General features: G+C 36.9%; 2 protein-coding genes across 6 annotated transcripts; both read right to left on the minus strand.

Annotated features, from left to right (window-relative positions):
* Positions 1–35,335: 35,335 nt before the first annotated feature.
* Positions 35,336–41,075, minus strand: LOC134756274 (acanthoscurrin-2-like). 2 transcript variants are annotated; one of them, XM_063693103.1, is made up of 4 exons: positions 40,885–41,075; positions 39,367–39,562; positions 35,841–36,096; positions 35,336–35,499 (listed from the first exon to the last, which is right to left on the minus strand). In XM_063693103.1, the coding sequence occupies exons 2-4, from the start codon at positions 39,554–39,556 to the stop codon at positions 35,460–35,462; spliced, it is 486 nt and encodes a 161-aa protein (XP_063549173.1). In that variant the 5' UTR covers positions 39,557–39,562; positions 40,885–41,075; the 3' UTR covers positions 35,336–35,459. The 2 variants fall into 2 exon arrangements, with proteins under 2 accessions (XP_063549173.1, XP_063549172.1); XM_063693102.1 differs by lacking the exon at positions 40,885–41,075 and having other exon boundaries at positions 39,367–39,609.
* An 8,072-nt stretch (positions 41,076–49,147) lies between these two features.
* LOC134756275 (uncharacterized) lies at positions 49,148–60,561 on the minus strand. 4 transcript variants are annotated; one of them, XM_063693106.1, is made up of 5 exons: positions 60,326–60,561; positions 56,934–57,143; positions 54,166–54,247; positions 53,026–53,058; positions 49,148–49,640 (listed from the first exon to the last, which is right to left on the minus strand). In XM_063693106.1, the coding sequence occupies exons 1-5, from the start codon at positions 60,456–60,458 to the stop codon at positions 49,628–49,630; spliced, it is 471 nt and encodes a 156-aa protein (XP_063549176.1). In that variant the 5' UTR covers positions 60,459–60,561; the 3' UTR covers positions 49,148–49,627. The 4 variants fall into 4 exon arrangements, with proteins under 4 accessions (XP_063549176.1, XP_063549174.1, XP_063549175.1 ...); XM_063693104.1 differs by having other exon boundaries at positions 54,100–54,247; positions 60,326–60,560; XM_063693105.1 differs by lacking the exon at positions 53,026–53,058 and having other exon boundaries at positions 54,100–54,247; positions 60,326–60,540.
* Positions 60,562–60,948: the final 387 nt, after the last annotated feature.

Raw genomic sequence — 60,948 nt, forward strand, 5'->3', positions numbered from 1 at the left:
CCGGGGGCGTGATGCGTGCGGATAACAAACGGTTTTATAATAACATCCAATTTACATTTGCGTATCATTTAATCTCGCGCTATCAGGACATTTTGCTCACCGGGGATTCTGTTTATTGTCCAATTTGTCCAATTACATTAAAGCAGGATTCTCATTGTATCGGCCGTTTAAATTATGAACTTAGCACTTGCATATTGCAAATAACCCGAGAATTGGTGGGTGCGGTGTAAAGTCCCATATTATTAACATCGTGAGGAACCCATTTCCATTATCATCCCCAATTTCGTGCTCCAAAGGCACTTAAGCACTTAATGGATCTCGGCTCCCCATAATTTAGCGGGCCGCTGGATTGAATAAAACCGTAAATCTTAACATCAACCTAACGAAGGTATTTTAACGATGACTGATTTGCGTCAGATAATTAGGTATCTAGCCTAAGATTGCCATTATATTAATTTTAACCACCAGCCATAACTGCATCACATCAGCCGGAATTTTTGTTCGCCATTTCGGCATCGGTCCCATAATAAAAGTTGTTGAGTATGACCTATAAAGTCACTACGCAGAGTATGGCTGGTGGTTAAAATTTCACCCTGTACCTTCAGTTATCGTTGTTCCTAACGAAACGTACATTTACAAGTAAATTTAAAATAAATTTTAAATAAAATAAAATAAATAATATAACTTATTTTTCCTACATCTTACATAACATGCAGTATTTAGTTGTAGTTATTTTACTTGCATTACATTAAAATATTTCTTTCAAACTATCATGCATTTAAGAATAGTTTTACAGTGTTCTAAAACTATTGTTTTTAATAAATTATTATTTTTATTTACATTCGTGTAATTGTATTATTATTCCATTGTTTAGAAATTGTCCATTTAATTGAGAAAATATTGATTGTGCAGTAAGAATAAAATTTAAATTTGAACAAATTATTTAGGTTCCCTATTCCCAATTTTTCAAATACTGCAATATACTCCCAGTTCAAAATAAGTATAAACTAGCCATAACCTAACCTAACTAACCTAACCTAACCTAACCGAAGAATATCACCATGTTACTAAACTAGCCATACTAACTGAAAAATATCACCATGTTACTAAACTAGCCATACAAACTGAAGAATATCACCATGTTACTAAACTAGCCATACTAACTGAAGAATATCACCATGTTACTAAACTAGCCATACTAACTGAAGAATATCACCATGTTACTAAACTAGCCATACTAACTGAAGAATATCACCATGTTACTAAACTAGTCATACTAACTGAAGAATATCACCATGTTACTAAACTAGCTATACTAACTGAAGAATATCACCATGTTACTAAACTAAAAGAACACAAAAGATGTACAAAACTAAGAAGTCTACAGAGCCAAAACAAATATTGTATAGGTACCCAAAATATAACAACATATATGGCACTAGGCTGTACACATATATATTACCTAAAATATTAAAAGATCTGCCAGAAGATGTTTCTGCTAACTATAATGGCAAACATATAAAAAAGTCGTTAAAATGCTAAGTGCATTTTATTAAAAACTAACGTCATAAGCTATGTATACTATAAGAATCATACTTATGATAAGATATAGAATATATAGTTTGTCAAAGGACTGTCTCATTTCAAACATTGACAGAGAGAATCATACTATCTTTGTCATACAAGCACCCAAAAGAAAAGGATGAGTACATTTTTTTTGTTCTTACTTACTAATCAAACTAAATTTTGACCAACTATAATATTGGTGTTCTTCATATTATTCTTGAACTCCCCATCGGCACACAAACCTCCTTAAGGTTTTGCCTACGATGGGTCTTGTATTACTTTAAAGAACTGTAATTTGTTTTCTTCTTCAATAAATTAAAAAAAAAGGTGTAAAGTTTACCTTCGGCGGGTAAAGGCATTTCCAATTGTGTCTATTGGATGCTATTTCTCTCCAATTTTCCCCGGCAATTTCTACGATCTCTACGATCTCGTCTTTCATCTCCCTTTTGGTCTTCAAGATCTGCGGTCTCCGTCTGAGTTTTACCTTAAATTCCGTCGTTTCAGCAGAGTTGCACCAGCTGTGGTCACGGAAACTGGTGCAACTCTGCTGACGTTCCAGCAAAATGTCAAATATTTAATAACATTAAACGTTAATTTTAAATTGATTTGTTTTGATTTTGTTTGATATAATATATCAAACAGAGAGTTAGTATTTTCCATGTGTTGGTGTGGTGAAAAACTTTGTGTTTCACTCGGTGGTAAAATTTGTTTAACACTCGTACCTTGAAACCCTCGCTACCCTTCAGATTCCGTTTTATGAACCACTCTCTACGCTCTTGGTTCAATTTTTAAATATTTATCTTGCTCGGGTATCAATATTAGCACGAGAGGTTAAACAACAACTTTGCCCCCTTGTAAAACAAATAACTTGTTCCTTTCTAATTTCCTGGCTTTACACCCCCTCTTAATCACTTTTATATCTATAGACACTACAATTTTATTTTGGGCGCAGGTGGTGTATTTTTTTTTAAATAATTACCATCTTCAAGCTTAAATGAAACCTTAACCCTTATCAGAATACTATCGGCCGGTAACTTAGTGACGTTTACTATCAAGAGTATCAAGTTAGTTAATGTCTCGTTATAGGTGAAGTTCTACGAGTATCTAATGCGGTACGAACACTTAAGGCTAACCCTGTCAAAGATAGTGCGTAGGTACATTGAGTTATGTACTGCGGTAACCAAACAGTTTCAGTAGCCAAAAATGTAGTGTGCTAATGTGACAAAGCAGACGACCCGCTCGGTGGCAGAATGCAGCAGTCCACAAATAAACCAGATCAATACCATGCCGCGCCGACCTGAGCTGAGCCTCCCTGGTGGCTTGTTCCGTGTCCCGTCAAATTATGTATCACGTACTCGTATTTTATACAGTACCTAATTAATTAATTTCATCTCTTCTTAAGTTCTTAATTAGATAGACTTTGTCTCACAACTTTTATACAAGTTATTCGGTAGTTACTTAACTATTTTTTTATACAATACCTATTATAATAACTTCTACCTACTGGGTAATTATAAGTATCATTTCATTAGTTTTTAAGGTTCCGTACCCAAAGGGTAAAAACGGGATTCTATTACTAAGACTCCACTGTCCGTCTGTCCGTCTGTCTGTCCGTCTGTCTGTCAGTTGAAATTTTCACAGATGATGTATTTCTGTTGGCGCTATAACAACAAATACTAAAAAGTACGGAACCCCCGGTGAGCGAGTCTGACTTGCACTTGTCCGGTTTTTTTATTATTTTACTGATTATTTACCTCAAGTCTCAATAGCGATACTTAAAACTTTAGTTATAATCTCATAATCCATACCCATACTAATATTATAAATGGAAGTCTGTCTGTCTGTCTGTTAACCTCTTCACGCTTAAACCGCTGAATCGAATTAGTTGAAATTTGTTATAGAGATTGTTTGAGTCCCGTGAAAGAATATAGGATAATCGCCCTTTAAGGGGGTGAAAAGGAGGGTGTAGGTTTGTTTAGGGATTCAATAACAGCTGAATCGATTTAGATCACCGATCACCGATCAGTTTATAATAAAAAAATAAAATAAAAAAAATATAAAAAAAAAATAAAAAAATAAAGATAACATTTGATTTGGAGATAGTTTCAGTCCTGGGGAAGGACGTAGGATAGGTGTTGCCCCAAAAATCAAACCTAAAGGGGATGAAAAGGGGGTGGAAATTTGTATGGGTGGAACCGAATAAAACCGAATTAGATAAAATTTGATAAATAGATATGTAGTCTTAGTTATTGCGAAGGGTGTAGAATAGTTTTTATTCCTAGTCATCCTCCTCTCCTCTCCTATCTAATTACTTATTCCACGCAGACGAAGTCGCGGGCAAAAGTTATTTACTTATAAATACAAGTTTCGGAAATGAATAGGTCGAAGGTATAGGCAATTTAACTTGCCAATGAGGCGATGACGTCATCGACCGAGGCAGGAAGATTTCACGTCAAACATGTAAATCCAAATACATTCCAGATACCCTTTGGGAAATACAAACTGTAATACTCCTGGGCAACACAAGATTGTTCAACGTGTTCCCATGTAAATCCTATAACTACGGTTGATCCCGGATCCCGGGTGACTTGTTGCTCGAACCATTGGCCTCACACACTTGTGTAATATTATGCCTGACCAAAACCGTACTAATAAAAGTGAAACCAGATGATGTAATCCCAAAATATTTTCCCCTAATAAATATCATTTACCAAAGAACCTCTCGCACCGAATAAATAATAAATAAAGAATAAAGGCCTACGTCATAGAACCTCTTCCATGGATATATCGAATCACAATAATACGTTTTGACGTAGTCAATTTGTGACAACAGTTGTGTTTTTTTTACTGTGCACGGAAACTTGTGGTAAATTGTCAATAAAAAAGTTTCCCAAATTACCTTTATGAGACAATGCCACCATAACATAACTGCAACTGTAGGTACGACTAGCATCAACAACTGTTAATATGTAAGAAAATGAAACAGGTATCACAGTTGACAGCGAATACCTAGATCATATCCGTAAAAAAATCCAGATCAAATTTATAACCAGTTCTTCTTCTTACAATCAGAATAAGCCTCCACATACCCTTATAGTATACTTAAGGGGCCCACTCACTATCAGTCCGCCTGCAGTCTCCGATCTTATCGGGCGGCCTGCAGTCCTAGACCAATAACGTCCACACACATAAGCGATTATTGCCTGCCGGCAACGGCCTGCTACCACCTCTGCGACTACAATCTAGCAGTTGAGAGTCGTCAGTTTTCTGCCGTACGGCCGCCCACCGGCAACGGTCAGATATAAGTTAAAGGGACCCACTGACTATCAGTCCGCCGGACGATATCGGCCTGTCAGTTGTTCGGAACTGTCAAATTTTTGTTCTAACTGACAGGCCGATATCGTCCGGCGGACTGATAGTCAGTGGGCTCCTTAACAGGTCCCTATAAATTGACAGTTCGCCGGACGATATCAGCTCGTCAGTTAATCGCAACAGGCCACACATTAACAGATCTATTTTAGATTTCGGACTGACGACTATTCGGACTAACGACTCTTCGATTCCGGTCAGCGGCGACAAATATCTGCCGGACAGTCCGTGGCCTGCAAGCCAGTTAAACACACACTATCAGATAGTTGGCCGGCAACCTGTTGACCGTCATCTCATGTCAGCTGAGCGCCTTCTATCACTCGCTAGAAAATTCTACGACGGGATCGGACCTCAATAAAAATAGAATGCAACTCGATTTTACCCATTTCGCGATTTTGAGTCAATTTTTTTCTTTTGAAAGAGATACAGATTAGTTTCCTTTTAGGGGCCCACTGATTATCAGTCCGCCGGACGATATCAGCCTGTCAGTTGGAACAAAAATTTGACAGTTCCGAACAACTGACAGGCCGATGTCGTCCGGCGGACTGATAATCAGTGGGCCCCTTTAGGTACAATACACTATTTATTCTGGAAAAAACAGGTAATCGTTACCATTCATCGTACTTTTCCACTATTCACTACTCGTTAATACATTTGGGTACCTACCTAATAATGTACATTTCTCTATCAGTCTCTCTAGCTTTTGTCTTTTAACGTGTACATATCATCTGTTGTAAATAACTAATATACAGGGTGGTCAATCCAAATGGGTCAGTAGGAAGAAGTCAGAAACTATGAGAGATAGCGACATCTTTAGTTAGGAACCATGGCTTCGATTTTAGATTTAATAATAATGGCATTATTTTTTTTTTCTTTTCAAAGCGCTGGTGGCCTAGCGGTAAGGGCGTGCGACTTGCAATCTGGAGGTCGCGGGTTCAAACCCCGGCTTCGTACCAATGTGTTTTCGAAACTTATATACGAAATATCTTTGATATTTACCTGTCGCTTTTCGGTGCAGGAAAACATCGTGAGGAAACCGGACTAATCCCAATAAGGCCTAGTTTCCCCTCTGGGGTGGAAGGTCAGATGGCAGTCGCTTTCGTAACTAGTGACCACATCAATTCTTGGGATTGGTTGCCAAGCGGACCCCAGGCTCCCATGAGCCGAGTCAAAATGCCGGGACAACGCGAGGAAGATGATGATGGCATTCAATTTTTTCTCAATTTCAGGATCAATTATATAAACAAATACTACACGCGATTACATAAAGAATATTGACCAGGTTCGATTCCCGGTTATGTATGAAAAAAAGTTTGAATGTCATTATTATTAAATCTAAAATCGACGCCATGCTTCCTAAGAACATATTTTGCTATCTCTCATAGTTTCTGACTTCTCCATACTGACCCATTTGGATTGATCACCCATATACGTTAGATACGATATAAAATGTGTTGGGAATTTTATTTTATTTATTAAGCGGGGCTTAACTATAGATTGAATTTTAGATCGACGCCTAACTAAGCTAATGACAGTTTTGAATTTCAGCTTAAATGGATAAACGTGTTGGAAGGCTAATCAAAATCGATCATAGAAAACTGTTTAGTCAATTTACTGAACTTAATACACGTGAGAACTATTAGTACCTTTACCACGACTGCCTTAGCAGTGTCAAACTGAAATATTCGCTAACGTCTGCGTAACTTACTTTCTATGCATCTCGCTCGTACTAATATGCCAGTACGAGCGAGATGCATAGAAAGTAAGTTACGCATACGCTAGCGAATATGTCAGTGTTAGACAATGTGTCAATTTTAAATTATTGTATACTTGCTTGGGGAGGCTCTGGTAAATCGTTTATTGATAATGTTGGAGCGCGCACAAAGAGCGATTCTGAAGGTCTGTTTGGGGCGACCACGACGTTATCCAACAGCTGAAATCTTCCAAGAAGCCCAAGTTCTGAGTGTTCGCAAATTGTTTTTGCTGCGTGTTACTTTATATGCTCATATTATGGCCAGTCGTCTGCCGGAACATCAAACGCTCACTTCAAGAAGAGTACAGTATCCCTAAACCCCGCTTCATCACTTCTTTTGCTCAGCGCTTCTCGGTATTTCTCTTCCCGCACGTTTATAATAAAGTAGTTAAAATTTGTGACATTTGGCATTGTAACGTAAATGAGGCAAAAATTCGTATACTAAACCTGCTAAAGTCTTGGAACTACGAGGAATCAGAAGCAATTCTGAAACCTTCCCAAGAGATTCCTAATACTACGTATTCATAGGATTAATTCTTCATTCCTTTTCGAGTTTTTCTATTCACTTTTTCATAACGCGCGAACACAATTAAATCCAAACAAACTTTTACATTACATTACACTTTTAGATTTCACACACACACATTTCACTCCCTCCTCACAACAAGCTTACACACATACAAGTTCACACTTCACACCCCCTTTATAAAGAATTCCCATAAAGAATTCTGCCACCCTCCTCCACAACGTTTGGTTTCTCGAAACCCACCCTGTGCTATAGCGCCAAGCCTAAACAACTTTAACATCTCGGACAGGTGGAAAGATGAATGGTCTACTGCCACAGCTGAAAAAGACGCTCCCTATCTCCCAGACCCAACGAGAAAACCAAAGGGATTCCATCTACCTCGTAAGATCTGGTGTCGTCTGAATAGGTTGAGAACAGGTCATGGCCGCTGTAATTATTCTCAACATAAGTGGGGTTGGAAGGAGTCTCCCCTCTGCGAGTGCGGCGAAGAAGACCAAACCACTGAGCACATATTTCGGCGCTGCCCGCTTCACTCCTATCGTGGCCCAGCTGAGGACCTGGATGCCTTGACACCCGACGTGGTTACCTGGCTTAACAACCTCAAAGCTGTACTGTATGGGATCCATGAGGAATCGAGGGAACTCCTCAAATGTGAAAGGCACACATATAGTGATTTTTGTATTTTTATCAACAAATCCAGCATTTCCATTTTAAAAAGTGACATTTGATGAAGTGGAACTGCTGATGATGATCAGAATGGAACTCTTCAATGACACATAGTTCACGTTTGGCGATTTGTTCTCTTCCTTATGGACCCAGACCCAAACTTGGACCCGGACTCGGACCCAGACCCGGGTCTGGACATGGACCCCAACTCGGACCCGGACCCGGACCGAACTCTGACCCAAACTTGGACACGGACCCGGACTCGGATCAGACCCAGACCTGGACCCGGAAATGCTACTAGAAAAGTGGGTTAGGTGGGTGGGTTGGATTTTGAACTGCGATTCTCACAGAACAGAACTGCTATCAGAAAAGTAAGTTAGGTTAGGTTAGAGCTGTGAACCTTACAGAAACGAAATGCTATCAGAAAAGTGGGTTAGGTCAGGTTAGGTAAGGTTAGGTTAGGTTAGGTTAGGTTAGCTTAACATTGTCTGGAAACTAAGAGTGCACCATCAACAATAAGTGAACTTTCAGCGGCATCCCCCATTGAAGTCGGTTTTTTTTTTTAAATTATTTGTTAACGTATACAAGATGTAATAAAAATAGTGGGGATCTGGGGATCCGTTTAGCGGCATATTCGGTATCGTGTTCTGATTACAAAAAAAATAAAAATATTTTTTAACGCTAATAATTATTGACCTTTGTATGGAGGGTTGACCGACTTGGACGACCTGTCCCAAGAAAAAAAGATTTCGCGTCAATTTTTTTTTTCATTTACTTTTTTCTAATCAGCACGATACCAAATATGCACCTTAAACGGATCCCTACTATTTTTTTTACAACTTGTATTTGGGCCACCCTGTATGAACCCACCTATTTAAATTGTCTCCAACTCAATGCGGCCGTCGGTGGTTCCGTACAAAATGTATAAGTTCCCTGTACCCTGCAAGTCGGCCCACACCGTCGCCGTCGCCGATCACTGCTCTGATGCTCAAACAGGCGCTGGCTAATTGAATTTCTCATACTTGTACATACCTTCCTATATTACGTGCGAACGTGATTCAAGAGAAAATGATAGCGAATGCCTATTTGAAAACATAATTGGTGGTTAATACTTACCGAACTGCCGGCAGTTATATTTCTTTCCATAATATATGTTAGGTGAGTACTTAAGCCTGATTAGAATGTTGGTATTTAAGTTATGATTATATGTTGACTCAACGATATTTCTGAATCAAAAGATGTACCGAGATCAAGCATACATTTGAGACTGCAGGTTTTTACCATTCAATGAATAAGAACGATCCATAGTGTGTGGCGTCTTTGAGTAGATCATGACTGCACATTTGCTTGTATTTAAATGTAAACTGTTACGTACACCCCATTGGTAAACGGTATTATTATCTGTTTGGAGCTTGACGTTGGTCTTTAAGATATGATTATGATTCAAATTTAACATTGTGTCACAAATATATATTAAGTATCCAGTTAGTACTATAGGAGTACTATTATACTAGTAGTACTATATAGTTTCACGTATCGATTATTCCGTAGTTTTGACAGAGATAGCAATACCGTTTGCAACAAAAATTGCTTTTACTAAGCCGTAAAGAAGTTTATTTTTTAAGTCTTAGCCACCGTTCGTTTCTTCGATTAGGTATGTCCAAAACTCTAGACAAAACAAAGCAAAACTTGTTTAATTATGAATAATTTTAAAAATATTGGTGTTAAAACTATTAGCGTACCTTTTTATACGTTGTATACAATATAAAAGAGTTACGAGCGCATTATCGTTATAATAAGAAGTTATGAATGAGCAGTCGCTACCTTTAAATAAATGAAGTAGAACAAAACGATTTCATTTCCATTCTTCTTATACTAATTGCACTTTTTCCTGGCAGTGACGCCTGGCGCGGTTTGAGCATGAAACAGTTTATGAAAAACTTCTCTAGCATACAAACTAGTTTCATTTAGGAGAGCTGAAATAAATAAGTGCCTAGCCGCTGCGCCGCTCCGTGCGGTCTAGGGGCATTTTCTCTATAACGTGCGTGGCGGAATTATATCGAAAACTCATTCTTGTACTCACGCTAGACCGCTGAAACATTTGTATAATCATGACGCATTCTTTAACGTTCGAATTGAATTGTTATTTGATTTTTACAATTCTGAGTAAGGCCTCTACAATTAGCCCACACGCCACCAAATTGAAATTTACACCAGTATTTTTCCGTTCGACTGTTTTTTGTACCTATTTTAATTCGTTTCTGCATTAAACAACAAATACTGAATGTACTGAATGAAGATCATGAAACTCATCTCGAACATGTTAGCGCAGAGGCTCTTTACCGTCCTCCTTGGCAACAAATCAAGCCGGCAACGAAAGTTAAATAACGGTCTCCCCCAAGGCTCGGTTCTAGCTCCTACACTCTTTAACTTATATATCCATGATCTTCCCATCACCAACGTCAGAAAGTTCATCTATGCGGACGACATAGCGCTGTCCACTCAAGCCAAAGACTTTGCTTCCCTCGAGTTAGTTTTGTCTGAAGACCTGGAGAGGATGGCCTCCTTTTTGCGAATATGGCGACTCACTCCTAGCCCCGCAAAAACTGAAGTCACCTGCTTTCATCTCCACAACAAGCTGGCAAACTACGAGTTAAATGTACACTGGCAGGGAAAAAGACTGACGCACAACTTTGCCCCTAAGTACTTGGGAGTCACTTTAGATCGTTCACTCACATTTAAAGAACATCTTACAAAATTGGGTAGAAAACTGCAAACCAGGAACAACATCCTCAATAAACTTGCTAGTACTTCGTGGGGAGCGAATGCAGACTGCCTGCGCACCTCAGCCCTGGCCCTCGTTTACTCTACTGCCGATTACTGCTCACCGGTGTGGCTGGAAAGTGCGCACACGGACCGAGTCGACGTGGAACTCAACAAGTCGATGAGATGCATTTCTGGCACCATTCTTTCCACTCCAACTTACTGGCTCCCGGTCCTATGTAACATTGCTCCTGCCAGACTGAGACGGGAAGAGGCCCTTTTAAGGGAAACCCAAAAACTTATAACTACAGTGGTCCTCCCCGGGCGTCAAGAGTTCCTTAACCCCTATTATCATCGACTCAAATCACGTCACCCACCTTGTAAGCTGGCTAAGACTCTAACAGAATCCAGACTCAGCCTTAAAGAAAAGTGGTCTTCTGACTGGCAGTCAAAGACAGACCTATCTGTTAGTAGCCTTATCTCACCCGGTGTGAAAGTGAAGGGGTTCAGTCTCCCGCGACATGAATGGTGCAAGCTGAATAGAATGCGGACAGGGTTCGGCCGTACCGCACATTTTAAACATCTTTGTGGATGGATCGACTCGCCCAGATGCGACTGTGGCGCCGAGTCGCAGACTGTCCAACACATAGTCCAGGAGTGCCCCCTCAGAGCCTACCCCGGAAGCCCCGATGACCTGTTCTCACTTACCCCTGACGCAGCCCAATGGCTGAGAACCTTGGATATAAACCTGTGACATACCTGTTATATTTTCGATTTATTTGTGACTTTTTATGCCATTCGATTAAATAATAATAACTGAATGTAATATTTTGAAAGACGTAAATAATCAAGTGCTTAAGTTAGGGTACTTAAAATGTGGCTTTGTAAATAATTGCCCGTGAACGTGTTAATGGTATTTATTTAACACTTTCACGGGCACAGCGCCATTCTCGTAACTACATGATGTGGCACAGTTAAATCCCATACAGATATTTTCCCGTCTATGGACGGACTGCCACATTGCATTTTCTATAAAAGTTGTGCCACATATTGACAGCGCAGTTTGTATACATCTTCATACATTGAAGAGGCTCGTGATACGGCATCCCGTCTATAGCCGTAACGTTCTCAGCCGTGTCGTGCCACAGCATGCGTCATGGCTCTTAAAGTCGGTAAGTAAGTCCAAAGATAGATATAACTCCGTAATAGATGGATACAGTCTAAGGAAAAAACGTGCCTCGAAAATCACGAAAATTTGATTCTCGATCCGATGTCGCTACTACCTTTGGCCTACTTTCGTATAGAGGGCGTTGACGGTTTCGTTTGTTATTTAACAATTTTAACGCATATCAGTGAAAGAACATGGGTCAAAATAATAAAAATAATTAATGCAAATAAAAAAAATCATTTATACATATTTAAATACATTTTATCGTATTTTTATAAATCTTCATTTTTAGTTTTAAAGCGTGTCGATAGATGGCAGTGAATTTACTGTGGTTACAAAATCTACTATGACAGTACCGCTCTATAATATTATATCCTCTTTGGTAAGTCACTCTGAGGATTTTGCTGTCAGTGTGCCTCAAACGGCACAAGATACTTGACTTCATTATAATCCTATGAAAACTCGACGTCTGTGGACGGGATTGGAGTTTTGTCAATGTAAAAATCATCGGCTAGAACCGTGGTGCCATATCACGAGGGTGTCCTTTTACGTCTCTCGACGGACTGTCCGTGAAAGTGTTAAAAAAAGTTTTCATTGTGTCTATTCCCTAAGCCAAACAGTATCGACAATTAATAAATCCCCAAATAAATTATAAATATTTATACCCCCAAACAAGTAATGGACATCAGCTTTATTTCTTGAGCCGCACCATCTAGGTTGGCATTTGGTTCGCCAGTGTGTTGACGCTTCTAAGATTTGTCTATAAGGGATAATTTATTTCATCCTTTTTGATGTCGATTATGTTTAAAAAAAAAATTTCTAAATAATGAAATAAAAATAACACATGGTTACGAATATAAACTATTGTACCATCCCTAATGTTTTTTACATTAGGTTTTTTGCAGATTAACTGAATAATTTTAAAAACACTCCAAATAATAATACGGAACATCTTCACCTGTTTACTTACAATACATACACCAGCACGGCTAGCACATCTTGCTGTGACAGGCGTGACTTCATACCTAATCTATAGGTATATTATTTTGTAATGATCCTTTGCAAAACAGCAAAAGCTGGGTTGTACTCACAAAAGTAGTAAACCTAAATCATGTTAGGTTAGGTTATACATCATAATCCCCAAAATCAATTATCTAGGTACATAATACAGCTCACGTCGATCAAATATGCTGTGAATTCCGACTCAATATTATTAATACTGGAATGCAGGCAATTAATATTATTAAACGTCAAATTAATACCCAATAATGTGTCGCCTAAGTTCCGGTAATTGGTAACCAGATTTGTAAGTAAACACTGATCAAACACAATATGCACAACTTGCACAAGGGTTCGAATAACTTTGCATTGCAATTTAGGTAAACATGAAGCGTACAAAAAATTGTACAGTATGATTTTGAGAAATTAATAAACAATAATTAACAATGTAGGTATCACATATACCTACGTATTTCAAAAAAAAGTGTCCCAAAATTTTCATTTCCGTTCCGTTACCATTTTTTATAAGACTTTGTATGACTGTAACAGAATGGAACAAACGAAAAATGTGTTGAAATTTTAGACAATTTTTTGCTCCTATTAGGATCCAAAGAGCTCGTGATTTTGAGTAGAAATAACATAAGAAATCCCAATTCTAAAAAATAAGTGTACTGTACAACTTTTAATAAAATGGCCCATCCCCGCTGCGCTCCCGCTTTACTTAATAAACAAACAATTTATTTCATTACATTAAAAAATAAGCAAATGTTCGATGTTGTGCCACCACCTGAACTCACCCTTTTTATTGATATTGATACAACCGAGAATGAATCCGTATTGAGGACACTTCAATAACGTTGTCATAAGTTTTGTATCGCGGACGTGTAGGACCTAAAGCGGCCAAAACATTCAATTGGCGTATCCTAGATTGGCCACAAGCCAGGCGCCCCTGCATATTGATGTGCCAACTTTTAACTCCGACTCAGCTCATCGAGGCAAACTTCAGCGACCAACCTGCCAAAGTGTAGCCTATGCATTGCCTCCATAATTTAATGATGATGCTTTGCATCTAGGTACATCAGACTATTGTCTAGAGTGCCGTCTCCATAACCGCTCTACCTAATATTTACTTGATTACACTATAATTAAATCAATAAAATAGGTATTTCCTATCAGTCGTCCATTAGCTAAAGCCAAAACTGACACATTAATAGAAGCTTTCGACTTACCTACATATTATATTGTAATATATCTGTTGTTTTAGTTTTTCAATATGACATTAATAATTATGACAGCGGATGCCAGTAAAACAAACTATCGTATTTCATAAATTGAACAGAGATCAACTTTGATTTGATGGATCGCTCTCGGCCGAGCTCGGAGTCCCTGACACGGGGGACCTAGTAAACTCAATAATGACTATTTCATGATGTTGATGTTGATACGCGAACTGGTGTTTCCTTAAAGATAAATAGGTAAAGTCTGTGTAGGTAATAAAAATATAATTTTCGTATATTTCGAAAATAAAGGTAATTTCACCTTAATTTGATTTATTCAAATAGAGGTTAATTTGCCTATGAATAAATAAATTTTAAAAGAAGCCCTGATATTTTCTCTAAAGGCTATCAAGATGAAACTCCACGAAGAACAAAGAAACATTTCAGTTTTTCACAAAGCTTCGTTGATGCTTGCCAGCAATTAGTACAGTAGGTGTCCAAAGTACTGTATTCCTTGAAAATGCGTACTTAATTACTATATGTAGTATATTGTAAAACAAAACTGTATGTATTTTGCTTTCTATCAGTTGAATTTGCATAAATGTAGTTACCAAATTTAAAGCAAATCTGATTAAAGTACCTACTTGAAAAACGGCATTCCAAAATTATGTAGATAAACAGAAAGCACTATTAAATTTTAGATATTGCGCTAAGTCTCTGAACTGATATAGAACAAAAGTTGTAATGCGGGTATAGGTGAGTGGGGGGGCTATCAGAAGGCCCGGGAAATTACGGTTTACCGGACCGCTGCGCTGCGCTGAAGTTTGCTATATTTCTGGGCGGGCGGGAACTTTCTCCTCTCAACTCGTTAAGGCTGCTTACGCTATTGCGCCCCAGAGGCCTACCTTCCTCTGCGCTTTTCCTGTAGCTTAAAAGTAAATGTCTTTTCCATACTTTATATGTTATATGTGTCGATGTACGTATATCAAAATTCTAAAATATTAGGTACTTACTTATCGTAAACCACGATGACTTCATGAAATTATGATTTAAAAAATGAAGTTATTACATTTGTCTTATATTTTGTATTATATAATAACCGCACCAATTATTAAAACATATAAGAGAAATAAACCTATCTATGTAAATGGATTATAGAAGACAACGAAAATTTTATATAATCCGTTTACATAGCCTTATTTCATGAGTAATTACCGCGGTAACCAATGACAATATTATTTAAGAAAAAATTTGGTGTTTTTGATATTTTACTGATACCTGTAAAAGTTGATTGTGTTATTCGTCGTGTTTAATAAGACAAAATGGCGACTTGTCCAGGTCTATGGAACTCTCCGCGCGAGCTCGGATTTATACCTACGACTCGCTTCCCGCCGGCGGGACTCAAGTTAGCCACTCTAGCCAGTTGGTTGCCACACACGCTCACGCAAGCACGTCACCGCGCGCTATGCCAAAGAAATGTCTTCGTCACGAACAAATAACACAGCTTGTAGTGTTGATGGATGCAGAAACAACAAAACAAAAAAAAAATAGTTTTTTCCTCTTTCGACGGATGAGGAAAAGTAAGTAGACATTCTCAATATAGGTACTTACACCTACTGTTATTATTTTTACGATAGTTACAAGCTACGTAGGTACTATTAAATTGTTTTGAAGATGTAGGTAATGTTTTTTACGACACATTTATAGCTTGATATCTACCTAAGACACCTAAGTGTTTGAAAGAAGCGTCGGCAACCCTAGCGTTGTGCCGGCGCGCGCGGTCCGGGGAGCGGCGCGTTGAAGGTCACTCCATTGTATTTTTGTGTAGGTATCAAAGGTATTTGCGTTCTCTTTGAGAGATAAGTATCTGTTCGTAAGAACTATTGTATAATCTGTGCCTTGGCGCCATTTCTTTTAGAACAGAGGAAACGTCAAACTTAAGCAGCTCTATGACCCTTGTTTGTGGCAAAATGCCTGTGTTTAAAAACTAATATTAAATACTTATTTTAGGTACAAGATTTTGGTATACGTTTCATTATTGGTGCCACGTTTATTATAGGGGTGTTTACTATACGCAAGAGCAGTATCACTGACATGTTGTTATTTTATGTTTATTTAATAATAATATTTTCACTTGTTTTTGTTTCCTCCCATAATAACTTGTAAAACGTGTGTTATATTTGTGTTCAATATTGACACTCGAGAACATTCAATTCTGATATACACCTAACACAAATAAATATTTCCGTAAACTAGAAATCAATAGTTTATTGTTGTTTTGCCAATTTCTGCTGGTTGCGCTTTCAGCTAGGTAGGTAAAGTGTCTATCGACACCCGCTCCCAGTGCATTTACGAAGAGAATTCGCAGATTCCCTTTGCAAGTTATACTTTTTCTTTTCATAGCTTATGTTGTCATGTCGATACATAGCATCGAAGACTACACACGGATCGTAACATAACTACGAGTTCACAGTCTTTGTAGTTCTTTGCCTACATTTAGTTTTATTTTTATATAGTACCTACTTATCATTTTAGCCTTATGCTTTAAACTTAGTATTTTATGATAGTTCAGCAGCTAATAGCATATGTCATGCAAAATAAATTATAAATGTCATAGGGAGCATCAATCGCCGCAAGGAGTTACAGTAGGAGACTGGACGGACCTGTCCGAATGTTAATATCTGTCATTAAAGTTTATTGCGATCGTATTCCAATAAAAAAACTCAAGTTTCCTGATATTTTCTCCTATATTTTACGAGGGATCGAGGGGCAGACTACAACGAAATATTGATTTTCGATATATGTAATATTGTTCAAATCTAACGCACTTATTTTACAGGTAAAATTGAAGTACCTATACACGTACAGTTGTGTGCAATAAAATAGAAGTCAATAGGAAAATTAGGGAAAAATCATAACTAGATCAATTATACAAAAATCAATTATATTGGTTCTTTTTTTATAATTCTTCTGCATAAGTACACTCTGAGACGAAGATCGTCTTATAAATTTTTTTTTTCTGGATGACATGAGTTTAGATTTAAAGCTTTAATTGGAAATAATAGGCAAGATACTAAATCACAATTATAGTACACAATTATATTTTTTTCGTACGTTGTTACGTTTTTATAAGAATTTCCGCGAGGTAGTAAAAAAGACTGTTTTCATGATATTTTTTTCAATACTTCCAATATTATTTAAGTATATAAAGGTTTACAGTTAATTTTGAAACAATCTCGAGTAATGCAGAAGAATTATAAAATAAGATCCAATTTTTTTTTTTTTTATTTAAACTTTATTGCACAAGCAAAGAAAAATGTACAAATGGCGGACTTAATGCCAAAAGGCATTCTCTACCAGTCAACCATTAGGTCAAACAGAGACATAAATGTTGGTGCAGGATAGATTCATAAATTATAACGAGAAATAGAACAAAAAAAAAACCAAATATTATGTATATATATATAAACATAATAACGTAAACTAACAAAATTATGATTAAATACTAATACTTATATGATATACTAAAGATAAACTAATACATATTAGTACATACAAGATGGAGAACATTATTTAAATTCTTCTGACAGAAGATGCTTGCGGAGTAGACGCTTAAAAACAGGCTTGCTTGGGGCTTGTCGAATCGAGAGAGGGAGGGAATTCCAGAGACGGATTGCCTCAACGGCGAAAGAGTTGGACATAAAACCAGTACGGTGAGAAGGGATGGAGAGTTTGAGTGAGCGGGAGGAACGCAGTTCACAGCCTGGACGGGGGGCGACAAAAGTGAATTTACATTTAAGATATCCTGGTGTAGAAGGCTCGAACAAGATGGAAAATAATATACTCAGGATTCTAAGGGACCTACGCCGACGGATAGAAAGCCAGTTGAGCTGACGTCGATAAAAAGAAACATGGTCGTATTTGCGAAGGCCGAAAATAAAACGTATGCCATTATTAATGAGACGGTCAAGTTTATTGAGGTACTCCTGCGAGATATTAGTCATGCATACGTCCGCATAGTCAATGACTGGCAAAACTAGAGCCTGCACTAGGAGTTTTTTGGTACCTACTGGGAGAAAATTCTTAAATTTGTAGAGATTACGCAGCGTCCAACAGACTTTCCGACTAACTTCTGAGATTTGGTAATTCCAGGTAAGGCTTGGATCTAAAACAAGGCCGAGATCTTTCACTTACACACCAATATAATTGATCTAAAGTTATAGTTTTCCCCTTATTTTCATTTTCCTATTGACTGCTATTATATTGCACACAGTTGTATAACTTGTATATCATAGTTCAAATCAATCATCATCCCCATGAGACTATATAGTTTTGGTTATATATATGATCAGTCTATTATTGAGAATGAGGCATGTTTTTGCAGTCTATAAATAAGCTTGAATGCCCACTAGTTTGCAACTTTACATTACAAGTAGTCATTTGTATAGTTTAAAGCAATTTTATGGAAAATTGATGAAAGAAAACCTCTTAAACGGCAGTTCAAAATATGCGACGTGGAGCTCTTAAATACCCATAAAGAACATCTTGGCGTAGTTCGTGTCGTGCGGCGCCTGCTGTGAGAGGTGCGCGCATTACAGGCACATTACATATGCCAGTCTACTACCGCCTTATAGGAGTCCATAAAATACACGAATGCTCTAACCGCATAATGTTACGGTATAAATGATGGCTTGGCAATAAGTTGTAGGTACTTGTTACCTGCTTGCTTCGAAGAGTAAACGAATAAGCAATATTGAATTACATAATAAATAAATTACAGATTTCAGTTGTAATTATAAACAGGAGTTTAATTTCTTCCACGTAAGTGTGACGAAATATACGTACACTATAAATCAATACATACCTTTAGGAATATAGGAATTTAGGTTTCATTATTTAGGTTGATTACTGATTACGAATCAAGTAGATAGTTACAAGAAATTCATCGAGATGGTAGATGGCATTCAAGCGTGATACTCTTATTAGATTATAGACAATAGGTACTATTTTACTTCTACTATCAACCTCTACTAAGTACTACTTGTACAATAAACGGTTAGCCGAAAATTTTTCACAGGTTGTAATTTGAAATCGTTCATGATTCCTAAATACGTTAAAAGCTCAAGGTAAAATAAAATTATATTGGCCTTAAAATACCACCGCGACGTCCAATTACGTGTTTTCAAATGGAATTCGTATTTTCATTGGCGGCAGCGCACCACCAACTGCTATAGACAGGTCATAAATATCGCAATAATGTCGCTCGCTCTGCACTATGGAACAAGGCTCTCGGTCGGCACTATGAGGACATGCCCTACATTCACAATGCTTAACGAAAGAAAGTGACTCAACGGATAAAAATAAGTTAAATTCAATCAGTCATTTTAATAACCGTAACAATTAAGTACAACAAAACTCACACATTATAAGGTTTTATTAAAGGTAAGGTTCCATTTGTAAGGTTTCAAAAAAAATAACCTTAGTCGATTGGTAGTGGAAGGGAGGTTGGACGAGGATGGGAAAATGCTTGATTGTAACTATAGGTAATTTCGAAATTGTAATCTGGAGTTTTGCAGATATGTTTTACAAAAAGCTGTCCACAATATTTTTTTATTTGGAAAATTTCTCAGCTGTTACTCCGAATCGCATCTAAATGATTTTAATTATTTTCCCCTCACTAGCTCGGAAAGCCGCCTATTATCCTTTAAAACAAGCGGGGAAAAACGCATTTTATCCACTAGTGGGGAAAGTAATTTGACCTTGGATGGAGCGTGTTTAAGTAGCTTGACAGATAACAAAACGTAAAACGCTCATGATAATGGTTCGTTCGATATTAATTATCATTAAATAAATGGTTTGAGAATCTAATAAAAAATACCAAATTTAGCTTTATTTAATCATTTTAAGTCATAAACCTTAAAATTCCATAAGAAACGTTAGATTTTTTGTAATGATGTTAAATATAATTCTGAACGCACAAGTTGAGTCGATGCAATTTCAAAACGCATCGTTGACATTTCATACGTCAGAACAGAAATGTCAACATTGTCAACAAAAATTTTACTGTTCTTCTCACCGACTCACGTAAAAATCAGAATTTCTAGTGTTTTCTATTATAATATCGTAAAAAAATTAGTGATTCCAGTGATGAAGATGATCTAACGCCTGTGGATGTTGCACTTTCCTCGCTATAGTGAGGGGAAAAGTTTTGTGTTACACACGGGTGCAAATGTATTTTACTTCTCGTGTGTTGAAACACTCGCTACGCTCAGGATTCTATTTTAGAACCACTCGCTTCGCTCGTGGTTCAACTATAGAATCCTTTCGCTTGCTCATGTTTCAATTCCACACTCGCGGGTAAAATACAACTTTGCACCCTTGTATAACAAATAACTATTATATTTTCGTTAATATTTGTACCGTCATCAAAAAAGTAAGATAAATGATTAGGAAAATACTTGTGACGCTTTACAAGGATCGACAGAGCTCGTGAATCTTCTATTTAAAAACCGGCCAAGTGCGAGTCGGACTCGCGTTCCAAGGGTTCCGTACATTACACAATTTAAGCTTATGTGAAATGCCTTTAAAAAACCCGTAGGGGTCGGATCAAAAACTAAGTAATTAAGTCCGACTCACGCTTGACTGTACATTTCTAATAGATTTTCCGGTGATCTATAGGTAAAGATCTTTTTTCTGTATTTTTTTTTTAATTTTTGACCAAGTAGTTTCGGAGATAAAGGGGGGGGAATGGTCATTGTTTGCCTATTTTCTTGAATAACTTCTAAACTGTTTATCTTAAAATTATAAAAAAAAAATATTTGAGGTTCTCACAATGAGCTATTTCATTTGATATGTAAAGTGATATACTTTGACAAACTTTATTTTTTAATTTTCTCATTTACTCCCCAAAAGTGGCCCCCGTATTTAAAATTAATTTGTTTACGTTTCATGTCCATCTTTGGGTCACAAACTTACATATGTGTACCAAATTTCAACTTAATTGGTCCAGAAGTTTCGGAGAAAATAGGCTGTGACAGACGGACAGACAGACAGACAGACGGACAGACAGACGCACGAGTGATCCTATAAGGGTTCCCTTTTTTCCTTTTGAGGTACGGAACCCTAAAAAGTGGTGTTTTTTTCTGAGTTCGTGTCAGATGATTACTTGCCTGCAAGCGCCACACGATAGTAACAACAGCTAAGGAAAAAAAACCGGCCAAGTGTGAGTCGGACTCGCACGTAGGTTTCCGTACCATTACGCAAAAAACGGCAAAATAATCACGTTTGTTGTATGGGAGCCCCACTTAAATATTTATTTTATTCAGTTTTGAGTATTTGTTGTTATAGCGGCAACAGAAATACATCTGTGAAATTTTTTAACTGTCTAGCTATCACGGTTCATGAGATACAGCCTGGTGACAGACGGACAGACAGACAGACAGTGGAGTCTTAGTAAGAGGGTCCCGTTTTTACCCTTTGGGTATGGGACCCTAAAAAGGAAAACCGCTTGCGGGATCTTGACACAAGGCCGTGCTGCAGAAATATTAAATTCTAACTTATCCCCGTACATTCTAGGTTGGTACAGTCGCCATCAGATATATCGGAGCGGCCGAGGCTCTCACAAATATCTGAACACGCCTCTATAATCAAGGCGTTAGAGTGCGTGTTCAGATATTTTTGAGCACCTCGGCCGCTCCGATATATCTGATGGCGACTGTACTTGCTTGGTGATAGGTAAAAATAATACGGTTAAACTACTATGATGAGAATAACAAGGTAGACACTAGACATTATAATATAATTGGGTAATTTGATTCTAAACATGTTTCTGAATTGTCTAATTAATCTAATTATGTACCTTTTATTGATCGTTTGAGCAATATGACGTACAATACATAACAGGTAGAGCGTATGAGTAGGTGCCACGCCACGTGTCATTATATCAGTGTATCGTGTATATCGATAAAGTGAATGCTTATATTGCTTATTGAATACACCTAATGAAATATTCCGAAGTCCTCGAGTAAGGCGCTGCATCCCCGATCTGTGTCGATGTGAAAAGACTGAATAGATTTTGAATAAACATGATCAGTTCAATGTGCATGTGATGAATGATATAGTGTATGCATGTAGCATAGTTACGCTTATGCAATTGAGAGGTATAAGTAACATTTACATTAGTACCTGAAAGCGACGGCCTGTACTCAGCACTCTCAGCAGTGGAATATAGACTTGGTGATAATTATGGAAAGACAAAAAATCACGTAGGTAATGTGCATATACTTGTTGCTTGTTGTTGTAAAATTGTTTTTATATTTGTTGTATATTATACATATATTGCGAGAATTGTTAACTAAACTACACTAAATGGCATTTGGGTATAGAGATATACCATAAAATTGGTTTACTTACACAAAATATTTAAATGAGGACATATTGAAACCTGACAGCGTCGACCTCAGGGATACCCAAAATAATCTAATATTTAGAGAACATCTAAATTAGAATGAAATTCGCAAGAGCCTATGAATTCGTACAAAAACAGCAGTACATATCGTTAATTCATTCATATAATACAAATCAATCTATCGAACACGAAAAGGTAATTTGGGAGTATCGACGACCGACGACTAGACAGTGTTTAAAATTTCGGAGAACCAATAATCAATATGATAAAATATATTTTTTCTTAGACTTGTTCAAATTTCCGAAAACTTTAAGTAAGAATAATGGAACTGCTTTAACTTTAAATACGAAAGCACATAAAAATTGCAGACAAAAGATGAGTGAAATATACTCGGAAAACAGTACTAAAATAGTTAAAAGCCTTTAGCGGACTTGTGAATCAGTACCTACCTAGCAAAACTTGTTTGATCAGTTAATCACACATAACTAGCGACACAACTTAGCAAATTTAAAAGACGTGCACATGGTGATGGTTTGTTAACTAATGCAAAAGACAATACCTACCCATATAAAAATTGTTGTTGAAGCGAAGTTTTTAACAGGTTAACACGCTCAGTGCTTAGGCACGAGGTCGAAATACCCTGAACAAATTAAGGTAAGTTATGTGATGGAACTAACCAGAAAGTAGAAATAATGATATGTACCATGATTTTAATATTTATTGCCATTCCGATCTGTTAGCGGTATTAAACCACGTAAGTATACTAAATATTTAAAGGACATTGCCGTATAATGTACCTACTTACGGCTACCTAACCAGATAGAGCAGATGATAATTAAATAAAATCAGAGATAGTGCCAACAAATCAGCAGCTTGCTTGGGCATGTTGCCTTTGTCGAATTTTTCCTGTCCTTCTTTATTCCTCCGATCACCTTAGTCGTAAATTGGTTTAAATATAATATGCAAGAGAGTTTGTAGGTTCATTTTCTATAAGAAATGCGAGCATAATTTCATTATTAATTATACCCCGTTTTTTTTCAGATTACAAATTTCCTCAATGGTAGTGCTAACTTTTTTTCCTCCAAAATTAAATCTGAGTAGGTAACTATGTGAATTATAATGTTATTGTACATATATTATTATTGTACAGCAATATTAGATATCATAGGAACCCTAGCATTTCAGAAGAAAAAGTTAATTACCATATAATATTGAATTGAGGTTAGAAAAATTCTTATCTTAAAAAACGGACTATAGGGTGCGTTGGGGTAAGTTGAAATTAGGGGTAAGACAAAAAGTCTTGCATAATACCGAATCACCAAGATTCGGAGCAATTAATCGGCCAAGATCATGTCGGTCCATGCTCAATATGCTAAACGGGGGCTATTACTACCTAAGTATCATGTAGGTGCATTAAAAGCATAAGTAGAGTACCTTCGCAGCAGCATCGAAAACCATTCCATCTTACCCCAACGCACCTTTGGAGTTTTGTCAAAATGTTAATATTTCCTTCATCATATACGTTTATGCGAAGCCTATTTAAAGTAATCATTGACATTGGTACAGATTCTTAATTAAAATTCGCGCTCAGTAATACATACTGTTGCATAATTTTACAGTACGACGTTTCCCGCGAGACAAACCACTGTATTACAATGAATATTAAATTTGTGCACACAAAGGGAATTCAATTAAGCTTCTTGCCTATTTTCAACACGACAGCACAGCAATATTTTATGAATTTGTAATCGGTACATACAGTTGATACTATAGACTACATCTTAGCCTCATCCCATATAGCACAATCGGCTTAGGACTAACCTCGAAATCTCTAGAACTGTCCTGAAATTTGATTACGAGAAAAATGCAAATTTCTCCAAGGTGGTACACATTTTCCAAGATGGCGGCGGTTCCTCAAGTTCCCAAAAATGTGAAATAGTGTGGACATGAAAAAGACACCTTTTATTAACATACATACCAAATTTCAGGACTATTCCAGAGATTTCGAGGTTAGTCCTAATTCGATTGTGCTAATAGTTTTTTAATCAATTCTACCAATCTGTTCCTATTACCATACTTAGGCCTAGTTGCACCAACAACATTTGACAAACCGATCAACATAACTCGGCAGAGAACTATGAAAACTCATACTATACAATTTTGCGAATGCTTTAATGGTGACAGACGGTTTGGTGCAACCGGTCCTTAGTTATTAAAGTTCGTTTTTATGAAATTTTTGACAATTATTTATGGAATGACAGCTGCTGCCACCACTTTCAACGCTGATCAGTTCTTGCAACTCACTCTAAGGTCAGGTTGCACCAAACCGTCTGTCACCGTTTTAGCGTTCGCTAAATTTTACTGTATGAAAGTTTCATAGTTTTCTGCTGCTTGACGTTGATCAGTCTAATTGTGGTTGGTGCAACTGACCCTAAGTTGGTCAAGTAGCCTTACCGTGGTAACTGCCTTAGCAGTGTAAAACTGACATATTTCTGCGTAGGTAATTTACTTTCTATACATCTATATAGATGCATAGGAAGTAAGTTACGCACACGCTAGCGAATAATATATATTATGTCAGTGTCAAACTGGTGGTCGCCGTATAGTTTATACCAATTATACCGTGTGGCAAATCATCGTTTTTTTTTTATTCAGAAGGAAACATTAATTTCGTTCTATATGATTTTACAACTTGTATTTTAGAAGTTTTCAAGCTATTCTACTGTATGTGCTAGGAAACGAAATATCGCTCCCATTTGAAGCCGCGCAACTGGGGAAGGGCCTTCACCTTACATACAGTACCGGCCGAAAATATATCACCTTCAGGTTTTCACGGCAATTCTTTTTAGGGTTCCCTAGTCAACTATGAACCCTAAAAAGGTTTGCCGTAAAAACCTGAAGGTGATATATTATTGGCCGGTACTGTAGGACTTAAGTAGAGCTATAATAGTAACTCCATGCTGAGGTACAGATACCTTCACGATGAGAGCTATCGGTCTGAAGATTACCGGGCCGAGAGTTGCGCAGCTTACATTACATCACACTGAACTTACTGTGACCGGGAGAGTATATAGGAACTCAAGAGTCGGATACATTCAATGATAAAGTGTGGTAATGTTATCATTAATGTTTATAATGCCTGTCCCTCACTTTGTTTTGTTCAACTCGGTGCAAAGTTCGGACTCTATTCTTGTTATTTCAGCGAATTTTATAAATAATCATAAAACTGGATTTAGTGAAGAATCACAAAACAACAAATTTCCCAAACCCCAATAAAGAAAATAGTCCGAACAAACGACCACAAATTACTAAAAGAACAGTACGAAGTTTGATTTGGACAAAGAAAGGGCGGGTGGAACAACAAAGTACGTAAACAAGCAGACTCATTGGTTTTATTTGAAAAGTTTACATCGTAGGTTTATTACCTTCAACAAATAGTTCCTTTAGATAGGGTAAATAAATAATAATTAAACCTTGGTAAGCTAGTTTCCAATATAAAATAATATTAATTAGGTATACTGAATCATTGGCCAAGAGCATGTCTTGCTTGCATGCTTCCGTAGGGTTCCGTAGTTACCATTCTGTCAGAATTTAGAATTATTAAGTATCATGTATGTACAGTCAGCTGCAGAGAGAGATGACCCCCCTGGATAGTTAAGTTTGTTTGCAGGAGGGGAGAGGGTCACTTCTCTCTGCAGCTGACTGTACATTACAAGCAAAAGGGAGTACTTTCGCAGCGCTTTGTACTTATTTTTACTAAGAAGAGAGGACTTTTTGTAATAACTCATAAACTGTTGGACCGATTATGTTTGCTATAGTTTTCATTGAAATTATTTATTGAGTTTTTGTTTTACGATATTTTTCATATTTTTTGGACCCATGGTTCCACAATTAAAGGGTTTAACCCCCTTTAACTTTTATGTAAAAAAAAATATGTGCCCCGGACACATATTTTTTTTCTTTCGAAGCGATTATTTCCGCAAAAATTCAATATCAAAAAGTGGTTGTTGAAGACCCTTATTTATTTTAAAAGACCTATCCAACGATGCCCCGCATTGGGTTAAAGCGAAATTTTTTTTTTTCAAAATTATCCATTTTTCATGGTAGTCTAAATTATTATTTTTTACTTTTTATTTTACCGTTCTCTCGCCATGCATGATTTATGTATCCATGCCAAATTGCAGCTTTCTACTACTAACGATCACGGAGCAAAGCCGAGGACAGACGGACATGGCGAAACTAAGGGTTTCTCTAGTTGACTACGGAACCCTAAAAAATGAACTTCATTCAAAGTAGACATGAAATCAAATTTAGGTACTAAAATACGAATACATTAACCATCAAGGTCAAACATATTGTAGCGCTTTAAAATATTTTTAATCGGTAAAACCTGGTATATAATTTACCTAAGTGCATTCTAATTGTGACGTCCATGAAGCGTCCAAGTCAAAGCCTATTCTGCGGGCCTGTGGGGTTCTTCAAGTGAAACGATTGTTCGAATTAGCACATGTTCTTTTTAGGGTTCCGTACCCAAAGGGTAAAAACGGGACCCTATTACTAAGACTCCACTGTCCGTCTCTCTGTCCGTCTGTCTGTCCGTCTGTCTGTCCGTCTGTCTGTCCGTCTGTCTGTCCGTCTATCTGTATGTCTGTCACCAGGCTATATCTCATGAACCGTGATAGCTAGACAGTTGAAATTTTCACAGATGATGTATTTCTGTTGCCGCTATAACAAAAAATACTAAAAACAGAATAATTTAAGCTCCCATACAACAAACGTGATTTTTTTGCCGTTTTTTGCGTAATGGTACCGGAACCCTTCGTGCGCGAGTCCGGCTCGCACTTGGTCGGTTTTTTTAAATCGTTTCACTGCGTATGACATGATATCGACAGACAGAGAGCGCTACGAAGAATTTTCTTTATATAGCGGGAAATATCTACGCGCTACGATCAACTGCTACGAAAAGAGTCGTCAGCCCTGCCTTGAATGAAAATAAATATGTGACATTCCATGCCCAAGGGGTCCTTATTATTAAGGAAAAAACGTGCCTCGGATATCAAGAAAAAGTTATTCTCGAATAGATGGCGCCACACCTTTGGCCTATATTCGGTTTGATGGCGTTGACGACACCGTTTGATATTTAACAATTTTAACACATATCAGTGAAAGAACATAGGTCAGTCATGTGGCGTTCTAAAAAAAAAAAATATTATGACAATAACACTCTATACCAGCCATTCTCAAAGTGTGCTCCGCGGAACCCTAGGTTCCGCAAAGCCTCTTTGAGAGCTCCGCGAGAAAAAGCGAAAACAAATCAATAACCAGCTCGATCTCTTGTCCACAGTTTATTTGACGAACGATTTTTTTTTATTTGGGCCTCCGTCAAATATTTTGCTTTCCAAAAGGGTTCCGTCGCCACGAAAGTTTGAGAACCGCTGCTCTATACTATTTATTCTCTTTGGTGATACAAAATAATGTCAACCTTAGCGCTAAGACGGACGGTCCACAATCACATGAATTCACTTGTTCATTACAATCCGCAATACTTTATTGCGTCCATCAAACGGCACGGCTTTACGAGTCGTCGGCGCTGAAGCGAAGTGTGTCGCATAACGATGAGAATCATTCACGAATATCGTCAAGACGTCAGAAACACTGGATGTGGAATATTTCATGTATTGTTGACTATGATAGTTGATAGTATGACATAAATGTAACAACTTATAAGTATAACTGCTAGGTATATATTATAGATTTACTTAATGGAAATTGCATAATAACTGCACTAAATTATTGCCTAAAACTTTCGTCCTTCGTCCACAATAAGTTTGGATACTCAAGATTTTGTTTCGCCAATTGAGACTTAACAGTGTTAACACTTACATACCAATACACATTGTACATTATAAAACGTACCTACTACATTATACATGGTAGGTATATTAATAATATTTAAACATCAAAAATTCGCATAACATTTTATTTCTCCAGTTTTTGCATAATTGGTCCAATGGGGTCATTACCACGTTGGCTGTGCGAATCAAAAAAAATTGATTATGCAACGCAGCGCGGAGCTAATTTAATTCAACATTCTGCTTAACTTATTTATTAATTTTATTATAAACTATAAATAAGTATCTGGGTTTTTAGGGTTCCGTACCCAAAGGGTAAAAACGGGACCCTATTACTAAGACTCCGCTGTCCGTCTGTCCGTCTGTCTGTCACCAGGCTGTATCTCATGAACCGTGATAGCTAGACAGTTGAAATTTTCACAGATGATGTATTTTTGTTGCCGCTGTAACAACAAATACTAAAAAGTACGGAACTCTCGGTGCGCGAGTCCGACTCGCACTTGGCCGGTTTTTTTATATGGAATGAGTTAGCATACATTTATTTTTGCAGTGGACCTATTCAAAGATAGATCTATGCTCAACAGTGCGCCATAAAAGGCTGAAAATAATGATGATGACAGACAGACGGACAGCGAAGGCATAGTAACGATCCCGGTTAACAACCTGCGGAACCCTAATTTGTGACATTTTTATTATTGGCCTTGGCTACAAGCCAGCTCTAAGCCATCCTATATAGGTATATAACCTACTCTGTATTATCACTATAGGTATTCACTAATAATACTTCAGCTGCGTTTGCCTCATTGTTCCGCTCAGTACCTACGTCCGGATGACAAGTAAATTTCCTCCGGCGAAAATGGCTCTATTAATCTACCCAATCAATTGCGTCAGATAAGACTGTTCCGTCATTATTGAGCAGTTAATTAATCTCTGTCAATGTCCCGTTTACATGTTTGTTCCCCGGGTAATATTAACCACTTTTGCTTACAATTCATTTTCAAAGGCGAGAGGTTGAACGTCATCATAAAACATTTACTTGTTTGTTTTACTTACGGTGCATGCCGGCAGATTACAGGATATTATCATATTCCACGTTAATTACCACCAGATAAAGTTTCTTTACAGGGTCGATAAAAATTAGAACCGGAGGCATGTTCTAACTTTTTAAATCTCATCCCACACCTATACCTGTTTGCCCGTCTGTATGTCCGCGGCTTTGCTTCGTGATCGTTTTATCTGGTTTTATCATCGTTAGTGCTAGAAAGCTGCAATTTGGCATGGATATATAAATCAATCATGCCGACAAAGTGGGGAAATAAAAACTAGAAAAAAAATTGTGTCGTGCAAAAATATGGGTGCACTTCATCATACTCAAAAATATGTCCCATAGCTCTTATGTCAGCGAATTAAGAACTATGGGACATCTTTTTGAATAAGTTGTATGCACCCATATTTTTACGCTTGACTGTACCTCTCCTACACGTAAAGTGGGAATGTTTTTTTTTCTGCTTTAACCCTGTGGTGTGGAATGCCGTTGGATAGGTCTTTTAAAACTAATACAGGTTTTTCAGAAACAATTTTTTGATATAGTAAGTATTTTCGGAAATAATCGCTCCAAAAAAAAATATGTGTCCTCTCCCTCTAACTTTTGTACCATGAGTCCAAAACATATAAAGACTGAATGAAAACTATAGCGAACATGATCGGATAAGCCGTATTTGAGTCATTGCATAAAGTATTCTCTTCTTAGTAAAAAGACGTACAAAGCGTTGTGAAGGCCCTTGCTCCCTTTTGCTTGTAATGTATGTAGTGTGTGTACACGATATGCTATTATTTTGCTTTTATTCTTTTAAAATATATATACTTCAGTTGGGTCCATTTTCATCAGGTCAGGATCTACTTGTCATATGATTAAATAAAAAACCGGCCAAATGCGAGTCGGACTCGCGCACGATGGGTTCCGTACCATTATCTATAAAAACGGCAAAAAAAATCACTTTTCTTGTCTGGGAGCCTCCATATTGGATATTTATTTTATTCTGTTTTTTAGTATTTGTTGTTATAGCGGCAACAGAAATACATCATCTGTGAAAATTCCAACTGTCTAACTATCAAGGTTCATGAGATACAGCCTGCGATGTAAGCATGGTTGCATTTTTATCGCCTGTCACTATTCCTGTCACTTTCGCACTTACATACTTGTAAGAACGTGACAGGCATGGTGACAGGCGATAAAAATGCTACCGTGCTCAGCCCACAGGTGACAGACGGACGGACAGCGGAGTCTTAGTAATAGGGTCCCGTTTTAATCATTTGGGTACGGAACCCTAAAAAGGTCAAGATCTAGTAATGGGACATACAGAATACGAGAGAATATTTCAACTATAGGCACAGATAAAAGTAGCACTGCTGACTAGAACCATAAAATGCTAAATACTATTTTGTGAAGTCGGTTCTTTTGATAAAAGATATTGTGTCTATACTCGTACTATAAATAATATCGATAAAACTTAGCACGGCCGATGATTTATTTTTACATTATAGAACCGTTCCGCGTTCTAGTGATACGATAATATAGACATTGAAGACAATACTGCCTTGTCCCGCTAGATTAGATCCATCCACTCAGTCCGCATTGAAAGAGAGTACTTACTCGCTTATCCCAAGGGACATTTTACATTTATATGAGAGAAATATAAGCCCATGTTTACAAACTCAAACAATCATGTTAAAACTTTTAATGATTAAATTTAAATACTAGCTCCACCAAATACTTTATATGCCCAAAAATTTAATAAGCCACGCTCTTTCAAATTTACATTTTTTAAGGTTCAAGTATTTTCTAAGCACAGAGAGTAAATCGAACAAAGCAGCGAGATCCGAACTTTAACACATTGAGTGCGGGGAACCCGCTCGGCAGGTTCTCTATTAGTTGTTGATTTCCTCTACAAAGCGGGAAAACGCTAGGATCGGCTACGGAACGGAACGTAGCGCTACGAAAACGTTGGCAGTGAATGTGTTAAAAATATTATTTGGATTGTCTCTCTCGCACACCAATGTATGTTTGTATGTGTCTATTTCATAATGATGAATGTAGGCCTAGCATAGGGGTGGCGCGACAGTATCTCGCCCGCGAGATAGACTATCCGCCCTTCTCCAATTAATACAGTTAAAAAAGACGCGTAGTCTACTACGCGGAGATACTGGCGATGTCGCGCCACACCTGTAGGCCGAGCACATGATTGACGCGACAGTATCTCACCGCGAGATAGACTACCCGTCTTTTACTAACTGTATGAATTAAAGGGGGACGGGTAGTCTATGTCGCGGCGAGATACTCTCGCGCCAATCATGTGCTAGCCCGGCTGTGCCAGGCCTACTGAGTTAAAATCTTGATATTTTAGAATAAAGCTCATGAGTGTCTTTTATGTCCCATTCATTGGGCAGATACCATATGGAACTTTTTTTTAAATGTCTCATATCAGAAATGGTTCTTTGATTCCTCATTTTTCACCTTGCTGTCATCGGTTATTAATTATTATCTTAAAATAAATAAAAATACTTATAAAATGATATTTTAAAGTGCTGCTGAATAATTCAAGCTGAAACTTTCAGAAAATTACTCTGTACTGTTAGGTGCAGAATAACTTGAGACTTCTAAATGAGTAACTTTAAAATCTAGACTTCTTATATCAATGTCCGATGTAAATAAAACTTGAGTCCTTCACGAGCAAGTTTACAAATGCCAGAGGCACAAATACTTGCAGTCATAAATCTGCTCCTCCAGTGCAAGAAACACCACAGGACATAAATTCAACTAGTCCAAATTTCTTTAAATGTTATACTAGACGAATTACATACTTACACAGGAGGTTTTTATACTGTGAAATGTGAAAAAACACCATATTTTCAGATGAATCTTGTAAGTACACTAGTTTAAATCATAATGCCCACACCCACAGTTACGAGTAATACGAGGGTCAATCCTTAGTTATTTATTATTATTAATCATTTTAAATTAAATTTGATCTGATTATATTCACGTTACATTTTGATATTACAATGTGGTATTTAATTGTAGGTATACCTAGTCATAAAGAGGTATTTCACGTTTGCTAAGCTCACATTTTTTGCTGTCTATAAAACTTGACTGACAGGTTTGAATGTTGACTCCGTGAATATGTGCGACATTCTGTGACTGACTGTTGCTGACTGAAAATGAAGCAGTTTTGATTTGCTTCATTCGTATGCGAGAAAAAAACGCGTCATCTCATACTTGTGGTACACGAGGCAACAAGGGCGTTAATATTAAAAATTCACTCATCTATATATATATATGCGTGTGTCCTGACTGACTCATCAACGCAGAGCCGAAACTACAAAAGCTAGAAAGTTTAAATTTGCACACTAGGTTACATTAATAATGTGTACGAGAGATAAGAAGCGATTTTGAAAAATTGCACCCCTACGGGAGTTAAAAAGGGGATGTAAATTTGTATGAGGCTCAAGTTTTCTATTTAGCTAGGAATTTAAAACTGTAAAAAGGTATTTTTTTAAAAAACAAGAAAACTAATTTCAACGTTTTATAAAATTCATCCCCTAAGGTTGGAAAAAGGGGTTGAAAGTTGGTATGGAGATCTAACATTTTTTTGAGCGCGGGACTTGAAACTTTGTATAAAGGCATAGTACAGAATTTTAGCGTTTTTAAAAACTATCCCTTAACAGGCTTAAAAAGGGGTTGAAAGTTTGCATCGGGAACGAAATTTTTTGTAAATAGTGAACTTGAAATGTCATAAAAAGACACAACAATAGAAAACAAAAGAAGTGATTTCAGCGTTTTTAATATGTATAAAATTCATTCCCTAAGGAAGTTAAAATGGGTGGAAAGTTTGTATTAATTTTCTAAGTTGGCGAAAAAGGGTTTAAAAATGTATTATTTATTTTAAACTTTATTGCACAACAATTAAAACACGTACAAATGGCGGACTTAATGCCTCAAGGCATTCTCTACCAGTCAACCATAGGGCAAAACAGAAATTCTCGAATATGGGTGCAGTGTGAAAAATTTGTATCGGGAGCGAATTTTTTTTTATAGAGGACTTGAAAATCTTCTACGGGGGCTGAGAGGGATTAGGTATCGAGGACAATTTTTTTTTAGGGTTCCGTACCTCAAAAGGAAAAAAACGGAACCCTTATAGGATCACTCGTGCGTCTGTCTGTCTGTCCTATTAAAAAAAACCTATTAGAAATGTGTAGTCAAGCGTGAGTCGGACTTAATTACTTAGTTTTTGATCCGGCCCCTACGGGTTTTTTAAAGACATTTCACTTACATTTCACATAAAAAATACATTGTTTAAATTGTGTAATGTACGGAACCCTTGGAACGCGAGTCCGACTCGCACTTGGCCGGTTTTTAGGGTTCCGTACCTCAAAAGGAAAAAACGGAACCCTTATAGGATCACTCGTGCGTCTGTCTGACTGTTTGTCTGTCTGTCTATCCGTCTGTCTGTCTGTCTGTCCGTCTGTCACAACCTATTTTCTCCGAATCTACTGGAGCTATTAAGTTGAAATTTGGTATACATATGTAAGTTTGTGACCCAAGGACGGACATGTAACGTAAACAAATGAATTTTAAACACGGGGGCCACTTTTGGGGGTAAATGAGAAAATTAAAAAATAAAGTTTTTCAAACTATATCGTGTTACATATCAAATGAAAGAGCTCATTGTGAGAATCTCAATTTTTATTTTTTATTTTATGATAAACAGTTTAGAAGTTATTCAAGAAAATAGGCAAAAAATGACCATTCCCCCCTTTATCTCCGAAACTACTGGGTCTAAAATTTTGAAAAAAAATACATGAAATAGATCTTTACCTATAGATTACAGGAAAACCTATTAGAAATATGCAGTCAAGAGTGAGTCGGATTTAATTACTTAGTTTATGATCCGGCCCCTACGGGTTTTTTTAAGACATTTCACTCACGTTTCACATAAAAAATACAATACATTGTTTAAATTATGTCATGTACGGAACCCTTGGAACGCGAGTCCGACTCGCACTTGGCCAGTTTTCATTTAGGGGCTTGAAACTTCGTAGGTTATGACAGACAAATCTCATGCGTTATATAATAATTATTAACAAATGATTAACCGTCCCCGTACTGCTATCTCATGCTGAATAATGCTCTCTGTAGCTGTAGCTCATGTAGAATATATAACCACCAACATACCAATGCACGCGTACGAAGTCACGGGCAACAGCTAGTATCAATCATAATTGAATAGCCAAAATAAAGGGTCGTTGGAGCGGCTGACAGCGCGATACTGTCAACCGGCGCGAAGTGATCTCTCGAGAGCCATCATCAGCGGGCTGGGTGTGCATCGTACCTCTCTTTTGTGCGAGATTAAAGAGGCGATGGCGTGGGCCGATCCCATCCATCTCCGTTAATGCTGTTTCGATGCCAGCGGCGCTCATCCACCCGCGCACCCGTTGTTCCCATCGTTCATCAAGCACAACCTAGAACTTACTGTAGATGAACCAGCATAAACGTGATCCCTGACTACGCAGAGTTCTTACGGATATTAAGATCAGTCTTATCTAGTCTCAGCAAAATTAACGCACGCTTCATCTCGGTAAGTATTAAAGAACAAAGCCAGTATAAACGCTCGCAGCACGTCCATGATACATGACCGAATCGCTTGCATCGAAAATATTATCCTGGAAATCTTTCCGAACAAACGAAATTGTGCGCTTTTCCGAAAAAATCACTCGTTAACACGCAGGGTACTTGTCTAACCTGAAATGTAATGTACATCACATACAAATGTGATGTACATTGTATGTTATAGGACTTATAGGTACAGTGTTCATTAAAATATGACTACGACTACGTATTAAGCATATTGGCATCGGGTTGAATGCCGCAGCGAAAGTATTAATATTTTTTGTATCGTGGTATTTAGTTAATAGAAAAAAGATACTTCTTTTTACTACTCGAACACCTAAGTCATACTGGTATTTTTACTTGACCGAATCAATACACAATATTGTACTCGTAGGTTTTTATTTCGTATATCACGCACTGAATTTTACATAAATACCTAGTTTACTTCACTTAAAACAACAAAGTCTTTGAACAATAATACAACTACTCGTATTGCTATGAAGCAATCAGCACCAGCTTTCTTCAACGACGTATGTGGGGTAGGACCTGTAATATAAGAAATATTATAATATAACAAACGAAAAAACAAAAAAAAGGAGAGCAAAAAATAAAATTCGGATTGCCACTAAGCAGCACTTTTACTAATGCAACATTGTAGCAGTGGAAAACAAGCGAACGACTAAAGCAACGTCGCAATGCAAAGTAACCTAACGCCTATGTTTTGGAGTTGCTTGATTAGATGGTTTTGTAAAAACTACCGATTAACGCCAACTTTTTTTAAGAAAGCTATCCCGATGACAGGAACGCAAGGCTGCGTTATATTAGGACTTATGGGATTAGCAAAATAAACAATATAAAATATTTACAAAACTAGGAAGTTTACTCACCTGTAGCCTCCATAGCCACCGCCGTATCCGACATAGCCGCCTCCGTAGCTGCCGCCGTAACCGCCTCTGTAGGGGTAACCGCCGCCGTAGCCTCCGCCGTAGCCGTAGCCACCGCCATAGCCGTAGCCGCCGCCGAAGCCTCTGCCATGTAGGGCACCCGCAGCAAGAGCACCGCCGACCAAACCAGCCTTAGCACCAATCAGACCCGCGCCAACAGCACCGGCACCGAGGAGGGCGAGACCGCCGAGACCTGCGCCTACAAACATTTATTTTAAGATTTTATTGCATAACACTAACACAAAATACAAAAGGCAATAGGGTATTCTCAACTAATCAACCAACGCAAACTCAATAAGAACTCAAAGCGAATACGAAATAAAACTAAAATATGTCTAAAAAATTTGGCCCCTTTGGCATGGTGCCGAGGATGCTAGCAGAATCTCCCCGCTGTATTGCAATAAATACCAAACACTTGCTATAAAAGAGGCTGATTAATTGTGTCCGGTAATTAGTGTATTGAATGCTAACAGTTAAATTTTACAATTCCATCAGACAGTATATACCTACGATTTTATTTTGTTTTATATGTATGTAAGTTTTTAAGTGCTGCTGCTGGTTCGATTCCCGCCTCGGCCGCCGGTGGACTTGGTCACTTTTTCTTTAGTGTATGATATATTTTAGTTTATAATTTCTATATAGTAGTGTGACTACTTAAAATAATTTGATTTGTTCCCTAGTTACTAGAGAAGACTTAAAAGTCATATTAACTATAAATGACTGTCATTATGACATGCTACATCCTACAACAGACAAAGGTTTATTTTTTTAACGCAAATTGCTACATAGTTTCACCCTTTTTGCTAAATGACTGAACCTTTGTGTCGATCCACAGTGAATTTTTGATATTGAAATTTTAGAGGCGTTAGATAACTAACGAGTTTCCGTCCGTTCTGACGTACCGAATACCTATAACCATTTTAACGATACAGCTAGCGACGAGTAATTTTTTTCAATATTATATCATCTTTGAATTTTCACGCCATAACGCCCTATTAGCACAGAATAAGTAATAGTATTATCATCTATTAGCTAAATCACAGAAAGAAAATGTAAGTGATTTGTTTATTTTATAAATACTTGTAGGTATTTTAGATTCTAAATAAGTGTAAAAGTCTTATGTGTATTGTGATTGCTCTGAAACATTATACTTACAATAGGAATAATATTATATACTTATAATTAGTTTATGTAGCTTCAGATACCATAGTTAAAAATACAGCAAATTTAAGTTTTTCATACAAAACTTGTTTTTGCTCTATTTGTGTAGTGGAGCTATGAATAAATATTGTGCATTTTCATTACAATCCAACACGTAGTTTTAAAATGAGAACGAAACTCCGTTTGTATTGGATCGTGCATCACAGTCACCTGGAGAAATGGAGAATATGTCAACGCCTCCTGTCCTGTTACACCACGAGCTGCAGAGAGTAGTGTTTACCAGCTTCCTTTTACACCACGAGCTGCAGAGAGGAGTGTTTACCAGCTTCCTTTTACACCACGAGCTGCAGAGAGGTGTGTTTACCAGCTTCCTTTTACACCACGAGCTGCAGAGAGGAGTGTTCACCAGCTTCCTTTTACACCACGAGCTGCAGAGAGGAGTATTTACCAGCTTCCTTTTACACCACGAGCTGCAAAGAGGAGTGTTTACCAGCTTCCTTTTTCATCACCATCGTTGACCGCCATTCTTATGATAAGAAACTACGCGATATGCGACACAACGTTTATAGGCGTCAACGTGTCGAGACGTTGTGTACTAATTTAACACTAAAATGTTGTCTGCGTAAGACACAAAGTTATTGAACGTCTTTTGACGTTTGTGCCGTATTTCAAAGCATTCAGGTTTATGTTGAGAGCAGAACGTTTTTCAACGTTCTACCTAAGTTTTTGTATGAAAAAAAAAATTGTCGCAAAGTGTGCACCTGATCATAGCGGCGGTAGGCCGAACGTGTTAAATCTAACGGCTTCAAATTAACATACTTAGTCAATCTTCGTTATCTAAATACCAAGATCAAGGCTGAAAGCGTCTGGCACATTATGCGACCGAACCGTGCTAAATTAGCATATTTCATAGTCAATAAACACACACACGCTCTGATTAGCTCATCTATATTCCCACTAGATGAAACAATCTACCATCAATCTCTAAGGATAGAAAGTAAGTCGTCCTCCCGGGATCCGTGATCCCACGTAATGTATCCGCGTGGAATGTCGCAGGCCCGCATATCAATGTCGCCGAATCCCAAGCGGTAAACCTATTCTAAATACTAAATGACCGGTTCCGTACCCAAAGGGTAAAAACTTGACCCTATTACTAAGACTCCGCTGTCCGTCCGTCTATCTGTCTGTCTGGCTGTTTGTCTGTCTTTCCGTCTGTCACCAGGCTGTATCTCATGAACCTTCATGAAATATTTAAGTGGGGCTCCCATACAACAAACGTGATTATTTTGCCGTTTTTTGCGTAATGGTAGGAACCCTTCGTGCGCGAGTCCGACTCTCACTTGGCCGGTTTTTACGTATATGCGATAAAGATAATAAAGATAGATAGTTTATTATAATTATTATTCAAGTAGGCATATTACAATGCGCTTATGAACGTCAAAATTAAATAGCGAGTATAATCTCTGTGTAATTCTTACCTACATATTGACGATATATGTGTACTTTGTTTAGAGATAGTGTTGATTGGTAACCGTTTGGGACCGATTGTTTAAAAAATATAAGTATTCCCAAAAGTGTTGATTTGTTCCCAAAAGTTGTTCGTTAATTAAATGTTATTAATAATCAGAGTTATAGTAGGTATTTATGTTTTAGAGGAGCCGTGCTGCTTACTTTTAATACTATTTGATACTATTTATAATTTAGCGGGATAAACAACATGCTCACCTACGGATATTTTTTTGTTTCATATCGTTAATACCCTACGTGTATATGCCAATTATTTTATAAGCTAACATGTAACCCTGGCTAACTTATACTGTTTGAATATAATATAAACTTGCAGCCTTTTCAATTGTAATTACTGAAAAATTATGGTTTTGCATCGAGTTTATGCTTATACTCGTAAAGTTTTGGTTTTAAATATACATTTATAGTTTTAGGTAGGTAGGCACGACATTCGAACCTGTTCAGTAAAAGAAAAATATCGGAACCTTGTTGTCTCGTAAGTTACACATACATACCTACATTGTCTACCCATATTTGATTTCTTTATGTTTAAACCATTATTTTTTGAATCCATCACACCACTTGTAAAAAGCAACATTCGTTTGTTACTTTACAAGAGGTATTTCATATAGCTAGAATTGGAATACCAAAATCGCTTTACAAGTGATGTGCTAACTTCTTCAAACTTGTAAAGAATTACTTACTTGTTGTTGGTTGTTGGCTTAACGCCAATCGTATAACACTTCCCGCTGCGTTTCTCCTGTCATAGCTTATTAGCAAATGTGTCTAAGTTTATAATTACCAGCAAGAAGCAGGGATCTTTTCTGCCTCGGCACCTGCACGTCGGTGGGCTGCATGTACACGGGTACGAGCTGCGTGGGCTGCTCCACAGCCTCCACGGGCTGCAGCGCTTGGATCAGTGGGCTGGACTCCAGCGCCATCGCGGCCGCGCACAACACAACCACTCCGAACGCTAATGTGCACACCTTCATTGTGATCTGCTACAAAAAAATATTGGTATACCTATATGTTTAATACAAAGTCTGTTAAAACTCTAACCAAACTTTTGTCCATACCTATGAGTATCCCTATTTATATAAGTACATATCTTACTCTTCCTCCCTTACTCCCAATACTTCCATATTTTTTTCAAGTAATCGTATAAAATAAATAATCGAAAATCAATTTGAGGAACGGAGTTAGGCTTACATATGTACATATAATAATAAGTAAATATTAGTATTTAATTATCAAATTTAATTACCAATCGTTAAATTTTTTGAACTGTATGTATTGTATTACCTACCTAAGACCAATTTTGTAGAATATAGTCAGAGCATAATGCTGTTAAAACTAGTTATTTTGGTACTTTTTAACTCCAAAAGACAATAAGAGTACGGGCGATTTTCTTTGCATTTTTAATTGTATTATATTTTAACTAAAAAACGTGTTTTGTTTGGAGCAAATCTTATCAATTGAAACAAACGGAAAACAGTCTTGATTGAATCGTCAATGTAAATTTCCATAGAGACATTACCTTAACTTATTAAAACTAGAAAAATAGATTATATATAACCTAAAAATATTTTTTATGACAGATAGACAACTAGTGTCCAAGTTAGTTTTGTGGTTTCGTGATTAAATTATCCTCGTCTTAAGTGCTTACCGGCTTTAGGCTAGGGGGTAAATAGAACAAAGTGGGTTTTTGGGGATTCTTTATTTTTTTAATAACATATTAAATTAAAAAATTAAATTAAATTGTCATTTATTTCAGGCCTAATACACCCATATGTGTTAGTAACTTACATAGCTAATAAAAATACTATACAACTACTGCTATTATTACTATATAACTAGGCACAAAAAGAGACAATATATTCTTCAATCAATGGAATTATATTTGTTTTTGGAATCAGAAAAAAACTAAAATTTTTAGGCCTTCTCTGTTAGCTTACGCGCTTTAGGCTCTTCCCCTACGATACAAACGGCCTCCGTAGCCTAGTGGCCCTATACGAAGTTAGCGGTTCCGAGTTCGCATCCCGGTAAGACATTAAATATTATAACACAAATATTTATGTTATGTTAGATATGTAAATAGCAGAAGTTCTTGAAAATTTCACTAGCAATGAATAAATATCTTTCTCCATAGAAAATTGTGAAACGTTTACGAGGTCTTTCCATGAAAACTTTCCGTTACAAGATTGGTACACAATTGCCATCATGGAAATGTTGAAACCATCCTAATTGCAAAGTACACTAAGGTAAGTTAAGGTGTCGTTCCTTCTGTATCAAAACAATATTAGAAATTAATTTGACGCACCTGTTTCAAAATCTGCGACTAGCACACACACTACGAAACCGGTAGAAATCTTCTGCCCAGTGAGATCCTACCTCTGTCTTATATAGGACGACACGGCGACCACACATACGGATCGTTGTCCTGCGAAAGATATGTCACCGCATCGCCCCACCTAACCGAATACCAATATATCAACAAGAAACCACATGATGATAAGCCAGGTGGAATCCTATGTTCAATATTCATTAGGCGCTATATTACAAACATGATATTGTTGATGGGCATAGTTGGCCAACTCGGAACTTGCTTCGCATGCGGCATCGCCACAGGTATTAATCAAAAGCTAGTTTCAGCTGTTTGAGGTGGCTTTACAACTAACTGTTTTGTATTTGTTGTTTCAATGAAACTATTATGCAAACCGTGCATGGTCGACTAAATTAATAAGCTCTGTGTGAACAATACACATTTTGTATTAAGTGATATTTAACGAAAATTGCAACTGCAGTAGGTACCTAACTAATTTTCGATTAGCCTGACTATGAGGATACCCCTGAAACATTTCAGTCACTCATATACAAACAAGCTATGCAGTCGAAGAGTCAAATAATTGGCATTTTTATGATATCTGAAAAACCACTTGTTGTCAATACTACACTACGTAGTCATTCTTCCAAATTTTTGAAATTTAAAGGACCGTTACAAGCAGGGCCTGCTTTTATTCTTACTTTAAAATTCAAGTTTACAGGAAAATAAATAAAAGACGTAATTTACCTAATACTTACGAAGTTTAAGGTAAGTACGTACATCTATTATTTGTTTCATAAATATCATAGAGTAACTTATACTAGAGCGGTACTGTCATAGTAAATTTTGTAACCCCAGTAAATTCACTGCCATCTGTCGACACACTTTGAAACTAAAAATAAATATTTATAAAAATACGATAAAATGTATTTAAATATGGATAAATGATTTTTTTATTTGCATTCATTATTTTTATATGATTTTGACCCATGTTCTTTCACTGGTATGCGTTAAAATTATAAATAACAAACGAAACAGTCAACGCCCTCTATACGAGTGTAGGCCAAAACTAGTGGCGCTATCTGATCGAGAATCAAATTTTCGTGATTTTCGAGGCACGTTTTTTCCTTAGACTGTATCCATCTATTACGGAGTTATATCTATCTTTGTAAATATGCATTATGTATAAAGCTAATTATAATGCTAAATTGTTCCTTATTCCTATTAGAATATGAACCCTACATAATTCTCTTGCACTGATTTTGGTCATGTCTCCATTTGACCAGTGTCACCATGACACGGGAAAAATATGGCGAGGCACGCGTCGTAATTTCCTTTCCGCGTATGCCTCGTAGCGAGGTAGGCATACGAAATTTGCTCATGACACATTGGTAAACAGATTTTAATACTGTAATCATAATTTAGAAATATTATAAAAATTATCCTATTTATGCAAAACCATGGCCATCTAACCGCTAACTTATATCATCGTTAAAATCAAATACATATTCTTAGCATAGGTAATCCTAAAAACTACAGAAGTCCAATTTAACTAACTCAGAAATTCAAAACATAAATCACTCAGGTAAAGAAGTTCAAAATACATTAGATACTCTCGAATTTTTATACTCATTGATATAAAATTATCATTCAATACGATCGAAAATAAAACCTCGAGAATATATCATAAAAATGCCTGTAAATGTGAGATATAATGTGAGATTGAACCCCGGAAAAATAATGAGGGTGATAAGTGACGTCTCGCTCTGGATGTCAGGTGTCAATAAATGATACATCGCTAGGGAGCTTCGAGCAACACGGAAAGGAGACGGCATTAGTACTATTTCCCCTCTGCCGAAGTATAGGCACAATTAACTGTGCCTATGGCGGTGCGAGTTGTGACTCGTCCGTAGGTACACAAAAAGAGATCGAGGTGTGCAAGATTTGTCTTTGACGTGTGTCATTTTCTATGTATTTGTGTCATCATTACAGATTGGATTTTGTATGTAGTGAGTGAGAAGTGCGCCTGTGTGCACGTTTCCTCCCTTCCGAGTCTTCCGACGTGTCGGAAGCCGGTGTTGCTTAAAGCTGGAGAGATTTTTTTCGATATTTTTGACAGCTATAATGACAATGATATACTTGTAGCTCAAGTAGCAGAAAATATGACAATACTTGCCATATTTTGGCATAATATTATTTAACTACGTATTTTGTATAAAAAGTTATTATTGTTGTCTACATAAGTACTTAGGAGGCTCACTGAGGGGCTATATATTATTAATTGGTGTAAAATTGTTACGTAATGTTTTTTTAATAGATGCAGAACCATATTTCTGCGAATATGACAAAAAATTAGGTACTAGCCATTTAGTCGCCATGTAGAGCTTATATTTAAAAAGTCGGATGATACCTCGCAACATGCCGGTGGATCCTATTCTCTCGTCAGCGTCACTAGCAATAAAGTGAATGACCTGTCACAGCGAGGCGGATGGGTAGACAGCAGGTTTAGTCAATGTCGCGACCACTTGCGCGGGTCTCGTCGCAAGGGCCGATTCGGTAAAATTGGACAAAAACTTCCGCATTTCATCAAGCGAGACGATAAATTGCCACTTACCTTATTGGGTAGATGCCCTTTTCACTGATTAAAAACCGATGACGAGAGCATCATACTTCATCAATGAAAACAATCGTATCATAAGATGTTTGACGTATTATATACCTTCTAATTTATATTATTTACGAGACACTCATTTACACTTTATGATTTTATTTGCGGCCACTTATTTTTTGTTAAGTAAATAGTTATTGTTGACAATATCGGTAGGTATATAATGTATAAAAAAATACAATATCGCCGTATAGATATCAGTCGGCGACTGTAAACGCTATCGGTTTAGGTACTTATATGTGAGGTTTTCGGGTCTCTATTGTTTGACATAATTATTGAAAGTCATAATGTAATGATTGTCATATTAGCATATCTTAACTAACTTAGCGGTTTCACTCACGTGTTTAGTCACTCGCGCTACATGTTAAATTCGATGATTGTCATATTATCATTAGTCTAATTTGATTTTTCTCAGAAACGCGTAACTTTTCAGGATTGCCATAAAACAAACCTAACCTAACCGGTTAGGTTAGGTTAACCTATCTATAGGATGACCCGAGGAAAATCCTGAAAAGTTAACGGTTTCAGAATTATGACTAATGATAATGTGACAATCATTACATTATGACTTTCAATAATTATGTCAAACAAAGGGACCCCGAGGTTTTCTGTATGTAAGCTCGAGTCGATGAAAATAGTTTTTGAAGAGTTTGAAGACCCTACTATTTTATTAGTTCGACACTTTGCCCTGGGTTCGCAGCCAAATAAAAATTCATCCCCACTATACATGTTACGACCTACCTATACTTATACCCTAAAAATGTAAGATATTATTTTACTACTTTGTAAGTGTGGTTAATATTACACTGACAAAGTGGTAAAATTACACGATTTACCTTACGAATTATTAGAAACTATTAGGATTTCTTGTTGACTATGCCAATATACATGTAATTTCACAAGGTATTGTGAATTACTTAATATAACTTTTCTCGTCCCGGTGATATCATAAGTAGGTAATATTATTAACCGTAGCTATTACAAATATATCGACACGATATTTTAAACAAAATTATACCTAAAATAGAATTTAAATGGACATCTTCAAAATCTTGAATGTGGATCGCGTTGTGGTCTTATTTGCTGGGTGTGGCTTATTTGTTTGTATTCTGATGTAGACACACGTCAGTGCGTCAGCCAAGTTCGCAAAGCAAAAAAGGCGACACTCGGCCGTGGGTTATAATTACACGAATCATTTCGAACCACTTTGGAGCTGTGGTCTAAGGGGCTTTAAAAGAACTTGGTTTCCATCAGTCATAGATCTCACTTCTTTTATTAGCGAGACCGTTAACAAACTTGGCATTCATTCACATTTATGATTTTGGTAGGATGTATATTTAACCACCATCCAAGCCGAGTAGCCGACCAATACACAACAAAATTATATATACGAGTACATATACATTAATACATTAGACGCGCTCTAGTGCCTTTTATATTATTAGTATCAAATTAGGTAAACACTGCTCTCAACGAAACCTGGGTGTCTTAAACCTACTAAATCTATAAAATATTAAACGCGATCATCTCTACCAAATGAGCGGAATCGTAGAGACGTGGCAACCGCTGTAGAACGCGCAAAACAACTGCGTGATTCCCTTCCCGACACCCACTACATTCGCACATTCCTATAAACGGCAGGCTAAAGTCATGCAGGAGTTCTGTCACCAATCCAGCCCTCGAGTACCAAACGCCACAAGAGGCCCGTCTTGTAGCATGTAAGTCGCAGCTCAATGAAGACTCTCTAAACATGGCACCTAAAGAGCACTTACCCCCTGGCGCAAGAGAAAAATGGGTGACCTGGAAGTCTCTAAATAGTTTAAGATCGGGAGTGGACCGATCCACAGTCAACCTTCTGAAATGGGGAATCAACCCGAGACAAATTGATGTACTAAAGCTTGTCCCAGAAAAAATGCCGTTTGTATTCGCACAGGTTGCACATCAGACTTCTGACCAAAAGGCTTAAGGAGAGTGTTATAATACTTATAATGTAAAACAAATACCTGTTCTCTTATTCTTTATAAAAATAAATCCCTTTCGTTTATATTTTCGAAGATATCGCCATCACAGAAAAGACTACATCAAAAAATGTTGTACAAACACTTTCAAAATAGAGGCATTTCCACGAAAATCTAGCAGTGTAGTTATTAATCTATGTAGTTTGTAAGACCTGTTCAAAGGGTGTTAAAACAATTCTAAGAAACTGATGGTAGACGATGGCGGACTGGAAATGGTCATAAGCCGGGGTTTTCTAATAAATAATACAGAGAAGAACATCATAGCTGCGTTGCAAAAACCGCCTATTACCCTATCTGTACTATATTTAGACAAAAGTGCAAAACGTACAAATGAACAGTGCAAAGTCCATAAAAAAATTACTCTATAAAGACCTACAAATAAACTAAAGTACCTAACTAAAATGCTAAATAGTAAACTAATGTGGAAACCACATCTACCATTATCCAAGAAAGCGATATTTAGGCGACTAAGTCAACAATATCGAATTTGTGGAAAAAACCTTATTCCTCGCATCTGCTCTGAATTACGAATATTACGATCCATTGAAAAATAATGGGCTCGTATGAATCAGAAACTCTTAAACCATAAAACTAACGCCATATCAGTTAAAAACTTCAAGTCGAAATGGTAAAAGGCTTGAAAATTAATAACAGTCCTATGTACAAAACCGGATAGCAGCCATTACAACAAAATTACGAAATTTCTAGTTTTATAAACTCAAAGACTCTAAATATGCGTACATTCATGTTGCTTATTAAATTTGTAACAAGAATTTACCATCAAACAGTTGATTTTAACTGTTGTGTAAGATTTTGTGAAAATTAAAATGCGTCATTTTTTTCTGGGATAAGCTTTATGCGAATGTGGCGACCTACAAACAACGCAACATATATGATGCAGTGTTCCCTGTGTCCAACTACGTGCACTACAGAAGACCAGAGGTGGCAAGATATTGGCAAAATATTATTTAGTTATGATTCTTATGATCCCTTCACACGATAAGAAGATCAGTATCAAAAATTAAATATTTTTTTAAGTCATCTCAAAGACGTAGATTTATAGGTAGGTACCGTGAGTTTTTTCTGTAATAGGTAGTATGGAGCAAGAAGTCCAACGATCTGTTTAGCTTGGACTTTTTTGTCGAACATACTAGCAAATAATGCTTTGCTATTCGTGGCTAGGGTCGGAGTGAACAGAGGTAAGAAAAAACTCTTTTGCTAAACTACTACGAGGTAACCCCTGAGGCATTTCAGTAAGTGCTTCCCAAGATTACACGACTCTTTTCAAACTTGTTGGTGCTTCGAAACGGTACTGTGCGGGTATTTCATTCTGACTAGCATGTTGTACCTTCTATTTTCAAAGCATTTAAAACAACTTTTATTTCTGTTAAAAAATTATAAAAAACGTCACAAGTAGCGAAATCATAACTTCCTTAAATTTATTATTATGGCATAAATTATGTTACTTAAGTTCCTGTATTTTCTGTATTATTTTCTTATATTGAGGCGTGTAATAAAAAGTATTTGTAAGAGCGTTTGTATGTTAAAGGTTAAAATATTTTCAGGATCGATGAATTTTTTTTTTTGTGTCTGGGTCTAATATCTAAGAAAAGAGATACTTATCTAATCGGTTATTTAAAAGTTTAACAAACTTTACTCCTATTTGTGTTCTTTTTGTAGTGGCCAACTATTAGCTGCCTACTCATCAATGCTAGTCAAAAATGCTTCAACTTTATGATGTAAATATTGTAAATGAATTGGCATTTTTTAACAAAACCTGTTGGAATTGTGTATCAGCACCTCCTTTTAACAAATTCATAAGCTAAGTTGTTGACATCAACATTAATGGAAAAAAACCCGGCCAAGTGCGAGTCGGACTCGCGCACGAAGGGTTTCGTACCATTACGCAAACAACGGCAAAAAAATCACGTTTTTTGTATGGGAGCCCCACTTAAATATTTATTTTATTCTGTTTTTAGTATTTGTTGTCAACAGAAATAAATCATCTGTGAAAATTTCAACTGTCTAGCTACCACGGTTCCTGAGATACAGCCTGGGGACAGACAGACAGACGGACAGCGGAGTCTTAGTAATAGGGTCCCGTTTTTACCGTTTTTACCGTAGTTAGATATTTAGTAACGTAACTAATACTTTTTATAAACATATCACAAAATAACATGACATTATTATAGTCAGAAGTATTTTTACTTATAGCAATAAAAAAGCCAGAAACAAAATAAAATTAATGTTAAAGTAGGTGATATCAGCGTGGACTACAGTGGTCTCGGCACCATGTGGGTCCTCTGCCCGGTCGCAGCGGCAGAAAAGGGTGGCCGATGGCGGTCTTCTCCTTGTGGGGTGGTCCTCGGCACAGGTCAAACTACGTGAGAAGAGAGTAATGCGTTATTTCCGTTTCCTGGCGTGCGGGCATGTGAAGGATCGTGGCAGAATGTGCTACCGTTGCGGAAAACCTGACCATAAGGCGGCGCAGTGTTCAGCGGAGCCCCACTGTGCCGTGTGGGATGCGGAAATATAAACCATAGCGCCAGAGCCCAGGACCTGTTGGCCCAAAGCCTGGCGGAATGGCAAATCGGAGTTGGGATTGTTGCCGAGCCTTATTCTCCACCCACCTAGGTCGAGACAATTGGGCCGGAGACTTGAACGGTCTAGCGCAGGGGTCACCAAATGGCGGGCCGCGGCCCGCATCCGGACCGCCAGCCTATTTTATTTCTTTCCTTATTTAATAAACTCAAGGAAAAACGTACCGCGATGGTCATTTTATATTAAGACCCGGACCGCTGCAGAAACTAATTGGTGACCCCTGGTCTAGCGGCTACAGTCGTCAATCCGTCCGCCGGTTCTTCGCCGCTCCAAAGAGTAAAAAGGGGCCACAGTTACGTCGCGGCCTGGATTGGCGACACAATGTTGATCGGAGCATTTTCCTAAGCATAAATTAAGTTGATTTGTCAATTCAATCAATTTCTATCAATTTTAATTAATTCCAATTAAAACAAATACCATTTTGAAGATAAGCAATAATTTAATTATACCCGATAAGAACTTTACGAGTGTGTACACTTGCCTTAGGGCCTGTTTACATATTGATTAGTGTTTAGTACGAGTTCGTACATTTTAATCGCAAGTATACTATCATGAACTATCGATGTTCGAAATGTCATTGATATGTCATACTCATAGTTTTCAATTGCTTAATCGAGTGAGTTAAATACCTATGTATAATATTTGTGTTAACAACGCTATTATTACGCTATGTGGCATATATACATATATGTAGCAGTAGCATTTAATTATTATGTATTAAAAATAATAATAAAAAAAAAAAAAAAACGAACATTAACCATGCAATTTAGTTTCCATAAGTAAGTAGCCATACGCCAAAGTTAACGTAATTTAATAAAAATACCCTTATAAATTATGAAGTCTTCGGAGGTCTTATGTTAAAGTTTTAAAGTGTACTTAATATGTTAGATTTTTGTCCAATACACCTTTTTATATGTTTATATTTTTTAACTTAGGTGGTTTGTATAACTAGGTATAAAATAAAACCAACAAATATAATGAAATTATTTATACAAACAAATTGTAACACTAAATTACTAGAAGCTCAGCATTTTACTATAAATATTATAGAAAACGCCCAAAATTCTAACTAATTACAAACAATTATAGCCTGGTGATAAGTTCGTGTCAGTCTGTTCGACCAGCGTACAAAATTTAAAACTTATTTTCAGATAATATGGCAGAAACAACATTTCAACGATACTTCCTTACTACAATGAATTGTACAATGAGCAAGAAAACGAAATTTTACCGAATTTTCGTTTCGTCGCTTATGATACAATTTTCACGGTTCAACTTTAGAGCACTGCTACAAATCCGCGACAAAACTTAATACTCATTGAAAATACTCATTTTCCAACCAACAAAACAAAATGTACACAATCTTAGCAAATACTTAAGTGATGCTCTTCTCGTTTTTCTGAAGTACGCTTGAGGCGACATCAGAAAACTCGCGCGGCGCGGCGCGACGCGACTAACCAGACCAGCTGCGAAACAAAAAAAAACGGTAGTGTTCAATTTAAATGATTAAAACATAAAATATATAGAAAACCTGTAACCCGAATACGGATTTTATCGTATAAAATAAAATGTAGCTGGGCAATAAAAGAAAAACATCGTTCAACATTTATTCGGCTACAGTATTGGTGATTTGAATATGAGTACCTACACTATTAATCGTAAAAAAAATGATAGGAAAACTAGTGGGTTTTATGCTCCTAAATAATTTAATTAATTTGAAAAATTATTGTACTGGGAAGCCCAAACTTCAGTGACGTTTCATTAATAGGTTTGATATAGATATTTTGTTTATGAACATGTTGGAATCCGCATTCTTTTGTACCAAGCTATAAAAATTGGGTTTTACCTAATCGAAATTGCCAGCAGTAAGCTGGGATGCTAAATATTCATATATCATCACCTCGTGATATAATATTTAAATATAATGGGCATTCAATAGAAACCGGTCGGCTTCACGAATAAAACAAATACTCTAATGATGCCCTTGCGTGTCCCACCAGACGACATATTGAAATAAAACATATATTTACTCCTTTTTCGTATGAGGCTCACGTACGGGAATTATAAACGACTTGTAATTTCTCTTAATTTTTGCAATGTTACCTAAATGCCGCGAAAATTAGGGTAATATTTTTCAAGTAAAGAGGTACTGATACTTTATAATTGTAACTTAAATGTATGACTTAGTGCAGAAATAAAGTATTTTTAAAGAATGTTTTTTATTGTTCTAGACTATAGTGTTCGACGAATCCGTAGCTATAAGTATTCAATGCAACCGGGATAAACGCTAAGATAACCTACTATAATGCAATATGTATATCTCTAACATTGAATATAGGTTGGCCTGCCTGGCCGCTGATTAAGTCGAGAAGCAGCCCTGAAGAAAGAGGCATATACTTTACTCCTTTATTTATAAAGAATTCGGGTTTAGGTTGGTAATAACTTCTCCAAGATACGAGGATTTTTTTGTATGGAAACCTTGGTAATAACTCCGTTCCTGAATTCTTGTAGATAATAAAATGTAAAAAGGAATATTTATTCATCCTGGAGAATTGCGCGTCCAAGACAATAGACTATACTCGCCTGGCCGAGATAATAAACAAAAACAAGCTTCCAGAAAAGAGATGATATCATCTTTCTAATTTTACCTAAATACTTTACTAATTGATCAAAAGACTAAAATAAACCCATAGTGAAATAAGTTAGCTTAGAGTACCTACTCACTCCATACATGACTTATCCTTAGGTCGACTTTACTTATTAATAATTACTTGTATGGGAGGTATGGTAATTTTTTTCGTGCGCTCAAATTACGGCACCTATGAAATTAAAACTGCACGAGGCCATGCGCTTGGCAAGGAACAGAACTCTATGGAGAAACCTGGTCTTCAGCAGAAGGACATGATGTCACGTTCCTCAGTATTGAGGGACCGGCTGAAGAAGAATAACAAGATGGTAATTTTTTAATAAGTTTTACACTCGCTTAAAACTTAATTCTTATCAAGGCCGTTTCTTGAGCCAGAAGGCGAAAAATCTCCTTATATGATCATATTTTTCTAAGAGACTTTGATATTCGTAGATGTGGAAAAAATATATGTAAGTATATTATCTTTAATAACACATCTTCCGATACACGAATTATGACACTTCGCTCGATACAATTCCCAAAGTAACCTCTAACTGACATTTAATCAAACTTTACTCGGTTATTTATTATGTGACTTATTATTTTATTATGTTACTAGTAGATTGTGTGACAAGAGAGCAAAATGACATATATTTACGGCGAGGGCGTACATTGAATCCTGAACGAAGCGAATGATTTTATAATTGAATACTGAGCGTAGCGAGGGATTCTAAAATAGAATCTTGAGCGTAGTGAGGGATTCAAGTGATAACACCCAAGGTGGAAATAATTTTGCTACCATGTGAAACATACTGTTTTTCAGATCACCTATGAGGAAATTATTATGTTCCAAAATATTAATTAGGTACCTTTAGGTAAAATAGTACGCAAAAAAGAAAAAATCGTTAGAGTTTTGAATGATTCACGGTCTATATCCCGGTCAATATAAGTCTAAGAAAAATCGTGTCCTAGAACAGAAAAGTGCCACTTTGATCCCTCCTAGCAGGGAAGAAAAGTGCCACTTTGATCCCTCCTAGCGGGGAAGAATAATCCCTTTTTCGAATAGGTGATGTGAAATACGTAGTAATTTTACAGCTTTCGAATTTTGATATTGTAAGGCAACGTTTTTAAAATGAATAAAAATCGACAAAATTCGATCAAAATTGACACTTGGCGGGCATGGTCTTTCCCGTTCTTTCTTGCGAAATGTGCCAGTGATAGCGGCAAACCGATGGAACGGCCTTAAGCTAAAATCTTATTATAAATATGTTTTCACAAAGCTCGTTTCAAAATTATAAATGGGCTTTTATCTATGTATGAAGTGATCACTTTAAAGTTTTTTATTTTTCTACAAATAAAATATCTTTGAGTTTGAAAAGGAAGCTGCATAAGCCTGTTTACAAATTAGCTATGTTAATACCTACGCGAATACAATATCAAACGAGATTGTAAAAAGCATTTAAGTAACCAGCCCATCCGTCTGTCACCAGGCTGTATCTCATGAACCGTGATAGCTAGACAACTGAAATTTTCACAGATGATGTATAGTTGCCGCTATAATAACAAATACTAAAAAGTACGGAACCCTCGGTGGGCGAGTCCGACTCGCACTTGTTTGTATAACGTTTTTATTTTAAATACCGTCGGCCCCTTACACCTTTGGAGTTGTAAAGGCCTCCTATGACGATAATGGTTACAAAATTTGCATAAAATTCAACGTAAAAATTACTTCATTAAATTCACTAGCATAGGACAAAGAGCATGAGATGAAATGCATGTATAAAAATATACATAGACTGAGTCATCCTAAAGGTAGATCTCGATGTTACAATTAGTCAAGGTCTTTTCAATTTAAATAACAATAACAGGCTTATATTTTGGTAGATTCCCTTTTAACTGCAAGTTGCAATCGTAATTCACCATTTTTTTAAGATTATCAATTCTCAAACTACAGTTATTTAGGCTAAGACCTCGTTAAGAACTTGTTAACACTTACTATTAGCAGCAGTGCTTAGAAGAGCATAATGATATTCGCAAACCGTGCAAAGAGATATAGAGTTCAAATTAGTACACAATCTCTTCGACAGTCAGACGCCGGGGGATGGGAACGTCGAACCAATTTTAAAAATCGTATTAGCGTTCATGCAGGTGTTAACAGGGTAAGTGCATTAAGCTCAGAAGGCTAACTACGTGGATAAAATAAGGCACTTTGCTACTGCACTCACCTATGTACTTCTACGTCATATGAGGGAGCATGGCTGGAAAATTTATTAGCTATTTAATACAACGAATTTAAATTATTGAACTCCTTAATTAAATGGTAAGTTGGTAAGTAAAGAGTTTTAGTAATCATATTAAATACATGAATAGAATCTCTGAGTATGTATGCGTTTGTTTTATGGTGGTATTGAGTGATATTTCGTGAGCTAAATAAATGCTTACCTACGTATCATATTTCTAATGATTCTGCTAGGTTAGCGTGTTTTTCGAGATGCAGAGGGCTTTAATGACCTCAGAGTTAGCGTGGGTGCGAATTTTTTATATATAGGTAGACGACCTATTTTCATACTTTAACGAGGTTTTATTAGAAAATGTAATATGTTTTTCAAGCTATCGTCAACCATTTGCTAGTTTACCTTTGACATATATTATGATAATTATATCGCAGTTTACAAACGTTGAGTAAAACGTTAATAGACTTAGAATTCCATCAAATACTTATTTGGTCAAACTCGTTCCCAATTGGATTAACATTTTATAGTTAACGTTTGAAGCATGAAATGATAATTGCTTAAAGCTATGAATGACAGCGCAAAATTATCCAAGAACATGTTATGTATCATCGAGTCATGATACATTGTAATATTCAAAGTAAACATGTTAAGCCTGGAAGTAAATTCGACTTATCTTATGACAGCTCGTGATGATATAATAATCATATGCCCACTTGCCCAGCTATCCCAGGCTCCAGGCTCCCAAAGTGAGAGCCGTGTAATAATTCCGAGACAACGCTAGTAGCATGATGGTCTTGGTGATGAAGCTAATTTGAAAACTGATGTAAGATATAGACGGCAAACAGTTATGTTTTCTGTTCAAAAAAATTTATCTCTCCATTTTTGAATAATAACAGTAAAACATTTATATAATTAGATTGTAATTTACATAACCAGTCTCGAAGAAGTTAGTATACCTACGGTGAGAAAAATCAAAAGACGAGCTGTCAAAAAACAAAGTAGAACTCCCTTCCGGATGAGTTGTTATTGTATTAGGCGCTAGCGATGTTTGTTAAGACCAATCACCTGTTATATGAATACGAATGGCCGTGTTGAGCAGCGCTGACGACGCTGACGGTGGTCGGTACTGACTTGTGCTTGCTCTTGAGCGCAATGGCGCCGGCAACTCCCGCGCCGACCGCGCCGATCTTTGCCGCCTTCAGCCCAAGGGCACCTGAAAGATCGCAACATCACAATAAAATGGAAATCTAAAACCTTTACAGCAGATAACGCCACTAACGCTAAGTTCCCTTAACTGATGAGATGATAGACGCTAATGTAAAACTGCCATAAAAGTAGATCGTATTAGAATTAGAGCAAAGGAGGACTTGAATTTGGTCTAATTGATGCATATTTATAAAATTAATGTAAACAAATAGTGATGGTGGGATGCTCCATTTTAATAATGACGTTAAAAAGTAATCAACAGGTTTACAAGTGTTCTCATCCTTTTATAGATAGCAAACTGCAGTACGTTATAGCTAGCTATAACTAAATCAAGCAAGTTATGTAAAATTATCTAAACACAACTTTATTGTTAAGAGATTCTTCTGCTTGTATGTACTTACGTCTACGTGTATGCACCTTCGCCTTAAATATTACGTTTCTATATGTTTTTTAATTTTATTTGAACAAGTATATAAATAAGTAAATACTCGTTTCATATTAAAAATTTTGTTTTGAAATTGAATTGTTTTTGTTTTTGTATTGACTTTTACCTGAATAAATGATTTATTATTAAAATTTTGTGAGGTAGATATATTTAAAATTTGGTAAGAAAAATAATATTAAACACTTTCAAGCAACAGGTATCTATAACAGCCAAATTAAATAGGTACTCAACAATTTAATTTTTACTTAATTATTATTTCGGTCAACAGTCTCACGGCTTAACCTATGATTATTCAATTGAAAGGAATTTTCCGGACGTAGGTATTGGAAAATGAATAAACGCTAAGTGACAATGGGTTCCCACACAAACATTACGTCGTAAACCAAATACATACACTGAGATATGCTAAATGGCATTGACCCATACACAAAATGTTCTTTTACCGGATTTTACCTTTATGTTACGTTAGATGTTATATCTAGTAATAGTGATGTGATGACCGATGACACAAGACAAGGTAAATTTGCGATATAGCATTCTATGGCAATTAATAATGTCCCTCTATTGACAAGGACAATATTTATATATGATTATGTGGAATAGCTATTACAAGTAAGTATTGGAAGAGTGTAAACAAACTCGGCCACGATATTTGCCTTAAGATTATAGGTCAATACGGATTTAGCAGATTGGATTACTGTAACCTTGAATTAGTTTACCCCGAGATATTTATTGTGTGTCCTGTCATGTGTGCCCTAACTAAATTATCTGATGTCTCTTTGATTTATTATTAGATTACAGATGTAGTCAAAGGCTATTTTAGATTTAAGCTAGTTATTAATCTTACCTAAAACATTGCCATGTAGAATGTTGCCAAGACGAAAGTGTCACGAAACCATAAGGCTTGCACTGTCAAAAAGTTATCAGATCTCTTGTAGAGCCAAGCTTCTGACTCTACAAGCCCTAAACTTCACAAACTCTACACCTTAGCCAAAATATGTGGCTTGGCCGTTTCGCTACCGTCACATGAGCGTCAGGTGAAAAATGTATTCATTATTTCTTATTATACAATAGTTCTTGTAGTAACCCAAGGTATCTGGTGGTATCTGGTATAACCCAACTTATAAGGGTTCAAAAAAACGACAAAGCGCTTCGAGAAAAGGTAGGTAGTTCCCTTGCGCTTCGCTTTGCTCGTCTTAGCTCGTCAGATTTAGTTTAGTAGTACCACTGTATATATATGTATATCAATTATGTAAATAAATTATAACGTCAAAGCCTAGCTCTGAGAATTAATTACGTAAGTAAGTATTATATTTGACCGTTCCTTCGTCCTTACCTACCTATTATTATTATTCATTTATTCATAAAACAATTTTACATTGTGTTTGAATTTATAAATTACTTAAAACTACATGATTCTACCTATTCTACTTAGGTCAATCTGAAAGAGAATCGTTAAGAGATAATTATGCATTCATCTATGTTCTTTTTTACAAATACAGTCAAACTTTTTATTTACCTAAAGCACAATATTTGCCAAAATGATTTTATTCATAATGTCACAATATAACGCAGCGTACTACGTAGGCGAACAACACGCGAACGCGAAGCGGCGCGGAGCGGGGTGAATAAATCCTTTGATACCTACCTATAGAAGTGTCCCTGTCCCAATCATGTGCTCGGCCTACAGTAGGCCGAGCACATGATTGGCGCGACAGTATCTCGCCGCAGATAGACTACCCGTCTATTACTAACTGTATGAATTAAACAGAGATACTCTCGCGCCAATCATGTGCTAGCCCGGCTGGGCGATCTCGTTGCGAACGCGAACGCCTTGGGCTTGGGACCGCCGCGCCGCGCCGCGCCGCTTCGCTTCGCGTTTGCGAGTGTTCGCCTACGTAAGACGCAGCGTAAGCAAATATAATTACGTTGGTTTCGTACACGGTCACAGTGACCTATGAGCTCTTGTTATTCCAAATATTTCATATGTTCGTGACAAGGTCTCACCGTAAACACACCGCATGCTTAGCAGCTCTGCAACCTTTTCTGATTCACTAACAGGAACATAAAAAACACTACGAATACGTACAGAGATGTTACATTTAGGGCCACTTGCACCATCCCACTAACCTGGGGTTAGCCGGTTAAACCTGGAGTTACCATGGTGACCAGTACAATTTATCACTGGGTTAATGGGTTAACCCCGGGTTAGTGGTATGGTCCAAGTGGCGCTTAGTAAATTTCATACCAAGCAGCAATTTCTTCTTCAAGAGTAGAAGGCCCCTCTTGGTCCTGGGGCTCCTTTCGAGCTCGGGGGTGTCGTAAAGAGCCTCTTGGACCTGTTCGGGTTGTTGGAGCGCCTCCACTGCCGGGTATCGCTCGTAGTGGGCCCCCGCCACCACTACCGCCACCAGGCACGCGAGAACGATCATCGTGGACGACTGCATTTCTCTGGTTTCTGGAAAACACAAAGGTGTAACTTGGTCGTGTAAATATCACTTTAGTTGTGCATAAATTTGAGCCCTTATTTGTAGACTTTTATTTATATTACATGGTATTTATAAATTCTATTACAGATTGCATTGTTGTATACATACATATATACTTATAATCACGCCTATTTCCCGGAGAGGTAGGCAGAGACCACGGATTTCCACTTGCTACGATCCTGACATACCTCTTTCGCTTACCTGACACACCTCTGTTTTATTAATTTAATAAACAAAGGGTTATTATTTATAAATGAAAATAGAACAGCTTTCTGCAAATTTGTGTGTACATTTTGGCTGTCTGTAATTATGAGAGCCTTTCGTTTGCCAATACAATATCTGAATATCACAATCTGAATTTATTAATATCAATAAGAAGAAAATTTAAGTTGGAGAGTTTCTACATCTTCATTTGCTCTTTGCAAGGTACATTATATTGTCAATTTCATTAAGAACAAATTACTTACAGAATTATTCCTATGATCACGCTGGGGACCCGGAGTTTAGCCAATTTTTTTTGTAATCGTATTTAGTTTAGAGCAATAAATCGTAAGTTACAGAAAACACCCAACTTTTAGAAAAACAACCACTAGGTACTTTGAATATATACTTTGTCAAGCCATTTGAGTCAGTAGAAAAGAGCGGCAAATTAAAAAAATGTAGTCGCAAAGAGTTATCGTCCCATACAAAATTTGAATCTCGCGCCTTTTCTACTGACAAACTTGTTTGACCAGCTATATATATTAAAGTGTCAATGTGTTGTTGGTTTGTTTGAAGTCAACACACAAAACCTTTGTTATGGCAACACGTACATAATAACGTCGGATACTTTGTACGGAAAAACGATGATCTTGGTCGACTGCATTTGTCCGATTTCTGGAAACACGTTCAATGGCCATTACGGCTAGGGCTGGCATAACATAAGTTGCAGACGCCTGGACGTTAAATCGAGGAAATCAGGGTTAGCCCCGGACACCTTAGAAAATTATAATGTAATATTAAAAAAAAGATTCTACTGACACAAAAGGTTTGCGGGTAATCGGAAAACTTTAACAAATTCCCTGGTGTTGACACTAAAAGCCCTTAGGAACTTTATTTGAAAACGTTCCAACTTAAAAAAATCGCTTAGTCACTGATGCGCTTATCCATAGGCAACACTGAAAGTTCTTAGTAAGGCACACTTAGAGATCATATACTAAAAAAAAAAGCATTAAATTTACGAAAATATGTCACATGGCTATCATTTGTATTTTCAAGATTGTTGAAAATTTTGAAAATTTATCTCGTCCGTTATTCCTATTTTGACCCGACAAACTTTTCGTGTCATAATTTTATACAACTTTCATTGTGGGCTCACCCAACAACAGAGTTATCATAGTTATATTTTTCTGGTTCTGTTTACCTTCAGAGTTTACGGCTATTTAAGTACAGTGTTTACGTTTAGAATTTCAAATTTAATCGCTTCTGCGTTTCAATGCGAATGAAAATCTAAATATGTGGTCAGGAAGCACGCAAATAAAGAGTGATGAGTGAAAGAGTGACTGCAGTTTTCTCTATTCTAAAAACTTTTAATTTGTCCCTCGTATGTAATTAGGTACATAGTATTTTTTGTGCAAACGACATACCTATAGACAATAAGAGACAAAGGCGAGATTTTTAAAGTACGAATAGATGGGCGATGGACAGCCCTGGTTACGGCTGATCCGTTGCGCGATTTCTGCGATTAAGTTACGTCTGATTGTTATGTTTGGCGTTAACTAATTACCTACTACAATCTAACGCTGACTTAACCACGCATATTAACTGGATGGTGAAACTTATTAGTCTATCATTAAATAGGTACTTATAGACATCTTCGATTAAATAAAGATAGTTAAATAAAATTACAGGACAATTTTTAGTAAAAATTGTCCTGTAATTTTATTTTTAACTATCTTTATTCGTAGGTTGATCTGTGTAAAGAATTTTTACACAGATCAACCTAGTCCCACAGTAAGCTCAGTAAGTACTTTAAGAACAAATTAAATTACATTCTTATGAAAATATTTTAATTTGTGTTTTTACAAGTAGTCACACTACTATTTAAACTATAAACGAAATAAATATCATATACAAAGGAAAAAATTACCAGGGCCTCCAGTGCCCGGGGCTGGAATCGAACCAGTTAACGCTCCGTAGCGAACGAAACGCAACTCTCTCTATCGCACTTATATGGAAGAGTGATAGAGATTACTACGTGAATGATTAACATCTTGTCTACGCACCCAGAACCCTACACTAACCATGGCCCGACCTGCTCTTGCAAAATTTACATGCGGCATATTCTGAGGAACACATCATCTTACGAATATTATTTGCTATTTCAAGCACGTTCAACATCATGATAATCTCATTATCAAAGTCGCAAAAGACTTACGTATGTAGCTAATTATTATAATGATGAAACTTTATCCTTAAAATATTAATTAGATACTTATCATGTCTATCTGGTTAACTAACTAACTTTTCCAAATCTTTTGTTAAATTTATCTTACAACCGCGTAACTTAAAACTCCTAAGTATTATATAGCGCTCTTATGAAGTTGTAAACATCCTTGAAATATTCATCTCAGTATTGCTATAAAACTATTTTTAACTAAAATGTTTTCCAATGATACCAGAACTGAATTTTTTTAAATCCATAAAATGTTCGAACGAACGTAAATACTTTCAGATAAAAAGAACGCTGCAAGGAAGCATACCTCCGGAAATTGAGACATTTCTATTTGGTTTTCGTTGAACATTTCCTAGCCATCTCCTTGGCGATCCGGTTGCGGGTGGCGCGAGGAAACATTTTCTATCAGCACCAATACAAATGTACCAGCGTCTCGCCGAGCCGATACCTACGTTAAGGTATCCTACGCGAAAATAAGTACGCAGACTACGACAAACAGACACGAGGCCGGCGTCGATTATGATGCAATGACCCATGAAGATAGCTATCACAACGACCTTGGTTATAATACTGACATCAATTTAATAATAAATTGATGTATAAATTATACATAATCAAATATTTTACGAGTAGTCTATAGGGTTTGGTTACCGTTATAAAACCGTTAAACACTTTTTTCCGCTAAACTAAGCGACGGCTCCTTAATATAGGTACTACCTTGGCTTGTTTGTTTGCCCGGTACACAACACAGCACTGCAGTCACAGACACACAGATGACAAGGAATCGGTGTCGAATTCTTATATAGACTGCAAAAGCGAAGCCCGAGGGGAGGGCGCATGGACGATGCATGCCTAATTGCTTATGGCAGAGTGAGCACGGAGCCACTCGCGTTACGTCGGGTTCAAGGAAGCGCTGGACACGGCATTGTGACGCCTCCTGTGGCCGCAGAGAACTCATCCATTCATTGTCTGTACGCTCGATCACATTCACCAGACGATTTTCGGATTATTAAAGCCCAGCCAGCGTCGTTTATCATCTGTCCCGGGCAAAATACTTGGTTAGAATTATTCTCATAGTTAGAATTAAATTAAAGATGATTAATTGCAGTAATGACCTTAAAACTATTACTTTCTTTCTTTTACTGTGTTGACGGTAACTTAGGTACATCATGTACTTAAGTGTAAGTAATTTACATGACGTGATATGACATTTAAAAATCAACTCAATCATCCTCTCTCTCCACTTAAATTTTTTAATGCTTTATAATTGCAGCTTCCTCGTAAATATCGAGCCAATAAGACACCCTGTTAAGGCATACTGGTCGGGTTAAATTTATCTT

Source organism: Cydia strobilella, chromosome 3 (assembly GCF_947568885.1).
Source record: "Cydia strobilella chromosome 3, ilCydStro3.1, whole genome shotgun sequence".
Classification (NCBI taxonomy): Eukaryota; Metazoa; Arthropoda; class Insecta; order Lepidoptera; family Tortricidae; genus Cydia; species Cydia strobilella.

What these genes read in the sequence shown, in the direction of transcription:
- LOC134756274 (XM_063693103.1), bottom strand. Translation starts at nt 39,556, where the DNA reads ATGAAGGTGTGCACATTAGCGTTCGGAGTGGTTGTGTTGTGCGCGGCC. An exon ending in AAGATCCCTGCTTCTTGCTG is followed by an intron (nt 36,097 to 39,366) that starts GTAATTATAAAC and finishes AAATGTTTGTAG; the next exon opens with GCGCAGGTCTCGGCGGTCTC. An exon ending in GGTGGCTATGGAGGCTACAG is followed by an intron (nt 35,500 to 35,840) that starts GTGAGTAAACTT and finishes CTTATATTACAG; the next exon opens with GTCCTACCCCACATACGTCG.
- LOC134756275 (XM_063693104.1), bottom strand. Translation starts at nt 60,458, where the DNA reads ATGCATCGTCCATGCGCCCTCCCCTCGGGCTTCGCTTTTGCAGTCTAT. An exon ending in GAAGAAGAAATTGCTGCTTG is followed by an intron (nt 54,248 to 56,933) that starts GTATGAAATTTA and finishes GCGATCTTTCAG; the next exon opens with GTGCCCTTGGGCTGAAGGCG. An exon ending in CATTCGTATTCATATAACAG is followed by an intron (nt 53,059 to 54,099) that starts GTGATTGGTCTT and finishes TAAATTTTCCAG; the next exon opens with CCATGCTCCCTCATATGACG.